The sequence below is a fragment of the Anolis carolinensis genome, chromosome 2, assembly GCF_035594765.1.
Source record: "Anolis carolinensis isolate JA03-04 chromosome 2, rAnoCar3.1.pri, whole genome shotgun sequence".
NCBI classification, from domain to species: Eukaryota; Metazoa; Chordata; class Lepidosauria; order Squamata; family Dactyloidae; genus Anolis; species Anolis carolinensis.
Window position 1 is genome coordinate 322,502,698 of NC_085842.1, and position 57,708 is coordinate 322,560,405.

General features: G+C 44.7%; 1 protein-coding gene across 1 annotated transcript; it reads right to left on the minus strand.

The window, feature by feature from the left end:
• Positions 1-23,509: 23,509 nt before the first annotated feature.
• Positions 23,510-37,610, minus strand: arid3c (AT-rich interaction domain 3C; the record flags this gene model as incomplete). The annotated part of the gene is made up of 5 exons (XM_008117871.3): positions 23,510-25,888; positions 29,946-30,035; positions 33,251-33,520; positions 35,296-35,543; positions 37,396-37,610. Coding segments are annotated over 5 exons (942 nt in total), but the record flags the coding sequence as incomplete, so codon positions are not given.
• Between the last annotated feature and the right edge of the window lie 20,098 nt (positions 37,611-57,708).

A 57,708-nucleotide genomic window follows, 5' to 3' on the forward strand; every position in this document is an offset into this window, starting at 1 on the left:
AAGATGTGTCTAAAGATGCCCCTTGAATCCCATTTGCCTGCAATGAGTCAAGGCTTGGCCAGTATGCCCCCACAACCTGAGCCATGCTCCATGCGCAGCGCAGCCAAAAGGCCAGTTAAAATTGCTGTGGTAATCTCTGAGCAGTTAGACTCAATTCAACCCTCTTTGGGGGAGATTCCACCAAAAATGCAGCAGAGTGGCAAAAGCAAAGCTTTCAAATGCAACAGTTACTTACACGGGGTGAGCAAAGAGAAGCCTTTGTCTATTTAGGATTGCAATGGACTGCAGAGTCTCAGTAAAAGTTCAAAAAGTATTTGTTCAGGTAAAAAGAATTCCATTGTAGATAGAAAGGCTTGGGAGCTGTCTGGTCTACTCTAGATTGGTTTCTAAGGAAAAATAAGAAAGGAAAAATAACAAACATCTAAATAGTTACATCTTGCCAGGAGAGATGGCAGGACGTATTGTTAGCTAGAAGAACAAGGGGAGAAGAGTGAACTAAAATGGTTCCAACCTCATGGTCCAGTTTATTGGGGCCATAAAAGACATTCTGACCAATGGGAAGTTAGTATCCCTGGAGATTCACATTTCTACTAACTTCAAAGTAAGGGATGTGACGTGATTTTATGTTTGAAATGTATATTTTTAATTCATAATGTATTTTAATCGTTTTAACTGTTTTATGTGCTGTTTTATTTATTGTTTATTTATTTACAGTATTTATATTCCGCCCTTCTCACCCTGAAGGGGACTCAGGGCGGATCACATTATACACACATAAGGCAAACATTCAATGCCCATAAACACATCAAACAGAGACCGAGACAGACAGACGCAGAGGCAATTTAACCTTCTCCTGAGGGATGTTCAATTCTGGCCGCAGGGAGAGCAGCTGCTTCATCATCCACTCTGATGGCACTTCCTCATTCCAAGTCGTAAATTTGCCTCCCCACTTTTATAAGTGGTACCTTATTTCCTATTTGATAGATGCAACTATCTTTCAGGTTGCTAGGTCAGCAACGAGCAGGGGCTATTTTTTATTTTTAATTGACAGGTGCTCACCCCACCATGGGCTGGCCTCGAACTCATGACCTCATGGTCAGAGTGATTTATTGCAGCTGCTCAACAGCCTGCGCCACATATTGGGCATCTAATTGTTGCCACTGTTGTAAGCCGCCCTGAGTCTCTTAGGGTGAGAAGGGTGGGATATAAATGTGAGAAATAAAATAAATAATAAATAAACAGGATAGAGTGAAACACAGTAAAGCCTATCTAGACATGCTTTGGAAACAGGGAAAGGATTCCCTCAATCTAACTCTACCATCTACCTAACTACATCTAGACTTGAGTAGTCCAGGATGATTCCCAACAAAAATAAATTCAGAACGACACTTAGAAACCACTCCAAAAACTCCCACTTGCATCAAAGGCGATTAAGAGTGTTGCACCGGGGCCTAAGAGGGAAGATGATATCCTTGACTTTTCCACCCAGAAACTCCAGATATCCCTGTCTTCAAGTGTCTTGAGACAAAAGGAATAAAAGCCGAGGCCTGCCTGCCACCCTGGCCCTGAGGACAATTACCGTCCCTGCTGGAGTCCCATGGATCCCCTTTGATGGAGGCTCCCTTCCAGGGGGGCCCATCGTCCCCGGGTCTCCTAATGAAGGCGGCAGAGGACGAGCCGCGCTGCACCCACGGCCTGCGCTCTGCACATGCTTGCCACCCGCCGGGAGGTGATTGGCAGGCAGAGGCCCAGGTGAGACCCCAATTATCCCCCGGATCAATGGACACTCTCCGGACCCCCCGCGGGCGGCCAGGCTGCCTGTGCCAGACACTGCAGCTTGTTAGGTGAGCTCAGCCCCCAGGATTCAGAGCCGGAGAGAGAGAGAAAGAGAAGGAGCGCACACTCAACACCAAGGAAGGGAGAGCAAGCCCTCCTCCACACAAGGCCTATTAAGGAGTCATTGATCGGCAGGCTTCAAGCGCATGGATGGCAAAGAAAAGGGCCCGTTGCAACCGAAAGGAGACAAGAAGCACACAATCCTGGAGAAGGAAGGCAGCAATGGAACAATGCTTCTCAGTCTTTGGTCTTCCAGGTGTTTTGGGCTTCAGTGTTGCACCTCAGCGAAGGTCCACCTTGCTTTCAACACACACCACTGAGACAGATGTGATATAAACAATTTATTGATAAAAAGGTAGCAAAAAGTATGGCAAAAAGCAATAAGGAAATGTGTTACGCCCCAAGGCAGCGTGAGCACTGGAAACCAGACAGAGACCAATAATCATATAATATCTTTATTGAAACAATTATACATTCAGGAATGAATAGGTGGAAAGGTTGAGCATATAATAGTCCTTTAAGAGAAGGTATGAATTAGTCTAAAGAATTGAATAATATTCAATATTATTATTGAATAATATTATTGTCCAAAGTCCAGAAACCGAAACATGCTCAAAACTGTTGGAAAGTTCTTGAGCGGGGAAAAACAAGGATGCAAGACTGAAATAACAAGGTCCAAAGTCACTAGGAAGTCTTTGATATCCAGGCAGGAACATGATGAAACTGAAGCAAAACTTGGTTCAGGAACAAGGTAAGGAAGTAGACTTAATCCGGATCTGCTTGGGAGTCGCAGCTCGGCTTGGCCGCCAGGATCTGGGAAAACTTGGCTTGGAAGAAGCAGGAGCTAGAATCGGTGAACCTTTCTCAGGAAATTGCAACATTGACACCGCAAAGTGTCCACGGTGTAAAACACTTTTATGGAACCCAAATTGATCTCAAACAAGGGAAGCCAAACTCCCTAAAGGTTTTCAAGGGAAAACCTTCTATCCATTATCCCCTCGAGATGCCAAGCGCTTTCTCCTGCGGAGTCCTTGCTTTTCAGATCTCTGGCGATGCAGAAACTCCCTTCTGTTGAAGGACACATTCTCTGGGGAACTAAGAACATCTGGTTCAGCCATGGAAGTAATATTTTCACTTTCTCTCCCAATTAAGGAATCACCCGAGCTATCAACAGCCGGCAGCTGTAATTGAAAAGAGCTCTGTGGAATAGGTAAAAAGTCAGAATAAGCTTCATCCTGGTCAAAGTTCATTTCTGGATCAGGTTCAGAAGCCAAAGGTGGCTGGAGTATGACAAAATGTAAAAATCCAAATAGAATTCAATGTCCCAAAACAGCAACTAAATCCTAAAATGGCAAGGCTTAGAACAGGAACATGATCTTCAAAGCAGGATCCAAAGTACATGATGCAAACAGGAACATGAATGCAAGAAGACTTTCCCCAAAATACAAAGGCAAAACTGGAACAAAGACTCAAGGCTTGAAAACAGGAAACAAAGCAGGAGATCTTGCTCTGAAAGCAAAGTTGCTTGATCTGAAATGTGTCCCCATATCTCACCTTATTTATCCATTCTTACAAGACATGAAGGCATTCCTTTGACCTTGGGTTCCCAGCCTTTTGGCAGCAATCCTTAGCGAACATCTAGGGAGTCTGGTTCTCAGACTCAGCCTTGTTTCTCTGTCTAATTGGACTTGCTCATTATCACTTTTGGAACCATCTGGCTGTTGTTGACTTTCCCTGCCCTCCTCCCGTTCTGAAAGCTGTGAAGGGTCACGCTGATCTGAAGCCTCTGTTATCTCATCTTGGCCTGCTAGTTCATCTTGGCTTCCTGCCTGAGGCCTTTCCTGCTGCTCAGACTGTCTAACATTTTCAGGTTCAAACTGTGAAAACCCAAATCCCCCTTCATCACCAGACTGAACTACAACATTCAGATCCCAGAACTGGACGAATTGACTGGAAATTGAGAGCCTTAGTAAACCTACAAGCTGAACTTGAGTCAACAACGTGATATGACAGCTAAAAAGGCCAATGCAATTCACTATAGGACTACAGTGTCTATATCACAATGGGTTAAACCCTTGTGCCAGCAGGACTGCTGACTTGAAGGTTGGGTTGCTGACCTGAATGTTGCTGGTTCGAATCTGGGAAGGGCGTGGATAAGCTCCCTTTGTAAGCTCCAGCTCCCATGTGGGGACATGAGGGAAGCCTCCCACAAGGATGGTAAAACATCAGAACATCCAGGTGTCCCCTGAGCAATGTCCTTCTCTCACACCAGAAGCGACTTGCAGTTTCTCAAGTTGCTCCTGATATGAAAAATTTTTTGAGTGGGATCATAGTCCCACTCTATGGCTGGCATTTTCAGAAGATCTTAAATCTGGTGGTTTTTTTAAATACTGGTAACAGGATTTTGAACATTTTCATGGTTTCCTCCTTTTTGTGAAAATAGTCCACATGCTTGTGAATTTCAATGGCTTCTCTGTGCAGTGACATGATGGTTGGCAAAGTAGTCAAGCATTTCTGTGTTTTCAAAATCAAGACAGTAAATAATGAACATTTACTCAGAAACAGGAGAACTCCAGACAGCAAGCAATCAAGTGCCAGTGAACACCTCCCAAACAGAGGATGCCTCCAGGCAACAGACACCAGGTTGCCTCTATTTACATACTCTCACAGATTCACTTTGAAAACTCAATGGCTACTCAATGTTATTCAAGCTCACTAATTGCAACATTCAGACTTGCTTCAAACAGACAAGTGTTCTTCCTTCCATCCTGGACATTATTCCACAGGTATGTATACACTCCACTTGCCTCACTTCTTCCAACAGAACCTCTGAAGATGCCATTAGCTACAGATGCAGGTGAAATGTCAGGAGAGAGTGCTACTGAACAAAGCCTTACAGCCCAAAACACTCACAGCAACTCAGCTCCTTGAGAGTTTGAGCCGTGGAACTATGGAATCTTCTTCTGCCTGGGAGTCTCCTTTTCTGAAGGCCTTTAACCAAAGGCTAACTGTCCATCTGCAAGGAGGGCTTGGACTGTGTCTGGGTTAAATGCCCCTTGGGGTCTCTTCCAAATCTGTAACTCTGTGTTTTCTGCCACATTCAGTTGGAATCTCTCCCACTGTGGCAAAAAAGCAAGGCTCAATTAGTTCTTCCAAACTTGGATCATCCTCCTGATGCTCGAGACAACGTTTCCCAGAAACCTAGTTGATTTTGCTCCTAGTCAAGGATTCTGGGAGTTGACATCCAAAACATCTAAAGGTCCAATGACTATGGAAGCATTGTCCAAAATGATCAAAGCGGCCCTTTCCCCAGATAATCTTGAAAAACACAGCAGATTCGGTTTCCATCTTCAGCACCCTGGACAGCAGCCATGCAAGAAGTAAGTGAAGAGTATAAAATTGGAAGGATAGCCTTAAATTGACAGACAACTTGGAGACCTTCTGCTATGGAATCCTGCAGATTAGTAATCCATTACGCTATGTAACAAAATTTGGGAAAAAAATCTGTTCCTGGTTTGAAAGTGTTATTACCATTTAATTGTGAGGTACTTACTTTGAAAGTAGTTGCTATTTTCCCAAAAGTTTGTTTTTGTGCCTGCCACAAACTAGGTTGAATTGGTTGGGACTCTGCAAGATACACATTGAAACACTAGAGCAAAATGTGTTGCAGGATGTTTTGCAAAAACAAAGTCTAATAAACTTTTCCCATGTTTTAATGACAGAACCAATTAGGAAATGACATGGATAACCCAGAAACAAAACTTATGTTACGTAGTGTAATCCAGACAAAATATACCTGAATAACTACAACTGAGTTACTACAGCTTCCCATCAAGGAAAGGTAAGGTTGTTATGAATAACTTTTCAATAACTTTAAAGCAGGGGACCCCAAACTAAGGCCCGGGGGCCGGATGCGGCCCTCCAAGGTCATTGACCTGGCCCCTGTCCTAAACTTTAGACTTAGGGTTGACCTAAGTCTACCTGGTCTTTGGAGTTCTCTTTGCTTACTTATAGCCTTATGAGATCATCTAGATGGTCTTTGAAGGTCTCATTGCTTAATTACGGCCTTATGAGACCATCTAGATGGCTTTTGGGGCTACTTTTGTTACCTATGATCCTATGAGACCGTCTAGATGGCCTTTGAGGGTCCCTTTCCTTACCTATGGTTTTATGAAATTGTCTAGATGGCCCTTGGGGGCCCCTTTCCTTACCTATGATCTTATTAGATTGTCTAGATGGCCTTTGGGGGTCCCTTTCCTTATCTATGGTTTTCTGATGGTCTTATGAGACCATCTAGATGGCCTTTGAGGGTCCCTTTCCTTACCTATGGTTTTATGAAATTGTCTAGATGGCCCTTGGGGGCCCCTTTCCTTACCTATGATCTTATTAGATTGTCTAGATGGCCTTTGGGGGTCCCTTTCCTTATCTATGGTTTTCTGATGGTCTTATGAGACCATCTAGATGGCCTTTGAGGGTCCCTTTCCTTACCTATGGTTTTATGAAATTGTCTAGATGGCCCTTGGGGGCCCCTTTCCTTACCTATGATCTTATTAGATTGTCTAGATGGCCTTTGGGGGTCCCTTTCCTTATCTATGGTTTTCTGATGGTCTTATGAGACCATCTAGATGGCCTTTGAGGGTCCCTTTCCTTACCTATGGTTTTATGAAATTGTCTAGATGGCCCTTGGGGGCCCCTTTCCTTACCTATGATCTTATTAGATTGTCTAGATGGCCTTTGGGGGTCCCTTTCCTTATCTATGGTTTTCTGATGGTCTTATGAGACCATCTAGATGGCCTTTGAGGGTCCCTTTCCTTACCTATGGTCTTATGAAACCATCTAGATGGTCTTTGGAGGTCTCTTTGCTTACCTATGGTCTTATGAGATTGTCTAGATCGGGGTCCCCAAACTAAGGCCCTCCGAGGTCATTGACTTGGCCTCTGTCCTAAACTTTAGACTTAGGGTTGACGTAAGTGTGAAATGACTTGAAGGCACACAACAACAACAATCCTAATTTTGGACTATTTCATCATAGTCCGGCCGCCCAACAGTCTGAGGGACTGTGAACCGGCGCTCCACTTAAAAAGTTTGAGGACCCCTGCTTTAAAGCATAGCTTCTTTTTATTGCAATTTCAGCTTGCGAGGGTTTCTCAGAACAATTTTTAGACATACATTCGACATGCAGATTCTATGTAACTACATTGGATTCACAACCAGAGTTACATTGGCTAACAAACAAACCAATGAAGGTTACATTTTACTCAGTATTTACACACATAGTCATTCATTCATCCCCATGCATCCAAACATTACCATATTCTTTCTCCTCCTTGGAAAAGCACTTGCTAGGCCAGGCCCTGATTCCTCTGCAGCCTGCCAACACATAGTTCCAAAACTTCTAAAACTTGGAATAGATATTTGTCTTCAGGTAATGAACCATTGTGTTCTAAGTTTGACTTGAAAGAACATTGTGTAAACAGAGATCACTTCATTTAGATTTAATCCAGTTTCTGGTCAGCAAATGTTGACAGATGTAAACAGATGTAAACATCTCTCTTATCACTGTTGGAGTTCTTATAACAATCTACTAGGACGGTCAACTATTTCAGTTCTCATTAGCAACTTTTAATTACAATTCAGCAAGCAGGCAGTTAGTCATTGCAGGCCTTGATATTTTTGAATGATGACTCCAAAATTATAGCTCTCATACATTCATTTCTTCCATATAATTCCATTAATATCAACACATATTAAATCCACATTTATCAAATCTGTACATCATGTTTTTGTGACAAGGTAAGAGCAACACCTTCCAGAAGGATGAAACTCTTTTCCTTTGTGCAAAGCACATCTTTGGCGCCACTGAAAGAGGACTGCTTGGGACGAAAGAGGATGGAGAGAAGCCGCTGAGAGCCATGCCAAGGGCTTCCCATTGATTGTTGCCATGGAGGAGGCCCTGGAAAAGCTTGTCTCCACTTAGGAAGAGGAATCCTAAGTGCCTCTTGACTTTGCTGTTCCTTTGCCTAAAATCTCCTAATCACAATCATAATATGTGGTGGGAACAGTGGTTTTAATTATACTGTAAGAAACAGAAGGGTCAGAGTCTGGTAAACTATAGCGTGCCTCCTGATAGTAAGTCACAGTTTCCATTAGTTCTGTGGGCCAGATGCTTACACAATTGTGAAATACGAGGGTTGAATGAAAAGTAATGCCTCCACCTTCGTAACTCCTCCACAGATGGCAGTACTGGTCTGCGGCAGGTATATCCATGTGCTGGGAAGCCTTAGCATTGAACAGTTGTGTTGTTAAAGTGCGAAGTATGGAACCCTGCGCAGATGGGGAAGCCTTAGCATTGAACGGTTGTGTTGTTAAAGTGCGAAGTATGGAACCCTGCGCAGATGGGGAAGCCTTAGCATTGAACGGTTGTGTTGTTAAAGTGCAAAGTATGGAACCCTGCACAGATGGGGAAGCTTTAGCATTGAGCGGTTGTGTTGTTAAAGTGCGAAGTATGGAACCCTGTGCAGATGGGGAAGCCTTAGCATTGAACGGTTGTGTTGTTAAAGTGCAAAGTATGGAACCCTGCACAGATGGGGAAGCCTTAGCATTGAACGGTTGTGTTGTTAAAGTGCAAAGTATGGAACCCTGCGCAGATGGGGAAGCCTTAGCATTGAACGGTTGTGTTGTTAAAGTGCAAAGTATGGAACCCTGCGCAGACGGGGAAGCCTTAGCATTGAGCGGTTGTGTTGTTACAGTGCGAAGTATGGAACCCTGCGCAGACGGGGAAGCCTTAGCATTGAACGGTTGTGTTGTTAAAGTGTGAAGTATGGAACCCTGCACAGATGGGGAAGCTTTAGCATTGAACGGTTGTGTTGTTAAAGTGCGAAGTATGGAACCCTGCGCAGATGGGGAAGCTTTAGCATTGAGCGGTTGTGTTGTTAAAGTGCGAAGTATGGAACCCTGCGCAGATGGGGAAGCCTTAGCATTGAACGGTTGTGTTGTTAAAGTGCGAAGTATGGAACCCTGCACCGATGGTCGGTCAATGCGACTTAAGCAACATGCAGTCACTGAATTCTTGACAGCAGAAGGTCTCCAAAGAAGACTCACCAGAGAATGCAAGCTGTTTATGGGGATTGTGTGGATGTGAGTCCTGTGTGTCGTTGGGCGAGTAAGTTTAAACATGTTGAGGTGGGAACATCTGACTCGTGTGACAAACAAAGAGTTGGACGTCCTGTGACAGCAACCACTGAGTTTCACAAGCAAAAGGTTGACAGATTGATTCAGGACAATCGTCGTATCACTCAGAAATTTCAAGCATCATCCGCTGATTTCATTAGAACATATGGGTCACATTATTGCTTTGCTTGGCTATCAGAAGATCTGTGCACAATGGGTCCTGTGAGACGCTGGTGACGGAAGCTCTATTTTTATTATTTTTATTATTAATACATTTATTATTTCACTCTGATTTTATTATTATTAGTATTGCATTTATTATTTTACTCTATTTATTATTACTTGTATTATTTTCCTGTATTTATTATTATTATTATTACATGTATTATTTTACTCTATTATTATTAAAAGGATACATAAGCACATTTACACTGAAGAAGATGAGAATAATGATTTAATCAGAGTTGGACAGTTATCTTAAATTTGAGCTTTATGTAAATATTCAAAAACATTTAACCTACTGATACCTCGATTAATGTAATTTTATTGGTACTGTATCTATTTTTATTTCTGAAACTTACCACCCTCGGCTTATACTGGAGTCATTGTTTTCCCAGTTTTTTTGTGATAAAATTAGGTGCCTCGGCTTATATTCCGGTTGGTTTATACTCAAGTATATATGGTATACACTCGACTTGCTTCACTGCCAACAGAACCTCTGAAGATGCCATTAGACACAGATGCCAGTGAAACATCAGGAGGGAATGCTGCTGTAACATAGCCACAGAGCGTGAAAAACTCACAGCAACTCAGAGTAGATTCCCGGTTCAGTGTATGCAAAAGTTTCCAGGCCAAACATGTTGTTGGGAGTGCGCTGCGCACCAGGCTAAACTCTGCCAATGTCGAGGTGCTCAGGTGTAAAATCCCGCTCTCAGCAAAAGCAGTCCCTGCTCCTTCCAAATCCTCCTCCCAGGTGAATCCATCAGCCCCTGACAAGCCCCGGCCCCAGCAAAACGGGGGCCGCTAATTCGTTTGTGTTTATTCCCGCTTTTAATGAGCCTTCTCCCGAAACCCAATAATAAGTCCATTAGCGGCAAATTGTGGCAAGAAAACACCCTCGCGCGTTTATCGCCAAGGCTACAAATCTCTGTTAGTCCTAATTAAAACAACTGCTCGGCCTTTAATTAAGTCATCTTTTTTCCGCCCTCATTCTCTCCGGCAAAATCGTTGAGCTTCCTCTGCAGAAACTCGTCCAAGTTACGGAAACTCCTCCCCGAGGGCCGAGATCTCAAGCCCTTAAAGCTCTTCTGGGTCTCCTTGTGGAGGGAGAAAGTGGGGTATAAAAACATTATTATTATTATTATTATTATTATTATTATTATTATTATTATTATTATTATTATGATTGTGTTGCTGTGAGTTTTGCGGACTGTATGGCCATGTTCCAGTAGCATTCTCTCCTGACATTTCGCTTGAATCTGTGGCTAATGGCATCTTCAGAGATTCTGTTGAAAGTGAAGCAAGTGGACTGTTCGTGTGTGAAATGTATTGCCGAAGGCTTTCATGGCCAGAATCACTGGGTTTCTGTGAGTCTTTCAGGCTGTATGGAACATGGCCATACAACCCAAAAGACTCACAGCAATCTATCTGTGGAATAATGTCCAAGGTGAGAGAAAGAACATTCGTCCAATTAAAGCAAGTGTGAATACTGCAATTAGCAAGCTTGGTTACCATTGAGTAGCCACAAAATGAGGGTATCTGCATAGTGGTAGCCTGGTGGTTGTTGCCTGGAGGAACCCTCTATTTGGTAGGGTTTTTTTAAACAGGCACTTGGTTGTTTGCTGTCTGGAATTTCCTGTTTCTGGGTGGTGTTCTTTATTTATTGTCTTGATTCTGGTGTGTTTTTTTAATACTGCTAACCAAATTTTCCTCCTTTCTGTTGGAATTGTCCAAATGCTTGTGGATTTCAATGCCTTCTCTGTGTAGTCTTCCATGATGGTTGTTGGAGTGGTTGGGCATTTATGTGTTCTCAAATAATCTGCTGTGTCCAAGTTGTTTCATCAAGTGCTCTGCTATGGCTGATTTCTCTGGTTGAATCAGTCTGCAGTGCCTTTCATGTTCCTTGATCCATGTCTGGGCAATGCCCCTGCATTTGGTATACAGCTGCATGGTATATGGTAGACTCCTGCAGAGGTGAGAGGATCCTTATTATTATTATTATTATTATTATTATTATTATTATTATTATTATTATTATTATTATTATTATTATTTTATTATGACACAGCAAACAAGATAGATATGCTGGATTTCATATCACAAAATCACAAGTCGAGCACTTCCCAAGTGTCTAGGACTGTGTGATGTATTTTCGGATGATGCGTGCAGATCCCAGCAGGGTGGCCTTTTGCAGTTGGCAGATCGTAATTTTGTCAATGTCTATTGTTTCCAAATGCCGGCTGAGATCTTTTGGCACGGCACCCAGTGTGCCCATCACCACCGGGACCACCTGCACTGGTTTCTACCAGAGTCTTTGAAGTTCAATCTTGAGGTCCTGAGAGCGACTGAGTTTTTCCTGTTGTTTTTCGTCAAGGCGACTATCACCTGGGATGGCGACATCAATGATCCAAACCTTTTTCTTTTCCACAACTGTGATGTCTGGTGTGTTGTGTTCCAGAACTTTGTCAGTCTGGATTCGGGAGTCCCACAGTATCTTTGTGTGCTCATTTTCCAATACTTTTGCAGGTTTGTGATCCCACCAGTTCTTTGCTGCAGGGAGGTGGTACTTGAGGCATAAGTTCCAATGGATCATTTGGGCCACATAGTTGTGCCTCTGTTTGTAGTCTGTCTGTGCAATTTTCTTACAGCAGCTGAAGATATGATTTCGTCGGTTTCCTTGCAGAGTGTGCATTTTGGATCATCAGCTGATTTTTCGATCTTGGCCTTGATTGCCTTTGTCCTGATGTCTTGCTCCTGGGCTGCAAGGATCAGGCCTTCTGTCTCCTTCTTCAGGGTCCCATTCGTGAGCCAGAGCCAGGTCTTCTCCTTATCAGCTTTTCTTTCAATTTTGTCAAGGAATTTTCCATGCAATGTTTTGTTGTGCCAGCTGTCAGCTCTAGTTTGTAGTGCGGTTTTCTTGTACTGATTTTTTGTCTGCTGTGCTTTGAGGAGTTTCTGATTTTTGACTTCAATCAAAGCAGGTTCTTCACTTTGCTTTACATATTCTGCCAGGGCATGTTCTTCTTCTTTGACTGCTTGTTTTTCTTGTAAGAGTCCTCTGCCACCAGATCTTCTAGGAAGAAGAAGAAGAAGAAGAAGAAGAAGAAGAAGAAGAAGAAGAAGAAGAAGAGGAGGAGGAGGAGGAGGAGGAGGAGGAGGAGGTGGCGGCTGTGAGTTTTCCGGACTATATTGCCATGTTCTAGTAGCATTCTCTCCTGACATTTCACCTGAATCTGTAGTAAATGGCATCTTCAGAGGTTCTGTTGAAAGTGAAGCAAGTGGAGTGTGTGTGTGTGTATGTATATGTATATATGGAATATATATGTATATATGGAATGTATTGCTGACGACTTTCATGGCCAGAATCACTGGGTTGCTGTGAGTCTTTCAGGCTGTATGGAGCATGGCCATACAACCCGAAAGACTCACAGCAATCTATCTGTGGAATAATGTCCAAGGTGGGAGAAAGAACCCTCATCCAATTAAAGCAAGTGTGAATATTGCAATTAGCAAGTTTGGTTACCATTGAGTAGCTACAAAATGAGGGTATCTGCATTGAGGTAGCCTGGTGGCTGTTGCCTGGAGGCACCCTTTATTTGGGAGGTGTTAACAGGCATTTGATTGTTTGCTGTCTGGAATTCCCCTGTTTCTAGGTGGTGTTCTTTATTTATTGTCTTGATTCTGGTGTTTTTTAAATACTGCTAACCAAATTTTCCTCCTTTCTGTTGAAATTGTCCACATGCTTGTAGATTTCGATGGCTTTTCTGTGTAGTCTTCCATGATTGTGATGACTCATGGGCCATGTAGTCCTGTTCCTAGTACTGTTATGACAGATGAAGAGGAAAACTTGGGTTTCCCACCGTTTCTGCCAGATTTGGAGCCCTTGCAGCTGCAGGATGTTTGTCCACAAGAAGTCAGCCAAACAAGCCTTGAGGAGAAATCTCCCCCATTTTCTCGCCGCCTTTATTATAATCAAGATAGACACGCTCGGGAGGCGACTCACCGAAGCGCCCGGATAGCTGCCAGACAATTAGATGATTAAGTCTGGTTCCCTTGGGAAAGTTTAAGGAGTCCTGCATCTGGACAGTATAGGTTTCGGTTCTTGTTCCCCAGAGAAAGTGTGCTTTGGCGGGAAAACAAGATCCTATATAGATGTTTGGCCACAAAGGATTCCTTGCGGAGTCAATTCGTCAGCTCGTGGAGTGAGATCGTGTGTAGACTTCGTACCCCAGTTCCCAGCTCCTGAATCAAGTTTCCAGCCCTGCCTTGTTCCACGGATTTCTATGGACTCAGTTCTTGTTCCACGATTGTCTTGTTTCAAGTTGGACCTTGCCAAGTCTCAAGTCTTGTCTTGCCTTGCGTTTTAAACCACGGACCCTGCCTCTCGGATCCCAGCCTTGTCTTCCCTCCTTCGGATTTACCTTGAGCCTCAAAGACTATGGACAGTTCCCCACACTATTGCTTGCTAAATAGTGTGTGTTTCGGTGAAGTGGATTATAACTTTGGACTTTAATATCATATATTGGACATTGCTTTCCTGGACTATATTTGACCTTTATTGAAGGGTCTACTTCTGGACTATATTCTACACTTGTTTTTATTGACTTTATATAATTCTTTAATAAAGATATTAGATAGATTCTGGCCTCTGCGTATGGTTATTGGTGCTCTGCAGCCTGGGTCCTGACAATGATGGATGTGAGAATAGTCCAGCATTTTTGCCTTCTGAAGTAATATGCTGTGTCCATGTTGGGTCATCAAGTGCTCTGCTATAGCTGACTTCTCTGGCTGAATCAGTCTGCAATGCCTTTCATGTTCCTTGATTTGTAGACATGGGCAATGCTGCTGCGTTTGGTGGTCCCTATGTAGATTTGTCCACTCCTGCAGAGGTGAGAGGATCCCTCTTGTCCATTGCTGAACATAGAATTTGCTAGATTTTCTTGGTGGGTCTGTAGATAGTTTGCACGTTGTGTTTCTTCATCAGCTTCCCTTATGCGGTCAGTAGTTCATTTGACGTATAAGTACTCTTTTCCTCTGGGTGGATCTTTGTCTTTACTCTTGTGACTTGTTGTTGGTCTTGCAGCTCTTCCGATATCTGTTGCAGAATACCCATTGGCCTGTACAGCCTGCTCTAAATATCTGAAAGGGTGTCATAAGGAAGAGGGAACAGGCCTCCTGTCTGCTGCCCTGGATTAGGACTCAATGGAGCCATGAGTTCAAATGACAGGAGTGGAGATTCCACCTAAACATTAGGAAGAACCTCCTGACCGAAAGAAGAGCTGTTCAGCAGTGGAACTCTCTGCCTCTGAGATCCAAGATCCTTCCTTGGAGGCTTTTAAACAGAGGCTGGATGGCCATCTGTCAGGGATACGTTGTGCTTTTCTTGCATAGCAGAAGGGGGTTGGACTGGATCAGGGGTCCACAAACTTTTTAAGTGGAGGGCCGATTCACAGTCCTGGACTAGGATGAAATAGTCCAAAATTAGGATTGTTGTTGTTGTGTGCCTTCAAGTCATTTCAGACTTACGTCAACCCTAAGTCTAAAGTTTAGGACAGAGGCCAGGTCAATTACCTTGGCCTTAGTTGGGGGACCCCTGATCTAGACGATCTCATCAAACCATCTAGATGGTCTCATAAGACCATTGGTAAGGAAAGGGACCCTCAAAGGCCATCTAGATGATCTCATCGGGCCATCAGAAGACCATAGATAAGGAAAGGGACCCTCAAAGACCATTTAGATGGTTTCATAAGGCCATAGGTAAGGAAAGTGACCTCCAAAAGCCATCTAGATGGTCTCATAAGGCTGTAGCTAAGCAAAGAGACCTTCAAAGACCATCTAGACGATCTCATAAGACCATCGGTTAGGAAAGGAACCCTCAAAGGCCATCTAGATGATCCCATCAGGCCATCAGAAGACCATAGATAAGGAAAGGGACCCTCAAAGACCATCTAGGTGGTTTCATAAGACCATAGGTAAGGAAAGTGATCTCCAAAAGACATCTAAATGGTCTCATAAGGCTGTAGCTAAGCAAAGAGACCTTCAAAGACCATCTAGACGATCTCATAAGACCACAGGTAAGCAAAGAGACCTCCAAAGACCAGGTAGACTTAGGTCAACCCTCAGTCTAAAGTTTAGGACAGGGGCCAGGTCAATGACCATGGGCCTTAGTTTGGGAACCCCTGGACTAGATGGCCCATGTGGCCTCTTCCAACTCTTTTATTCTATGATCCTATGTCTTCATTCTCCAGTGCAGATGCAACCCAAGTTGTTTCCAGACCCTTGGATCTTCTCTCTCCCACTTTCCAGGCTGAGCTGGCTTTCCATCAGATTGTGGATAGAGTCACCAAAGGCTCCCCCCCCCCCCCCCCCCGGCCAGCCTCCCGCAAGTCAATATGACAATTTACTAGCCCCAGCAGTTCCTATTGACCCAGGCTGGACTCGGCTCGATCAATCAGGACGCAGACAGCACAGCAATGAAGTGCGGAATCGGTCCTTGTTGCTCGCTCTTTTCCTCCCTTCTGTCTTGGAAGCTTTCTTTGAAGGGCCAACTTTTAGCAGAGGCCCACATTAGCCAGCCCCATGGAATTTGGGAGAGCCAAACTCTTCTGGCTTTGAATGGCCCCATAGAATGACAGCGCTGCCAACGAATTTCAGCAAACATGGCTCTGTCCTATACAGTCCTGGGATTTGCAGTTCAGAGGGACACTTCCGCAGATCTCACTATGAGAACGGTTTTTAAAGTTGAGACCCTTGTGTAACTCATTGCAATAACACTGTAATTTTGAAAAAAATTCTGTACCTGGTTTGAAAGTGTTATTTCTGATTAATTGTGTGCTGTCCTTACTTTGAGACTAGTTTTTCTACTCCAGAAACTTTGTTTTTGTGGCTGCCACAAACTACCGTGTTTCCCCGAAAATAAGACAGTGTCTTATATTAATTTTTGCTCCCAAAGATGAACTAGGTCGTATTTTCAGGGGATGTCTTATTTTTCCATGAAGAAGAAATCACATTTATTGTTGAACAAAAAATGAACATTATATACTGTACAGTAGTTGTCATCACAAACCAGCAGAACCAGACAAACTGTAAATTCTTGTTATTCCCATTATGTCCATGTACAATAATCTATGGTACGTATATTTACCAATCCTGCATGCTCTGGTGTTCTATTTGGTGGGCATGCTTCCAAACAAAAACTTTGCTAGATCTTACTTTCAGGGGAGGCCTTATATTTAGCAATTCAGCAAAACCTCTACTAGGTCTTATTTTCTGGGGATGTCTTATTTTCGGGGGAACAGGGTAGGTTGAATCAGTTGAGATTCAATGACATATTCATTGAAATACTAGAGCAAAAGGTGCTGTAGGAGGTCCTGCAAAAACTTTTTTTTTTTGCAGTTTAATAAACTCTTTCCATGTCTTTATGATAGAACCAATTAGGAAATGACATTTATAACCAAGGAACACTAATCATGTTATTTAGTGTAATCCAGACAAAAGGTGCCTGAATAACTGCAACTGCGTTACTGAGTGCCATAGTATTTATACTGGTCTAAAGGCACATCTACACTCTAGAAATAATACAGTTTTAACTGCAATGGTTCAAGGCTATGGAATTCTGGGAGTTGTAGTTTAGTCTCCCCCGACATATAGTGTGTACATCTCACCAAACACCAACTCTGGGATCCATCCATGTGTCCATTCAGAAAAGCCACTCAACAGTGGGATCTTCTGTTGCCTTGGAGTCCACAATCTTCTCTGGAGATTTCTAAGCCAAAGATGGATAGTCATCTGTTGGGAGGGCTTGAATTGTGTCAATTAGCATGGCAGAATGGGGTTGGACTGGATGGCCCTGGGAGATCTCTTCCAACTTTGGGAATCTATGGTACTATGTTTAGTTACAGCATGCCCACTTCAAGTGCTGTGACCCCACTTCATTGAATTCTCAGATAGGTTAATTAATCAGCCCCAGAGGGTTTTTAATAATCTATCCCGTTTTTATTACGATTTTACCATTTATGTGTTTTAAATACAATTTTTTATCCTGTATTTTTGTTTTAATTGATATATTGTATTACTGTTTTATCTTTTTATAGTGTGATTTGTATTATGTTGCTTATGTTTTGTTCTATGTTGTTTGGGCCTCTGCCCCATGTAAGCCGCCCCGAGTCCCCACGGGGAGATGGTGGCGGGGTATAAATAAAGTATTATTATTGTTGTTGTTGTTGTTGTTGTTGTTGTTGTTGTGTGCTATGTTTAGATTTCACTACTAAAGTCAATTAAGTAGCATGATTTCTAAGCATAGCACCCCCAAGAGGCTATGAGTTCGCTATAGATTCAGCCAAAAGTTTAAAGACACTCTCCAAGATGTCCATCTCAAAATAAGTTCAGCACCTTGGAGAGCTCCATACATGCACATGCGCACACATACATAAGTGAATGATATCTTATTATCTTAAGTTGGGTTATGATGGATACGTGTGGCAAGTTTGGTTCCGATCCATCAAGCCACATAGGAACCTTTGTGGTACAAACCAACCAACCAAGAGATCGGGTATGCATGTTTGATGGTTGGTTTGTACCACAAAGGTTCCTATGTGGCTTGATGGATCTGGACCAAACTTGTCACACATATCCATCATAACCCCACTTAAAATAATTGCAGAGTTTTAACTACAAAATCTGTTAGATAGATAATGCATAGATACTGCATTGTTAGACAGAAGTACATTGACTCTAACGCCATTGTGAATACTGGTAGAAAATACCGTTCTAATGGAAATGTGGTCACACACCTACTGAAGGGTTAAGTGGTTGATGATGTGGAACTGAAGGGACATGCTGAAGAAGCATTATGACCACGTGAGAGTCATAATGAGAGTTGCATCATTCATTTTTGTCCCTGTCCGATAGCAAGAAGCAATAGGTATAAAATAGGACAGCAATTGTCCGTTCTCTCTCTTGCCATGATTCTCTTGCTTCTCCCTGTACCGATATCTATTGTTATCTGTTACCTACGTTGTGAGTAAATCACTGCATAAGCCATGGACTGACAGGAGATCAAGGGATCCTGATGTGTGTATATAGCTGGACATAAAGCACTATGTCAAGATTAAAAGCCTCCACTATGAGTTTAGATGAAAAACTGAGTCATGGAGTTTTCTTAAACAGTGAGCAGCACAAGGTCAGACGATGCAGTAAAACTCTAGTACTGACAACTGATAAGGACTCTGCTATGCATGGGTTTATTTTTCTTGCTTGCCTCTGAGACATTCGGTCCAGTGCGCAGCAGCGTATTTAGGGAGGGCGTGATTGAGGAAGGAGAAAACTATAAATCATGTTCTTACCCCATCTTTGACCAAATCTACTCTGTTTGGGGGCAACAACTTCAAAAGAACAGTATATATAGAGGACTAGTTGTGCCCGGCCACGCGTTGCTGTGGCATTGTCAATTGGCCACCTTGATGATTAGCATTTAATGGCCTTGTAGTCTGAAAGCCTGGCTGCTTCCTGCCTGGGGGAATCTTTTGTTGGGAGGTGTTAGCTGGCCCTGATTGTTTCCTGCCTTGTAGCTTCAAACCCTGGCTGATTCCTGCCTGGTGGAATCCATTGTTGGGAGGTGTTAGCTGGCCCTGATTGTTTCCTGCATTTTTGCTTTGAAGCCTGGCTGATTCTTGCCTGGGGTAATCCTTTGTTGGGCGGTATTAGCTGCCCCTGATTGTTTCCTGCCTTGTAGCTTCAAACCCTGGTAGATTCCTGTCTGGTGGAATCCCTTGTTGGGAGGTGTTAGGTGGCGCTGATTGTTTCCTGCCTTGTAGCTTCAAACCCTGGCTGATTCCTGCCTGGTGGAATCCATTGTTGGGAGGCGTTAGCTGGCCCTCATTGTTTCCTGCCTTTTAGCTTCGAACCCTGGCTGATTCCTGCCTGGGGTAATCCTTTGTTGGGAGGTGTTAGCTGCCCCTGATTGTTTCCTGCCTTGTAGCTTCGAACCCTGGCTGATTCCTGCCTGGGGTAATCCTTTGTTGGGAGGTGTTAGTTGCCCCTGATTGTTTCCTGCCTTGTAGCTTCGAACCCTGGCTGATTCCTGCCTGGGGTAATCCTTTGTTGGGAGGTGTTAGCTGCCCCTGATTGTTTCCTGCCTTGTAGCTTCGAACCCTGGCTGATTCCTGCCTGGGGTAATCCTTTGTTGGGAGGTGTTAGTTGCCCCTGATTGTTTCCTGTCTGCAATTGACCTGTTTTGAGAGTGTTGTTCTTTACGCGTTGCTGTGGAGAAGTGTGGTGGTGTGGAGAATAAAGTAATGAGGAAGTGGTGGTATTTGGTACATGTGTTATACTTGTATATACAGTAGAGTCTCACTTATCCAAGCCTCGCTTATCCAAGCCTCTGGATTATCCAAGCCATTTTTGTAGTCAATGTTTTCAATATATCATGATATTGTGGTGCTAAATTTGTAAATACAGTAATTACAACATAACATTACTGCATATTGAACTACTTTTTCTGTAAAATTTGTTATATAACATGATTTTTTGGCGCTTAATTTGTAAAATCATAACCTAATTTGATGTTTAATAGGCTTTTCCTTAATCCCTCCTTATTATCCAAGATATTCGCTTATCCAAGCTTCTGCCGGCCCGTTTAGCTTGGATAAGTGAGACTCTACTGTATGTACAAAATGAATAAGATTGTGTGTGAACTACAACTCACATCATGCCTGGTTAATCCCCAGAAACTCCATTAGTACTTAAAGTCTGAAGGAGGTAAGCTTTGATGCTTCAAGGCTATTCAGTGGAATTCTAGGTGGCCAACCAAGGTTTGCCTTTGGTAGGAAGCAGCCAGGTTTGGAAGCTGCAAGGCTATTCAATTGTATTCAAGCTGGTTAACAAAGGATTCCCCTTGGTAGGAAGCAGTCATATGTAGTACGTTGAGCATCTCTTATCCATATACGTGTGTGTGTGTGTGTGTGTGTGTGTGTGTGAGCAACTGTATGCAGCACTCAGATGGAAGCACCAGAGAGAAGTCTATAGATAGAAAGGGTTTGCTCCTGTTAAACAACACAGTCCTGAAAGGCATAGTCGGGACACCCTCCCCATAAGGACATGGGTTTATTTAATGATCTATATTTTGGAAGGTGTGTGTGTGTGTGTGTGTGTGTAGCCTCACTGACTACAATTCCCAGGCTTCCACATCAGTATGCCATAGCAATTAAAGTGGTGCCAAACTGCATTGAATATACCGTGTGGATGCCCAGCCAAATAAATGTTGGCAGGGAAGTTTTACTATTCTGCTTTGTGCCTCTTTCTTTTCTTTTTTCATCTCTGATTCCTGCATTGGGTCAGTTGATTTGTCTTTCACAACACTGCTGTTCAGATTGATTTTTGGAAAATGCATGTTTACTTGCCAGTACGTTGTTTGCAATTGTTCCTATTGTTGCCTTTGAGTGCCGGGATTTATTGCTGGTTCATATAACATGTTGTGAATGGCTTTGGGCAGAACGGAATGGAAAAGAGATAAACAGGAGAAAGTGCGGCTGGTTTATGAGTCCACGCTGAATCCCCATTATCCAAAATGCTTGGTTGCAGAATTGTTTCGGGAGTTGCAGAATTACAGCAGTTTGGCACCACATCAAATGCCATGGCTCAATGCAATGCAATTCTTGGATTTGTAGTTTTGTGAGATATTATTTACTCTTCTTTGTCAGAGAGCTTAGGGGCCAAAGTGAACTACAAATCCCAGTATCCCATGAGGTGTCATTGGTCAACCAGGCTTCGGACTCCACTATATGTTTTAGATTCGCTTTGGATATGATTTAAATATGAAATCGTTTACGATGATTGTATATCTTGGACTTTCTGCTTTGAATGCTTTGAACTTCTGGTTTTAATGTTTTAAAAACCTCAAGCCATATGGAGAGGTGGGTAAGAAATAAAATGGTTGTTGTTGTTTTGTTGTTGTTGTTTCCTGATCTTAGACTGAAATAAAAACCATTCATTCAATATCCGATGATTGTATATCTTGGACTTTCTGATTTGAATGCCTTGAACTTCTGGTTTTAATGTTTTAAAAACCTTGAGCCACATGGAGAAGTGGGTAAGAAATAAAATGGTTTGTTGTTTTGTTGTTGTTTCCTGATCATAGACTGAAATAAAAACCATTCATTCAATATCCCATAGGACAACGCTAAGGCAGCTGAAGTGGTGTCAAACCTCTACAATTCTGCAGTGGGGACAGAGCCCAAAGATGTCCAAAGTGTGGTCCTAGGGCTATTGAATATCAGCTGCAAGCTCTCTGGACTCCCAAGGTCATCTCTTGGCATGGAAATCCACCTTTAAACTAAGTCACACCTCTTAAACAGAGACATGTTTAGGGGGGTTGCTTCAGATTAACACCCCAAAAATAACAGCTGGGAAACACTTGGGGTGAACCAAGGATTTATTCCCAAGAGGAGTTCAGGAATGGCTTTTCTCACTGGAAACCATTAATCCCTCTGAGGAGTGTCTTAAAGAGCTGGGTCTGTTTCTTCTACAGGAGACATGAGAGCCATGTATAAATATGTGAAAGGGTGTCATGAGGAAGAGGAAGCTTGTTTCCTTTCCTTTCCTTTCTGAGAATAGGACATAATGGAGCCATGGTGTTGTTTATCCATGGATTGCACCCTCCACAGTTTGGAAATATTCCCAAGAAGGAATTCCAAAGAGCAAACTTAATGTCAACATGGTGGTTTATGCTCTCGTCACATCTCATTTAGACTACTGCAATGCACTCTATGTGGGGTTGCCTTTGAAGACTGTTTGGAAGCTTCTATTAGTCCAATGGATGGCAGCCAGGTTCCTTACTGGAACAGTGCACTGGGAGCACACAACCACCCTGTTTTGTCAGCTCCACTGGCTGCCAATCTGCTACCAAGCTTACCTGTCCGAACGCATTCCTTTTATGAACCAGTTAGAGCATTAAGATCGGTCACGGAGGTCCTGCTCTTAGTCCCACCGCCTTCACAGATGCATTTGGTGGGGATGAGAGACAGGTCCTTCTTGGCGGTGGTCCCTCGGCTGTGGAACTCCCTCCCCAGTGAAATTGGATCAGCCCCTTCCCTCCTGGCATTTAGGAAGCAGCTCAAAACATGGCTGTGTAAATTGGCATTCGGTGAATAACACCAATACGCAAGTAGCTAAAGAAAATTAAGGGAGCCATGCAATCTTTAAATCTCTTACTGCTTAATTTTTTAATGTTTTATCATTATGCTGCCGGCATATATTGTTTTAATGATTTAATTTATGGCAGAATGTGATCATTTTTTAGAGGTGTAATGTTTTTATATGTTTATATGGATGTGATGAATTGAATCTTTGCCATGTATAACGCTGTACACCGCTTTGAGTCCCCCCAAGGGTGAGAAAAGCAGTCTATAAATGAATAAATAAACAAAGAAACAAACATTATAAGGAACACCATGGCTTGAGCCGTGGAACCAAACTCCCATTGGATATCCAATGGCCCACCACACCAGGAATCCCTGTTGTGGTTCAGTCTAGTGATGAAGGGAGATTTGGGTTTATGCTGGCTGACCAAGGAAATGTTGAAAGCTCTGAATTGTCAGAAATGCAGGCTGACGAAGAAAATGTTGAAGGCTCTAAATTGTCAGAAAGGTCGCAGGCTAGCAGGGAAGCTGAAGTTAGTGATAAGGGTGACCTTTCACAAGATTTAGAACATCAACAAAGTCCAGGTGGCTCAGGCAGTGAGTCAGAGGAGTCTTCCTTAGATAGAGATACAAGGTTAAGGTTAAGAGTTCATCCCAGGTGTTCTGTGAGAATAGCTAGTAAACGTGTGGGAATCCAAGGTCAGAGGAATGCTTTCTTAGCTTGTAAGCATGGTTAAATAGGGAGAAACAGGGAAAGATTTCATACGAAGCAACATTGATTTTGGAAGCTTAATTCCTGCCTTGTCTCTGCTCATGGAAAAAAATCTTGCTTTTGTTCCTGCCTAGATTCTGTGTTTGGATTGTATTTTGGAGTTCAAACTACCTTGCTTTTCAGGACTGATTTGCTATATTAGAGACTTTGAACCATTTTCTGCAGATTACCTTTGCAATTGGATTGCTGTTTTCTTTACTGCTTTTTATTAAGTTTTTGCTATCTTTTATCAATAAACTGAAAAAAAACCCAAGTCTGCTGTGGTGGAGTGTGTGTTAAGAGCAAGGTGAACCAGTGCTGTGGTGCAACAATCCCAGAAGCAGAAACTTTTGTAATGTGCTTAAGCTCGTCAAAGAAAAGTCTCCTCTGTCCAAGGTCTCTTTTAAAATGTATTTCCACTTTTATTTGTTTTCCTTTTTCATCTCAAGTGACACTTGCATTCATTCCCCTGAGCACCACAATCCAGGTCTGCTGGACTGACTCCGAAACATACAAGGAAAAGGGGGAGAGAGAGGAAGAGAGAAGGGAATAAAGCGAGAGAGGAGAAGGGACAAAGGCCGGCGGGGAAGCATCACAGACACTGCGAAAGGGAGATCTAGCACTACCTGCCAAGCACAAGGAAGGAGAAAGACACAGATACAAGAGAGAGACAGACACGAGATCGTCAACCGCTTCCTTCCCAGTCCCTCCAGGAAAACCAAGTGCCCAAACTGGGTCCGATCCTTGGTCCAAGAGCTTAAAACTGTCCACCGGATTTAGCACCCAAACCCTGGACCAGGATCTCCAAGTCTGCATGTGGATCTTCCAAAAGGAGACAGCTTGCGTCGCATTCATTTCTGCAAAGAGAGGGATCTCCAAAAGCTGGATTTGCCAACGATGCGCAGATTGCTGCCCAACTATGGCCCCATGGCAACAGCAGTGTGCCCACATCCAACGCAAGAGGCGGCGGGGAAGGAAAAGAGCATTTCTTAGGTCAAGCACATGATTGTGTTCCAGTTGTCGGGAAGGAGGAGCAGAGGCAGGAATGGAGAGCCGGGGCCTTTCAATGCTTGGACATTCGTTTGGAGTTTCCTCTGGAGGAAAAACAGCAAAGCAACCAACCCGCTGTGTTCGTAAAGCGTCCAAACATTAGCTTTACCTCTATCTTCTTGCATCTGCCGAACAGGTGGCAGGGAAGGAAAAGAGCATTTCTTAGGTCAAGCGCATGATTGTGTTCCAGTTCTTGGGAAGGAGGAGCAGAGGCAGGAATGGAGAGCCGGGGCCTTTCAACGCTAGGACATTCGTTTGCCATTGTGTTTGGAGTTTCCTCTGGAGGAAAAACAACAAAGCAACCAACCCGCTGTGTCCGTAAAGCGTCCAAACATTTTTACCTCTATCTTCTTCCATTTGGAGAACGCAGCCCTCTCAAATCCCACCCTACCCGTTGGCACGTCATAAAGAACATGAGGTAGATGAAACCAGTCCCTTCTTTGGTACATTTACACTTTTGCACTCACACAAAAGAGACCCCCCCCAACCCACCCTCCACCCCAAAAACCCAGTCATTTGAAAGGAGGCGAATATTTAGTTGCCGCTCTTCAGAGGCCCACCTGCTTCCCCTCCATCCCGGTCCCAAGTGTGAAAAGTGCACTGAGGTCACGGATTGTGCGTTTGGTTCCCTGATGGGTCGGCCCCTTCCCCTTGTGAGCGTGAGGTATCTGAATTGGGGGGTTGGAGGGGGTAGAAGGGGGCAAGGAGATGGCAAAAGAGCCAAGGCGGCAGGGAGGTCAAGAAGTCCCTGGTGGGCAGCCCACAAAGCCCCCTTTTGCTTTGGCCGAGCCTTTCTTTGGTCCCCGTGGGTCCATCCCAAACAGAAGCCCCTTTTCTGTTCTTATCCCAGACTTTCATTCTCCTCCAGATGCTTCTTCTGCCCATGTTCTTATCAGTGGAGACAGAATGGTTTGGAGATTTCCGACACAGAGAGAGAAGCGCAAAACTAGGATCGTCGATTGGTTCCTGATGTCCAAGAGCAAAATCCCAATGGCTGGGGATTGTAGGTGCCGAAGAAAGGACAGCACAGAGGTAGGAGATGGTAAAAACATCAAAACATCCGGGCGTCCCTGGGCAACGTCCTTGCAGACGGCCGATTCTCTCACTCCAGAAGCGACTCAAGTTGCTCCTGACATGAAAAAAAGAGGTAGGAGAGAGAGGTGTGCATTTAAGAGGCTGGTGTCCATCCTGGTGTCAAAATGTGTGTACGAGACAGAGGTGAGGGAAGGATACACACCCCACCTGTGTGCTCAACCAACCAGAAGTGCCCTTGGGTCTTCTCAACCGTCCCAGTTGAGCCCAAATGAAGGAGAATCTGCAGGAACCAGGTCTAAGAAGGAGACCCCACCTTTTCCTTAAGTGAGATCCAAAGGGCAACCTCAGCCACAAGGTGCAAGGAAGGAGAAGCCATTGAAACCACGGTCCAACCCAGGCTGAGACCCTCTCCTCCAGACCCACTCTGGTTTTTTTCTCCATCCACCCAGTGTCCCCTTGAACGCCCCTCATCTCTCTTGGCTCAGGTGCGTAGGAGGAGTGCTGCCCCAAAGAAGCTGGCCACGGGTCAAGGGGCGCAAGGGTCGGGGGCTCTGGGTGGCCCCATCCCTGCCTCAGGGCGAGGTGCTGGACGGAGTGTGGCCGCGCTGGCTCTGCGGCGTCACGGGGCTGACGTGGCTGTGGGGGCCGGCAGCGCTGCTGGGGAGGCACGACCTTCGGGCAAACAGCACACCTGAAACGGAAGAGGAGACCATGGTTACCGTCACGCCATTCTTGGCTCATCAACAGGAATTCCATGTCTGGACTAAGGGACACAATCATGTAAGAGACCCCCGGTGTGATGTCTCAGAGACCCTCGAGTCATGACCCCGCAGCCATTATAGATCAGACTGAAGAGGATATGGGGTTTGTTCCAACTCAGCAAGATTCTGTTCTCTTCCAGATGTTCCCTGTTGACAGTTTGGGTCCAAAGCTAATTACAAAAGCCCTTGAAACAGAGCCTGGTTCCCCAGAAAGTGTTCCTTTTGATAGGAAATCGTTTCTCAAAACAGAAGGAGAATCGGAGACGAAGCGCGAGATTAGCAGAGAGAGAGGATGCTAATTAAACCGATTCCCTTGGGAGTTTTCAGAGAGGGTTGCATCTGGCAAAGTTGTTGTCTTCAGTCCGTTTCCCTTGGGAAAATGTGATCAGGCACCTGGTTTGGGGGAAGATTTGAAGTCCCATAAAAGTTCTGAGCACAGGCCAGCCATCGCGGTGTCAACGTGTCAGTTGGGAAGTTAACATCGACTCTAGTTCCTGCGGCCCGCTACTCTTGAGTAGACCGGGCGTTGCGTCTCGTCTCCCTGTCAAGTCTGGACTGCAATGCAGTTTCACCGAGACCAACTTTGCCTTGCCTTGCTTCCTTGCCTTGCCTTGCCTTGTTATCCCTGCCTTGGACATTGAACCTGGAACTCTTGTAAAAGACCTTGCTTTATTCCCCACTCAAACTGCTTGGAAGTTTGAGTGTGTTTCAGTTATTGGATTTAAAACTTTGAACTCTAATACTGGACATTTAACTTTATATTACTGGACTATATTTGGCCTTTCCTAAAAGGTCTATTGCTGGACTATATACTCTGCTTATTTTTGTTTGATTCTTTTATTGCTTTAATAAAGATATTAGATTGTTTATTGGCCTCCGTGTTGGTTTCCAGTGCTCACGCAGCCTAGAGGCATCACACCCAGGGACTATCCATCCCAACCCCATTCAGTCGCTCAGGGAAACACCAGCAAAGCACTCCTGACAGATAGCTATTCAAGCTTTTCACTATCGTTCTGCTGTGGTCAGGGCAGAAGTCGTCTCGGTCTGGGTCTCAAAGGATAGCAACAAACTGAGATCAAAAGTCTAGAAACCAAACAATTTATGATCCAGGGGGCTCTAAAGAATGATAGAATTGTAGAGTTGGGGCCATCCAGTCCATGCAGGAAGAGACAGTCCCAACAGATGGCCATCCAAAACTTCCAGAGAAGGAGACAATGTTTTTTGCAGTCAAACAGCTCTTATCATCATGATTTCAGTGCCATCTCTATGCAGATGACACTCAACTCTATCACCCTTTTCCACCAACTTCCAAGGAAGCCCCTCAGAACCTGGCCCAGTGCCTGCTGCTGTGATGGACTGGATGAAGGCTAACAAGCTGAAGCTTAATCCAGACAATACAGAGGTTTTCCTGGTCAGTCACAAGGTTGATTGGGGTCTAGGGTGGCAACCTAGTGCTCAATGGGATTACACTTCCCGAGGACACAGGTCCGCAGTCTGAGTGTTCTCTTGGACTCAGTGCTGACGCTTGGAGCTCAGGTGTTGGCAGTGGCCGGGAGGGCCTTTGCACAGTTAAAACTTGTGCACCAACTGCGACCTTACCTCGTGAAGTCTGACCTGGCCACGGTGGTCCATGCCTTAGTTACCTTTAGACTGGACTATTGCAATGAGCTCTATGTGGGGTTACCTTTGAAGACAGCCCAGAAACTGCAACTGGTGCAAAGCTAGGTTACTAACTGGAGCTAATTATAGGGAGCAGACGATGCCTCTATTAAAACAGCTCATCTTGCTGCCAATAAGTTTCCGGTCCCAATTCAAAGTGCAGGTTATTACCTACAAAGCCCTAAACAGTTCGGGTTCTGCCTACCTTCACGACTGCATTTTCCCCTGTGAACTGACACGGACACTAAGACCTGCCTGGGAGGCCCTTCATTACAGTGAACTTAGCACTTTACTCCGGCCCCAGCACTTTTAGCACAAGCCCTCTTCCAATTTCTGATCTTGCCCATCTTTTCCCTAGTTCTGGTTATTGATCTTAATGGTTGTTTTTTATTCTGCTGTTTTTAATTGTTTGATCAGATAGTTATATGTGTATTATGTTTTTAAATATGTTTTTAGTTTGTAAACTTTGTTGTACTGGGCTTGGTCCTACTTCCAAGCCACCCCGAGTCCCTTCGAGGAGATGGTGGCAGGATATAAAATAAAGTTGTTGTTGTTGTTGTTATTATTATATTGTATGACATAGCAAACAAGATAGATATGATGGATTTCGTATCACAAAATCACAAGTCAAACACTTCCCAAGTGTCTAGGACTGTGTGATTTTGTTGTTGTTGTTGTTGTTGTTGTTGTTGTTATTATTATTATTATTATTATTATTATTATTATTATTATTATTATTATTATTATTATATTGTATGACATAGCAAACAAGATAAATATGCTGGATTTTGTATCACAAAATCGCAAGTCGAACATTTCCCAAGTGTCTAGGACTGTGTGATGTTGTTGTTGTTGTTGTTGTTATTATTATTATTATTTTCCTAATGTATAGGTGGGATCTCTTTTCCTGCTATTTGAACCAATTACACCACTGTGTCCTAGTCGCTAGAGCCAGCATGGGCCAACTTTGACTCTTCTCCAGGTGTTTTGGGCTCCAACTCCCACAATTCCTAACAGTCTACCGGTTGTTAGGAATTGTGAGAGTTGGAGTCCAAAACACCTGGATGAACAAAGTTTGCCCATGCCTGTGCTAGAGCATCAGAAAGCAAGCCTTGTCCTCTCCATCTTGACCTCCTTTCAGATACTCAAACCTGACTCTCATGTCTCCCCAAGCTAAACATCTCCAACTCCCTTGGTCATTCCTCAGAGGGATTCATGGTTTCAGACCTTTGGCCATTTTGGTGGTCCTTCCCTGGACCCCATCCATCTTTTCCATCTCCTTCTTGATTTGTGATACCTAAGGCTATTATTCCAGGGAGCTTTTAAAGCAGCGGTTGGATGGACATCTGTAAGGAGGGCTTGCATTGTATCTTCCGGCCTGGCAGAACTGGTGTGGCCCTTGGTGTCTCGTCCAACACTGGGATTTCATGGCTCCTTTGAAGACCCACCTCCACAGAATCATAGAATCATAGAATAGTAGAGTTGGAAGAGACCTCATGGGCCATCCAGTCCAACCCCATTCTGCCAAGAAGCAGGAAATCTCATTCAAAGCACCCCCGACAGATGACCATCCAGCCTCTGTTTAAAAGCCTCCAAAGAAGGAGCCTCACCACACTCCCTCCAAAGCAGAGAGTTCCACTGCTGAACAGTTCTCACAGTGAGGTTCTTCCTAATTTTCAGGTGGAATCTCCTTTCCTGTAGTTTGAAGGGATTTCTCCATTGCGTCCTAGTCTGCAGGGCAGCAGAAAACAAGCTTGCTCCCTCCTCCCTATGACTTCTCCTCACGTATTTGTACATGGCTCTCATGTCTCCTCTCAGCCTTCTCTTCTGCAGGCTAAACATGCCCAGCTCTTTAAGCCGCTCCTCATAGGGCTTGTTCTCCAGACCCTTGATCATTTTAGTTGCCCTCCTCTCCACTATCATCCCACCGACATGGAAGCCATCATCTGCAGCTTCACCAACCCCTGCATTCTCAGTTTTGTCCCTGGCAGCCCTGAGCACTAGAAACCTGCCTCTTTGTTCTTTAAATGCAAAGGAAGGGATACAAGAATGCACGTTTCTGGGCATGAAACCTGCACAGATGCACAGCCTGGGAGTGCTCATATGCGCAGTAGAGGAAGGCCCAGAGGTGATGATGCCACGGACCCCTCTCCAGGCCCACCTACATGGGGTCCCCAAGGGTCTCATTGGCAAAGGGCAGAACAGGTGCGAAGCCCTTCGTACTTCATTACGATGGATTTTATATTGCGAGGCAGCCGAGCGGAGGGCTATAACTTATTGGATTTCCCCTCCTGCAATTACACCAGGCGAGGGGGGCCTTCTGTTTACCTGTGTAGACAACTCCATTTATTTCTATTGACATGTTGATGCTGCTAATGCCGTTGGTGGACAGGTTCAATGCGGCTTCCTGTCTGTCATCTGGAAAGCGGAGGGGAGAGAAGAGAGAGAGAAAGACAAGAAGGGATCAGGATGACAGGGCAAAGAATGCGTCTCGCACCCGGGTTGGCACTCACTCAACCTGACCGGTGCTGGGCAATATCACACCACAACACTGCATATATGTCTGCAGCAAAGGGGATTGTGTGTGTGCCTGAATTGTTTATCACAAAGCCACCCCAATGAGTTTCACAGTGAGTTTTTTGGGCTGTATGGCCATGCTCCTGCAGCATTCTCTCCTGATGTTTCACCTGCATCCGTTGTCCCCCGGTGGCTCAGTGTGCCAGCAGGACTGATGACTTGAAGGCTGGGTTGCTGATCCAAAAGTTGCCGGTTCGAATCCAACCTGAGAAGAGCGCGGATGAGCTCCCTCTATCAGCTCCAGCTCCATGCAGGGACATGAGAGAAGCCTCCCACAAGGATGGTAAAAACATGAAAACATCTGGGCATCCGCTGGGCAACATCCTTGCAGATGGTCAATTCTCTCACACCAGAAGCGACTTGAAGTGACTTGCAGTTTCTCAAGTCTCTCCTTACATGAAAAAAAAAAACCCATCTGCATCTGTGGCAAGCATCCTCAGAGGATCTGTTGGCAGGGAAGCAAGTGGAGTGTGTATATACCTGTGGAATGACGTCCAGGGTGGGAGAAAGAAATCTTGTCTGAATGTTGCAATTAGCAAGCTTGAATAGCACTGAGTAGCCATGAAGCTGCAAAGTCAATCAGCGAGGGTATCTGCATAGAGGTAGCCTGGCTGATGTTGCCTGGAGGCATCCTCTGTTTGGGAGGTGTTAACTGGCACTTCATTGTTTGCTGTCTGGAGTTCTCCTGTTTATGAGTGATGTTCTTTATTTACTGTCTTGATTCTGGTGTTTTTAAATACGTGCCCAAACATGAATCAAAAAACACAAAATGCAGTGCAGACTGATTCAACCAGAGAAGACAGCCATAGCAGAACCAACCTGGACACAGAATATTATTGGAGAACACAGAAAGGCTGGACCACTCGGAGAACCATCATGTCAGGCTACACAGAAAAGCCATTGACATCCACAAGAAGCATGTGGACAATTTCAACAGAAAGGAGGAAACCGTGAAAATGAACAAAATCTGGTCACCAATAGTTAAAAAAAACAACAACACCAGAATCAAGACAGTAAATAAGGAACACAACTCAGAAACAAGGGAACTCCAGACCAGTTAACACCTCCAAACAAAGGATGCACCCAGGCAAAAACACCCAGGCTACCCTATGCAAATACCCTCACTGATTGACTTTGTAGCTGCAAGGCTACTCAATGCTAATCAAGTTTGCTAACTGCAACATCCATACTTGCTGTAAACAGACAAGGGTTCTTTCTCCCACCCTGGACATCATTCCACAGGTATATACACACTCCACTTGCCTCACCTCCCAACAGACTTCTGAAGATGCCATTAGCCACAGATGCAGGAGAAACATCAGGAGAGAATGCTACTGGAACATGGCCATGCAGTCCAAAAAAACTCACAGCAACCCAGTGATTCTGGCCATGAAAGCCTTCGACAACATGGTTTAATACACTTTTCCATGTTTTTATGATATAAGTAAAGGTAAAGGTTTCCCCTGACGTTCAAGTCTAGTCGTGACCGACTCTGGGGGTTGGTGCTCATCTCCATTTCTAAGCCGAAGAGCCGGCATTGTCCATAGACACCTCCAAGGTCATGTGGCCACAGGCATGACTGCATGGATCGCCGTTACCATCCCGCCGGAGCGGTACCTATTGATCTACTCACATTTGCATGTTTTCGAACTGCTAGGCTGGCAGAAGCTGGAGCTAACAGCGGGCGCTCACTCCGCTCCCGGGATTTGAACCTGGGACCTTTCTGCAAGTTCAGCAGCTCAGTGCTTTAACACACTATGCCACCGGGGGCTCCTTTATGATATACAGTAGAATCTCACTTATCCAACATAAACAGGCTGGCAGAATGTTAGATAAGCTAATAATAATAATAATAATAATAATAATAATAATAATAATAATAATAATAATAATCATAAAACTTTATATCCCGCCACCATCTCCCCACAGGGACTCGGGGCGGCTTACATGGGGCAGTTGGATAATATGTTGGATAATAAGGAGGGATTAAGGAAAAGCCTATTAAACATCAAATTAGGTTATGATTTTACAAATTAAGCACCAAAACATCATGTTATACAACAAATTTGGCAGAAAAAGTAGTTCAATACGCAGTAATGCTATGTAGTAATTACTGTATTTACGAATTTAGCACCAAAATATCACGATGTATTGAAAACACTGACTGCAAAAATGCGTTGGATAATCCAGAACGTTGGATAAGCGAGTGTAGGATAAATGAGACTCTACTGTAACCAATTAGGAAATGACATTTTATAACCCAGGAACAAATATAGTGTTACATAGTGTCATACAAAATGTTTGGAACCAGAAGTGTTTCACATTTTGGCTTTTTTTTGTTAGATTTTGGAATATTCATATTCATATCTACATATTTTCATATCTACATATTCATATCTACATATTGTATTTTATGACTGTTTTAACTGTTTTAACGTTTTAGTTCATTGTACAGTAGAGTCTCACTTATCCAACACTCGCTTATCCAACATTCTGGATTATCCAACACATTTTTATAGTCAATGTTTTCAATACATCGTGATATTTTGGTGCTAAATTCGTAAATACAGTAATTATTACATAGCATTACTGCGTATTGAACTACTTTTTCTGTCAAATTTGTTGTATAACATGATGTTTTGGTGCTTAATTTGTAAAATCATAACCTAATTTGATGTTTAATAGGCTTTTCCTCAATGCCTCCTTATTATCCAACATATTTGCTTATCCAACATTCTGCCGGCCCATTTATGTTGGATAAGCGAGACTCTACTGTATATCAGTGTAACGGCATCAATTGCCACTTGTAAGCTGCCCTGAGTTCCCCCGGGTGAGAAGGGCGGGATATAAATGATTGAAATAAATGAAACAAATACATAATAAGATGGAAGTCAGAATACAAAACCCTGGTCTTTGGAGTCGTAGCCCAATGCTCAAACCAGACACAGAGCTGGATCTTTGCAACCACCCAACTACAAACCCCAGTGTTCCCTGGGAGCCTGAAAGTGATATCCAAACCGGGGCAACCTGTGTAATGTAGATGCCCCTTGACTCACCGCCGCGGTTGTTGATCTTGATGTTGACGGGGAACTGGGAGGCCATGGCCAGGAGGTTCTGCTGGAGGGCGTGCTGCACCAACCGCTGCTGCTCCTCGGCCACCAGTGCCATCTTCTTCTCCGGAGGCTCCCCCGTCTCCAGCTTCTCCCGCAGCTGCTCCAGCGCAACCGCCTGCGAGGCCGCCGCTTGCGCCGCCACCAAGTGATGACCAGAAAGGGAGACGGGGATGGCCAGACGGCCAGGCACCGATGCTGAAAGGATGCTGTCCTCTGCGAGAGAAAGGTTGATGGAAAGAAGGTAGCCAAGGGACAGAGGAAGGAGAAGGCCAATGTTGTGAATAGTCTCATTTCTAGACAAGGCCTGGGCCAACTTTGGCCCTCCCTCCAGGTGTTTTGGACTTCAACTCCCACAATTCCTAACAGCCGATAGGCTGTTAGGAATTGTGGGAGTTAAAGTCCAAAACACCTGGAGGGAGGGCCAAAGTTGGCCCAGGCCTACGCTAGAAAATAAAAGATCCTATTTGGTCCAAATGGGATGCAATTGCAATGTTTCCAAACTCTCCAACTGGCTGATGGCCTGTGGATTCTGGAAGTTATAGTCCAGGAAAATTCTAGAATATATAGTCTAAAGAAGGTGGGACATTTCCTGTTAGGATGTGATAAAATGTAAAGATATATCCACGTGATAAATTGCTAAGTTAGCAGGACAAAGCAAGTGTTTGATGCAACCAGAAATGTGTGCTTGCGTCAATCATTGTATGAAGAAACCATGAATGTATCATTGCATCATGTAGAGGAGTATAAATGTAGGACATACATCATGTACATCATCATGCTGGGAAGAAGAGATATGCATAACGAAACTTTCTGTGGAGAGGGCAGGAAAGAGAGTGTATATATTTGTATATAGCTGTCTGCGTCTGCATTGCCAAACTTTAATATAAAAGCCTTCCTGATTTGGAACGAGCCTTGGCTCTTTGCTGTGTTTGTTGTTCCTTCAGGTACCTCCTGAGCATGTAGAGAATTTAGAAACTTCCTGTTGTGGTTCAGTCTGATGATGAAGGGGGATTTGGGTTTAGGCCCGGGCTGTGGCGCAGGCTGGTGAGCAGCCAGCCAGCTGCAGCCAGCTGCAACAAATCACTCTGACCAAGAGGTCATGAGTTCGAGGCCAGCTCGGAGCCTATGTTTGTCTTGTCTTTGTTCTATGTTAAAGGCATTGAATGTTTGCCTATATGTGTAATGTGATCTGCCCTGAGTCCCCTTTGGGGTGAGAAGAGCGGAATATAAATACTGTAAATAAATAAATAAATAAATAAATAAATAAATAATATGCAGTTTGACCAAGGAAATGTTGAAGGTTCTGAATTGTCAGAAAGGCTGTGGGCTAGCAGGGAAGCAGAAGTTAGTGATAAGGGTGACCTTTCATAGGATTTAGAACATCAACAAAGCCCAGGTGGCTCTGGCAATGAGTCAGAGGAGTCTTCCTTAGATTAAGGTTAAGGTTAAGGGTTCATCGTCCCAGGCGTTCTCTGAGAATAGCTGGGAAATGTGTGGGAACTCAAGGTCAGAGGAATGGTTTCTTAGCCTGTAAGCATGGTTAAATAGGGAGAAACAGGGAAAGATTTCAGATAAAGCAACATTGATTTTGGCAGCTTAATTCCTGCCTTGTCTCTGCTCATGGAAAAGGATTTTTGCTTTTGTTCATGCCTAGATCCTGTCTGCTGGATTGTATTTTGGAGTTCACGCTGCCTTGTTTTCAGGACAGATTTGCTATATTAGAGACTTTGAACTATATTCTGCAGATCGCCTTTGCAATTGGGTTACTGCTTTCTTTACTGCCTTTTATTAAGACTTTGCTATCTTTTATCAATAAACTGTAAAAACCAAGTATGCTGTGGTGGAGTGTGTGTTAAGAGCAAGATGAACCAGTGCTGAGGTGCAATACTTCCTTGCACTCTCTGCATGGGTCAAACAGAGCCTGACATTTGCCCCAAAGCAACGCATACATCTCCCAGAGCTCAAATCCCCAGGTAAGGCCTCCTCACCTTTCTTGATGGCGTGGACCTGTCCGATCTGGTTGCAGTTGTGGGTGGAGATGGTGAGGGAGGACATGGGGAGTTTGGGGGGAGACAAGAGGGCCCCCGGGGTGCCCACCGGGGAGTAGCTGAAGAGCGCCGTTCCAAAGGTCTGCCGCCGGCCCTCCCTCCGGTTGCTGTCAATGGCGGCCTGGAGTTCTCCCGGGGAGCTGAGAGCCCGCTTGTCGCATTCGTAGGGATAGAGGTATTTCATGTATCTGCCAAGGAAAAGGGAAGAAAGGAAAGGAAGAACAGTGAGCAGAGCAACCACTAAACAGGCCTAGGCTGCATCCATAGGAGTCTAGTGTCCAGGCAGAGGGAAGCAGTAGTCCTACTCTATTGTTTGATCAATGGTCAGTCATGTCCTGGGATAAGACTGTGTCCAGTCCTGGGCAAAGCGATTCAAGAAGGATATTGGCAAACACTCACAATGAGCAACATACCAATGGCATCTAGGAGTCTTAACACAGGATCTAGGAGCTTTACTAGGCCACAAACTGAACACGAGCCAAGAGTGTGATGCAGCAGCTAAAGAAGCCAATGTAATAAGAGTTTAGTGTCTGAACTGAGGAGTCACAGGCCCACTCTCATCTGCTTTGGTGAGACCTCCCCCGGAATAATGACGCTGTGTCCAGTCCTGGGCAAAGCAATTCAAGAAGGATATTGATGAGCGAAGGGTGACCAAAATGGTCAAAGGTTTGGAAGGCAAGACCTATGAGGGGTAGCTAGCTGAGGGGACTAGATGTGTTTACTTTGGGGGAAAGAAGGCTGAGAGAAGGGGGCATGGGAGCCATGTTTCAATATTTGAAAAGTGGTCCCACTGAGAGGAGGCAAGATTGTTTTCATCTCTTTTAGAGACTGGGACACAATGGAGCCATAGATTCTTCGTGTAGAAGTTGAACATGAGCCAAGAGTGTGATGCAGCAGCTAAAAAGCCAATGGGATTTTGGGCTGCATGCAAAAGAGTCAAATGTCGAAATCGAGAGAAGTCATGGTGCTTCTTTATTCTGCTTTGGTCTTCACCTGGAATCACACTGTGTCCCATTCTGGGCAACACAGTTCAAGAAGGATATTGATAAGCTTCCAGAGGAAGAGGGACACTAAAATGGTTGGGGCTGGGCTGTGGCGCAGCTGGCTAGTAACCAGCTGCTATAAATCACTACTGACTGAGAGGTCATGAGTTCGAAGCCCGGGTCAGGTTAAGCCTCCGACCATTAATAGCCCCGGCTTGCTGTTGACCTATGCAGCCCTGAAAGACAGTTGCATCTGTCAATTAGGGAAATTTAGGGACGCTTTATGCGGGAGGCTAATTTACAACACTATAAAACGGCCAGCAAAACAAGAGGAAAGGAATGAGGAAGTACAGCCACGAGTAGACAGTGAAGCAACAGCTCCCCCTTTGGCCAGAATCGTGAAGCTGGAAAAAAAAAGTTAAATGCCTCTGTGTCTGTCTATATATGTTGTTTGTCTGTTGGCATTGAATGTTTGCCATATATGTGTTCATTGTAATCCGCCCTGAGTCCCCTTCGGGGTGAGAAGGGCGGAATATAAATACTGTAAATAATAAATAAATAAATAAAGGCCTGGAGACCATGAATCCTTATGATGGACATCTTAAAGAGCTGGGTCTGTTTAGCCTCAAAAGAGAAGGCGGGGAAGAGACATTATAGCCATGTACAAATATGTCAAAAGGTGTCATAAAGAAGTGGAAACCTGGGTGGCTTGGATTGCCTTTTCTTACATGGCAGAAAGGGGTTGGACTGGATGACTTTTGGGGTCCCTCTAGTGCAAGCATGGGCAAGCTTCAGCCTTCCAGGTGTTTTGGACTTCAACTCTCATAATGGAAGTCCAAAAGACCTGGAAGGCCAAAGTCTGCCCATGCCTGCTCTAGTGGAATATATCCTGCCTTCTTTGGGAGGCATTTAAGCAGAGGTTGGATGGCCATCTGTTGGGAGGGACTGGATGAGGTCTTCCTGCCTGGTAGAAGGGGGTTGGACTGGATGGCCTTCGGGTGTCCCTTCCAACCTGGTCACCCGGCCCTCGCCCAAAACCAAGGGAGTGTCCACTCACTGCGTCCGGAGGGTGAAGGCGGCGCTGGTGATGGAGGTGGGCAGGTTGAGTCCTTTGGTGATCTCCCTCCAGATCTTCTTGTTGATGACCTCCACCAGGCCCCCTTTCTCGGTCACCAGCCGGTAGAGCGTGTACAGGTCCAGCACCTGCTTGGCCATGATGGGGATCCGGTTGACAGGCGTCCCTACGGAAAGGGAAGAAGATGGAGAAAGAGAAGGAGTTCAAGGCCAAAGGTCTCAAGAACATCTCGGACATCTCCCCGCCTTTGACAACCTTCAGCAAAACCTTCTCCAAGAATCAAGAGCAATGCCTGGATGCATTCTTTTAGCCTTGGTTTCAGGCAGTATCTTTCCTCCTGCATTGAATTTATCATCATCACCATCACAAATTTTGCATTTCTGTTGCTATTAACGTTTATAGCTATACAAGTCCATCCTTGGGCACTCTACTCCATGAATCTGATTTAAGTCTTTGGGTTCATCTGCACTGTAGAACAGATGCCCTTTGGCACCACTTGAATTGCCATGGTTCAATGCTATGCAACCATGTGAGTTGTAGTTTGCTGATTCACAATCAAACTCCAACTCCGTGGATTCCATAGAGTTGAGCCACAGGAGTTCAAATGGCTCTAAACCATGTTACAATAGAGTCTCGCTTATCCAACGTAAACGGGCCGGCAGAATGTTGGATAAGCGAATATGTTGGATAATAAGGAGAGATTAAGAAAAAGCATATCAAACATTAAATTAGGTTACGATTTTACAAATGAAGCACCAAAACATCATGTTACACAACAAATTTGACAGAAAAAGTAGTTCAATACGCAGTAATGCTATGTAGTAATTCCTGTATTTACGAATTTAGCACCAAAATATCACGATGTATTGAAAACATTGACTACAAAAATGCATTGGATAATTCAGAACGTTGGATAAGCGAGAGTTCGATAAGTGAGACTCTACTGTAATTCTAATTTCCACATTATCTCAGGAAATGTTTAGACACCAGTCCAGGCACTTTATGAATGGTCTTGAAATCATGCACTTTTGACCTGACTACCCTCTTTTATCCATTGATGGTGACATTTGTTTTATTACCTTCCCCATCTGTTTTATGGTTGTTTTTGTATCTTGTGTTTTCAATTTGTTTCTCAATGGTATGTTTATATTGTTTATACTTACTTACACTGGTTTTAACTGTTATATTTGTTTTATTCTGGGCTTGGCCCCATGTTAGTCACCTGAGTCCCTTTGGGGAGATGGTGGCGGGATAGAAAAATAAAGTATTATTATTATTATTATTAGTATTGACACAACGACATTGTATGACACAGCAAACAAGATAGATATGCTGGATTTCGTATCACAAAATCACAAGTCGAATACTTCCCAAGTGTTTAGGACTGTGTGATTTATTATTATTGTTGTTGTTATTGTTGTTGTTATTATTATTAATAATTCTACCATGTAGATGCACCCAATACAAGCTTATATAACCAACTTCTTTCTCTCAATCAAAAAAGTGCTAGAAGTTCTCTTTCCATGCTGATATTCTGGCTTCATATTAAAATCTTTGAATTGGTGCCATAATGTGTATAAAGTCATAAAATACGAGTGCGCTCCCATAACTAAATCAAAGATCAATTTGCCCTGATATTTTCCTAACCACTGGTCTCGTCAGTTAACCTGTCTGTCAGTCTAATGATCTATTTTTATGGCTGTTTTATTGCTTTATTATTTGATTGCATCTTTCAGAGTCTGCCACTGCAAAATGGGTTTCTGTGATGGAAAGAGTACCAAAAATGTCTGAATGTTGGTGCTTTCAGTCTGTTCGCATCTTATGGTAACCCTAAAAGGAAACTATCACAAGTTTTATTTGGCAATGTCTTCCTCTGAGGCTGAGAGAGAGTAACTTGCCACTTCATTTCCTTGGTCAAACAGGGAGTCAAACCCTGATATCTTAAAAGAGTAATACTTAGAACTGTTTTGAAGGATATATTGAGAGTTGCTTGTGTGCACTGACACTGTAGAACGAAGGCAATTTGACTCCCCTTTAACTACTATGCCTCAATGCTATGGAGCCCTGGAAGTTGTAGATTGGTGAGGCACCAGCATGCTTTGGCAGAAAAAGTTAGACCTTGTAAAGCTACAAATCCCACGATTCCATAGCACTGAGCCATGGCAATTAAAGTGAGGTCAAACTGTCCTCATTCCATAGTGTATTTTGCATTCTTTATTTACTATAGTCAACACGGATTTACCAAAAACAAGTCATGCCAGACTAATCTGATCTCTTTTTTCGATAGAGTTACGAGTTGGGTCGATACAGGGAATGCTGTGGATGTAGCCTACCTGGATTTCAGTAAGGCCTTCGACAAAGTCCCCCACGACCTTCTGGCAAACAAACTAGTAAAATGTGGCCTAGACAAAACTACGGTGAGGTGGATCTGTAATTGGCTAAGCGAACGAACCCAAAGGGTGATTCTCACCAATGCGTCGTCTTCATCATGGAAAGAAGTGACAAGTGGAGTGCCGCAGGGCTCCGTCCTGGGCCCGGTTCTGTTCAACATCTTTATTAACGACTTAGACGAAGGGTTAGAAGGCACGATCATCAAGTTTGCAGATGACACAAAACTGGGAGGGAGAGCTAACACTCCAGAAGACAGGAGCAGAATTCAAAACGATCTTGACAGACTAGAGAGATGGGCCAAAACTAACAAAATGAAGTTCAACAGGGACAAATGCAAGATACTTCACTTCGGCAGAAAAAATGGAAATCAAAGATACAGAATGGGGGATGCCTGGCTTGACAGCAGTGTGTGCGAAAAAGACCTTGGAGTCCTCGTGGACAACAAGTTAAACATGAGCCAACAATGTGATGCGGCTGCTAAAAAAGCCAATGGGATTCTGTCCTGCATCAATAGGGGAATAGCGTCTAGATCCAGGGAAGTTATGCTCCCCCTTATTCTATTCTGCCTTGGTCAGACCACACCTGGAATACTGTGTCCAATTTTGGGCACCGCAGATGAAGGGAGATGTTGACAAGCTGGAAAGCGTCCAGAGGAGGGCGACTAAAATGATTAAGGGTCTGGAGAACAAGCCCTATGAGGAGCGGCTTAAAGAGCTGGGCATGTTTAGCCTGCAGAAGAGAAGGCTGAGAGGAGACATGATAGCCATGTACAAATACGTGAGGGGAAGTCATAGGGAGGAGGGAGCAAGCTTGTTTTCTGCTGCCCTGCAGACTAGGACACGGAACAATGGCTTCAAACTACAGGAAAGGAAGGAGATTCCACCTGAACATCAGGAAGAACTTCCTCACTGTGAGAGCTGTTCGACAGTGGAACTCTCTCCCCGGGGCCGTGGTGGAGGCTCCTTCCTTGGAGGCTTTTAAGCAGAGGCTGGATGGCCATCTGTCGGGGGTGCTTTGAATGCGATTTCCTGCTTCTTAGCAGGGGGTTGGACTAGATGGCCCATGTGGTCTCTTCCAACTCTACTATTCTATGATTCTATGATTCTATGATTCTATCCTATCCAGAAAATATTTAGTAATAAACAGCTTCATCCCTCCAGCAGGGGGCAACAAAATCAGAGAGAAGGACAATACATTGAGGATGCTCCACGATTCCTACCGGCGGTCAGGAATGGTGGGAGTTGAAGTCCAAAACACCTGGAGGGAGGGCCAAAGTTGGCCCATGCCTGATCTACACTGAAATCAATTCCAATAACCTGGGGGTATCAACAGGCCTTCAATGCACATCCAGAGTTAATTAACAGCTTCCGGGATCACCAAGCGGAAGCCGCTGCCACCTGTTTTGGTTCCCTCGTCCTCCATGGAGAATCATAGAATCATAGAATAGTAGAGTTGGAAGAGACCACATGGGCCATCTAGTCCAACCCCCTGCTAAGAAGCAGGAAATCGCATTCAAAGCACCCCCGACAGATGGCCATCCAGCCTCTGCTTAAAAGCCTCCAAAGAAGGAGCCTCCACCACGGCCCCGGGGAGAGAGTTCCACTGGTGAACAGCCCTTCTCACAGTGAGGAAGTTCTTCCTGATGTTCAGGTGGAATCTCCTTTCCTGTAGTTTGAAGCCATTGTTCCGTGTCCTAGTCTGCAGGGCAGCAGAAAACAAGCTCCCTCCCTCTTCCCTATGACTTCCCTTCACGTATTTGTACATGGCTATCATGTCTCCTCTCAGCCTTCTCTTCTGCAGGCTAAACATGCCCAGCTCTTTAAGCCGCTCCTCATAGGGCTTGTTCTCCAGACCCTTAATCATTTTAGTCGCCCTCCTCTGGATGCTTTCCAGCTTGTCAACATCTCCCTTCAACTGTGGTGCCCAAAATTGGACGCAGTGTGATTCCAGGTGTGGTCTGACCAAGGCAGAATAGAATAAGGGGGAGCAGGACTTCCCTGGATCTAGACGCTATTCCCCTATTGATGCAGGACAGAATCCCGTTGGCTTTCTTAGCTGCCGCATCACATTGTTGGCTCATGTTTCTCTTCCTCCCCACGAGGACTCCAAGGTCTTTTTCGCACACACTGCTGTCAAGCCAGGCATTGTCCCCCATTCTGTATCATTGATTTCCATTTTTTCTGCCGAAGTGAAGTATCTTGCATTTGTCCCTGTTGAACTTCATTTTGTTAGTTTCGGCCCATCTCTCTAGTCTGTCAAGATCGTTTTGAATTCTGCTCCTTTCTTCTGGAGTGTTGGCTCTCCCTCCCAGTTTTGTGTCGTCTGCAAACTTGATGATCGTGCCTTCTAACCCTTCGTCTAAGTCGTTAATAAAGATGTTGAACAGAACCGGGCCCAGGACGGAGCCCTGCTTGTGGCACTCCACTTGTCACTTCTTTCCATGATGAAGACGACGCATTGGTGAGAATCACCCTTTGGGTTCGTTCGCTTAGCCAATTACAGATCCACCTAACCGTAGTTTTGTCTAGCCCACATTTTACTAGTTTGTTTGCCAGAAGGTCGTGGGGGACTTTGTCGAAGGCCTTACTGAAATCCAGGTACGCTACATCCACAGCATTCCCTGTATCGACCCAACTCGTAACTCTATCGAAAAAAGAGATCAGATTAGATTCCTTCTGACCCCCTTTGGCCTCCCCAGAATTTGGGAAGTGGTCCCAGGACAAGGCTGGAGGAACAGCTCCATCCCATTCAATAGATCCTAGAATCCTAGAGTTGGAATAAAGGGACCATAAGCCAGAAAATAGTAAACTCCTGCCTATGTGGCTTTGCCTGTGCATATGCCCCTCCCTTCCTGTGAGCTGGAGCCTTTCTCCAGGAAGTTCTAAGGAGAGAAGAAAGCTCAGAGTAAACAAGTTAGGTCATTGGTATCACTTGTGCCAAAGTAGGTGTGGAAGGTGAGGAAGACCCTCAGCCACTGGTGAAGGTTAGATAAGCCGAGATATATATTCTTTGTTTTGCTACGACATGCTTTGCAACTGCCATTTGCATGAGACAGACCTTTAGGGTGTGTACGGCTGTTTGCTTTATCATAGCTGTGATAACAATAAACTTTGCTTTTTGCATCTTTCACGAGACTGGGTTTTCTGCCTGATTTCCCTCCTGAGCCAGGACCCTTTGAAGGTAATTGTCTCACATAATGAGACCCCAAAGGTTACCCAGTCCAACCTCATTCCACCATGCAGGCACCATCCAAGCCCTCCTGACAGATGACCATCTGGACTCAACTTAAAAATCTCCGGAGAAGAAAACTCCACCAGATTCCCAAGCAGTCCATATTCTACTGTCAAATAGTTCTTACCATCAGGAAGCTCTTCCTAAGTAAGGTTTAGGTGGAATCTCTTGCATCAACTGCTCATTGTGTCCTAGGCCCCTTCTACACTGCCACATAATCCAGATTATCAAATCGGATAATCCAGATTGTCTGCTTTGGACTGGATTATCTGAGCCTACACTGCCGTATCATCCCAGTTCAAAGCAGACAATCTGGATTTTATATGGCTGTATAGAAGAGACCTTGGACTCTGGAGCAGTAGAAAACAGACTAGAACCCTCCTCAATGTCACATCCTTCCACATATGTAAACATGTAAACAACCTTCTCGTCTCCAGCCTAAATATCCCCAAATCCTCAAGATATTCTTCAAAGCAATTAATAGTTTCCAGACCTTTGATCATTTTGCTGGCCCTTCTCTGGACATCTTCTATCTGGTCAATATCCTTCTTGAACTGCTTTGACCAGAACTGGACACGGTTATTATTCCTGGTGAGGCCTAGAGCTGGACTATGATTTCCCTCAATCTTAGCACAATTTTCTTCTTCATTGAATCATAGAATGATAGAGTTGAAAGAGACCACATGGCCCATCTAGTCCAACCCTGATGTGCCATGAAAGTAAAGCACAATCGTAGTATCCCTGACTGATGACCATCCAACCTCTGTTTACAAGTTTCCAAGGAAGGAGCTTAATCAGACTCCAAAGCAGAGAGTTCCACTGTTGAACAGCTTGGTCGATTAGGAAGTTCTTGCTAATGTTGAGGTAGAATCTCCTTTCCTGTAACTTGAACCCATTGCTCTGAGTCCTAGTCTCCAGGGCAGCAGAAAACAAGCCTGCTCCGTCTTCTTTCTGACACCCTTTCACATAGTTATACGTGGCTGTCATGTCTCCTTCTCAACCTTCTCTTCTGCAAGCTAAACTGACCCAGTTCCTTAAGACGCTCCTCATAGGGATTCATGGTCTCCAGACCTTTGGTCCTTCTTGTCTCCTCTTGCTATGGATCCCTTCCATCTTGTCCATATCCCTTTTAAACCGTGGTGCCCGGAACTGGACACAGTATGATTCCAGGTAAAAAGGTCTGACCAAAGCAGAATAGAGAGGAACCAGGACTTCCCACGATCTACACGCTAGTCTTCTTTGGATGCAGCCCAAAATCACATTGGCTTTTTTAGTTGCTGCATCCAACTCTTGGCTCATGTTCCACTTGTTCCTCACAAAGACTCCAAGATTTTTTTAATAGATGTAACTCTGTTGTGGAGCCCATCCTGTATCTCTGCATTTTTCTACCTAAGTGTTGTATTTTACATTTGTCCTTATTAAAACGCATTTTGTTAAGTTTTGGCCAATCACATCTCTAATCTGCTAAGGTCATGTTGATTCCTGATCCTGTCCTCTGGAGTATTAGCTATCCTTCCTAATTTGGTCCCATCTGCAAACTTGATCAGCCTGCCCTCTAAACCTTCATCCAAGTCATGAATGGAGATGCTGAACAGAATTGGGCCCTGGAAAGGACCCTCTTGATGGCACCCAAATAGTGCCCTTTTTCCAGGATGAAGAAGAGGAATTATAACCTGGTCTTTATATGTATTTGTTTGATTAAAAATTGCCAAATTTCTGTGCCTCAAATGTTAAAACCAAATTGAATTTGTGAAATATAAAGAACCTATAGTACTGAGTGATTTCGGTTAGATTATTAGAGGTTTGGAAATGGCAAAATTCAGCACTATATTCCTCTTGATGCAGCCTAAAATTGCATTGGCCTTTTTAGCTGCCGCATCACACTGTTGGCTCTTGTTCAGCTTGTGATCCACGAAGTCTCCTCGATCCCTTTCTCAAACAGACTGTTGCCAAGGCAGGTGTCACGCAAGGAGAGGTCATCACCTCTCCACAGGGCAACATGCCCTTGTTCACCTCTCCATGGCTGCTCGGGGGATAATGAAATGTAAAGCCCAGGAGCCAGGGATTCACACTTGTCAAGAGGCGAGAAAGACCAAAGGCCACTCCACCCTCCGTGCTTGGCTTATTGAACACTTGATCTATGGGGTCACAGAGAGCGCTCTCCATCATTACGAGGGAAATAGGAATGTGGTGATGGGGAGCTTGCAACTCCAACTGAAACAGCTCCAATGGTGACCTGCCAGGTTCCAGGTACAATCCAAACAGCTGTTGATTTGTAGTATATTTTGATACTTAGAATCATAGAATAATAGAGTTGGAAGAGACCTCAGGGGCCATCTAGTCCAACCCCCTGCCATGCAGCAAAAGCACAACCTAAGCACCCTCAATAGATGGCCATCCAGTCTCTGTATAAAAGCTTCCAAGGAAGGAGCTTCCACCAGACTCTGAGGCAGAGAGTTCCACTGTTGAACAGCTCTTCTTATGATCAGGAAGTTCTTCCGCATCTTCAGGTGGAATCTCCTTTCCTGCCATCTGAATCCATTGCTCCATTGAGTCCTAGTCTCCAAACAAGGTCTGTTCTCTTCCTTATGACACCCTTTCACATATTTATCCATGGCTCCACTCATACCTTCTCTCAACCTTCTCTTCTGCAGGCTAAACAGACCCAGCTCTTTAAGGCATTCCTCAGAGGGATTATTCGTGGTCTCCAGACCTTTGATCTGTCTAGTCTCCCTCTTCCTTTGGACACCTTCCATCTTAGAGCCAATATCTCTTTTGAATGGTGATGTCCAGAACTGGACAGTGGACACAGTATTCCCAGTAAAGAGGTCTAGCCAAAGCAGAATAGAAAAGGCACCATGACTTCCCATGAACTGGACACTAGACTCCTTTGGATGCAGCCCAAAATCCCATTGGCTTTTTCAGCTGCTGCATCACACTTGTTGTAGCCCAGCCTGAGCAGTCAGGTGAGCCTGAGGTTGGGCCTGTTCAGCCTGTGATTGTCCCTGCACCTGGCTTGTCAGTGGACTCTGGGTTTGGGTCTGAGATTCCTGTTCCTATGCAGCCAGAGTCTGTGTTGGATGAAACTGCTGTTTCAGGACAGCCAGAGCTTCTGGGACCAGAGACACAATGGTTTCAAGCAGGCAGTTTGAACCACATTCCTCGAAGGAGTCAAGGTCGGACCTTCTTTTGCCAGATGGACAATCTAGTTTGGATTCTGTTAGTGATAAGGCTAATGAGCTTGACAGGAAGAAAGCAATATATCCGCAGAGGAGAGAAAGGGAGGCTTTCAGGTGCAGCAAAAGACTGTTATTAAAAAAGAATAATGAACAGACTTCCCACGGAAAGAGGCCTTGAGTTTACCCTTAAGAAGAGCTGCTTTCTCTGAGAGATTCAGAGGTGGTAACTTTGCTCATCGAGGAAGAGAGATCCCTATTTCATGCTTCAAGATTCCTGTTCCATGTTCCTATGAACTTCCATGCCAATAAACAGCTTGTTTTGCTTATATCCTGGGGCTCCAACGTGGTTTTGAGGTGCCTCTGCAGCCTAGGGGTGCAACCACACTCTTGGCTCATGTTCATTCCCCACAGAGAATCCAAGATCTTTCTGGCACAGACTGGTGTGGAGCCAGGCAGCACCCATCCTGTATCTTTCCATTTCCATTTTTTTCTGCCTATGTGTTGTATCTTATCTTTGTACTTATTATTATTTGACTCATTTATATTTCACCTTTCTCTAAAAAACACTAAGGTAATGCGATTTTTGTTCCTGGGTTATAAATGTCACTTCCTTATTGGAAGGTGGAGGCATTACTTTTCATTCAACCATCGTACTTTGCATTGCTTTTCTTCAGGCCTGGCCAGTGCCAAAGGGATTCATTCACTGGGCAGTCCTAGCACGACACCCAAAGAAAAGCCCTTTATTTATGCCTTCCCTTTCTTTTGGAGAGCCCTGAATGGAGCCATCGGAAAGCCATCCATTTGCAGCATCGTCCCGTCAGAAGGAGCGCAAGTGCCACTGTCATTCATCAAGCCTTTCTCTCGCCCATAATTTATGGCCCCGATATCGTCTCGCTGTTCCTCATAAGCCTGAGAAATGGCTCGGCTTTATTCTCTGCCGTGGCTTTATTCCCCTTGTTTTGTTCCTTTTCGGATAGAGTACGTGTGCGGGGACATGCTCTTTCATCTCTCCTTTCCTCTCTTATCCTCCTCTCAGACACATGACCAAGCTCCAGATACCTTGGATGAGTCTACACTGCAGAATTAGCACAGTTTGACATTACTTCAGCTGCTCTAACTTAATACTACAGAGTCCTGGGAGCTGTAGCTTTACAAGTTCTTTTTCCTTCCCTGCCCAAGAGTGCTGGTGCCTTACCCAACTACAACTCCCATATGTGCAGTGTTTTATGTATTTCCAATTGGTCTGCCTGGCTTTAATTATTCCGTTCTAGGTTTCACTCTGTTTTAATGTTTATAGTCTTCAGGTGTCAAATTGTATACTGTATTGTTTTTGCCGTTGTTCACAGCTTTGAGTCTCAAGAGAAAAAAGTGTGATATAAATAAGATCATAGTAATCATGGTAATAATAGAAATAGTGATAATAATGTGATAATAATTTCATGGCCGGAATCACTGGGTATAAATATGATAATAGTAATCATGGTAATAATAGAAATAGTAATAATAATGTGTCATCGAAGGCTTTAATGGCTGGAGTCACTGGGTTGCCATGAATTTTCCAGGCTGTATGGCTATGTTCCAGCAGCATTCTCTCCTGACATTTTGCCTGCATCTGTGGCTAACGGCATACTCAGAGGGTCTGTTGGAAGTGAAACAAGTGGAGTGTACATATATCTGTGGAATAATGTCCAAGGTGGGAGGAAGAACCCTTGTCTGTTTGAAGCAAGTGTGAATGTTGCAATTAGAAAGCTTGAATGGCACTGAGTAGCCATGAAGTTTGCAAAGTCAATCAGTGAGGGTATCTGCATAGAGGTAGCCTGGCCTCTGTTGCCTGAAGACGTCATGTTAATGCGCCTGAAGACGTCATGTTAATGTTGCCTGAAGACGTCATGTTAAGGTGTTAATGCGCAAGTATTTGTCGAGAAACTTCACTTTTGTGGCACAACCTATGTTCGAATTGGTTGAGTCTCGATGAGATAGTCATTGAAAAACTATAGCAAAAAGTTCTGCAGGATGTTCCTTCCACAAAAACAAAGGTTTTGGCAGTTTAATATAACTCAGGAACAAAAATCCTGTTACATAGCGTAATTCTTTCCGGTGTCTGCACATTGTCCCTAAAGTATGTGCAGGCCCACAATGTGCTGCATGCTCCCCGCCCACCGACTGTGGCTGGCATTGTGCAGGGAAAGAAGAACAAGGCAGACAGGTTTCACCGGAAACACCCAGCTTGGCAAACATTGCTTAAAAGCCCAGGAAAGAGAACCGGAGAAAGGAAGAAATCAGGACTTGAGTACGCCAAGCAACATATGCGCAGCCCACAGACTTAGGTGCAATTACTTGTATTATTTCATCCATAAAGAATGGTGGAATGACATTCACAGAGCAGAAAAAATATGAAATAGATAAGTGGGCAGCTTCTAGTCGTCATTGGGTGCATCTACACTGCAGAGTTAATGCAGTTTGGCCCCACTTGAACTGCCAGTGCTCAGTGCTATGCAATCATTATGTAACACGAGCTATGTCCCTGGGTTATAAATGTCATTTCCTAATTTTGTATGATAAAAACATGGGGAAAATATATTAAACATCATGCAGCACATTTTGCTGTGATTTTTCAATGAATCTGTCATCATCGAGTCTCAACCAATTTAACCTAGATTGTGGCAGCCACCAAAGCACAGTTCTTGGAGTTTAACAACTACTTTCAAAGTCAGGACTGATCAATTAAATAGGAAATAACACTTTCAAACCAGGAACAGAAAAAAATTCTAATTTTGTTACGTAGTGGGAGTTGTAGTTTCAAAAACTTTTAGGTTTCTCTGCCCAAACTAGCACTGAGACATGACAGTTTAAAAGTGGTGCCAAATTGCATTAAGTTCTATAGATGCACCCATTCAAAAGTCCACAACAAACCAGTGCAACAGCAACCCATTAACCAGTATACCAACCAGTATAACCAATATATCTCCAGGAATCTCTAGATCGTTCAGTGTGACCCTTCCTATGGTCAATCACCAACAGAAGTTGACCTTAGCAAGCCAATTGGGCTAACGCAGGCATGGGCAAACTTGGGCCCTCCAGGTGTTTTGGACTTCAACTCCCACAATTCCTAACCGCCTACCGGCGGTTAGGAATTGTGGGAGTTGAAGTCCAAAACACCTGGAGGGCCCAAGTTTGCCCATGCCAGGACTAAAGGCTTGAATTATTCTTCTTTGCCGCGGCCCTAATAGAGTTGCAGATCGAGGTGGGAGATTACGTCGCATCCAGATTAATGCCAACCAAGAAAGCAGCTTTTTATTCATCCCCACCCTGTCTGTTGGATCGATGGTGTGGGCAAAGACAAGGATGCGAATCCCGGCTCTTATCTCCCTCCCGGAGGTGGATTTATGGGCATCGAACCAATCCCACCGGCAGGATTCGATCCCATAACGGCCCCCATCCTTACTGCGGACAATAATCTCACAAAGGCCGCTCTCCGATACAGATGTCCAGGAAGGAGACGGCCCGTTAATTAACCCCCTTATCTCAGCCAAGAGAGAGCCACTTAATTAGCTCCGGGAGAATAATGAGGGCCTGGGTGGGACAGAGGCCCATGGATCTTGTGTCAGGACGAAGGAAGACTCCGTGTCCAGCATCGTGCCCATTTCACTCTATGAGTGCATCTACACTGCAGAGTTAATGCGATTCGACGCCACTTCAACAGCCATGGATCAATGCAATGGGGTCCTGGGAGTTGTAGCACTCTGTGGCATGTTAAACGCTGAGCTGCTGAACTTGCAGAACGAAAGGTCACAGGTTCGAATCCGGGGAGCGGGGTGAGCTCCCGCTGTTAGCCCCAGCTTCTGCCAACCTAGCAGTCCGAAAACATGCAAATGTGAGTAGATCGATAGGTACCACACCAGCGCTCCATGCAGTCATGCCGATGGCCACATGACTGGAGGTGTCTAAGGACAACGCCGGCTCTTCAGCTTAGAAATGGAGATGAGCACCAACCCCCAGAGTCGGTCATAACTGGACCTCATGTCAGGGGAAAACCTATAATCTGCCCTAGATGGTATTATACCCTTAGCCTGTAATTTATTAGGTTCTTATTATCTATGCATATTAACTTATTATTTTATTCTTGCATAGCTGCTTCAGTCTCTCCACTTATGTGGTCAACAGAATTGTGCCTAGTGGTTGACTGATATTATTAACTGTTATAATATTCTTGTTTTGCACTGTATTACTCTTTTTATCTTTTTATCCCGTGAATTGTGTTCATGTTGTTGTTTATTTTCTTCAATTATGTTGTTCGGGCTTCTGCCCCATGTAAGCCGCCCCGATTCCCTACGGGGAGATGGTGGTGGGGTATAAATAAAGTATTATGATGATGATGATGATGATTATTATTATTATTATCATCATCATCATCATTATTATTTTTTGTATGACACAGCAAACAAGATAGATATGCTGGGTTTCATATCACAAAATCACAAGTCGAACACTTCCCAAGTGTCTAGGACTGTGTGATGTATTTTCGGATGATGTGCACAGATCCCAGCAGGGTGGCCTTTTGCAGTTGGCAGATCATAAGGGTTATTATTATTTTTTTATTGTATGACACAGCAAACAAGATAGACATGCTGGATTTCATATCACAAAATCACAAGTCGAACACTTCCCAAGTGTCTAGGACTGTGTGATATTATTATTATTATTATTATTATTATTATTATTATTATTATTATTTTATTGTACGACACAGCAAACAAGATAGTCATGCTGGATTTCGTATCAAAAAATCACAAGTCGAACACTTCCCAGGTGTCTAGGACTGTGTGATGTATTTTCGGATGATGATTTTCGGATTATTATTATTATTATTATTATTATTACACCTTTACCTTGGCAGAAAAGGTTAAGGCCTTAGTAAAACTGCAGCTCCCATGAGCCTGGAGCCATGGCTATTAGAATGGTGTCAAACTACATTCACTCTACAGTGTAGATACACCCCAAGAGAAGCAAAACAAGAATTAAAGTGGGTTGCAATGACATTTAGATCTTGAGGGCATTCTTGGGTACAATACGAACTACATATCATATTTTTGTGAAACCCTGAAGGCCAACCAGTCCAATCCCCTTCTGCTGAGCAGGAAAAGCACAATAAAAGCACCCCCTACAGATGGCCACCCAGCCTGTTTCAAAGCCTCCAAGGAAGGAGCTTCCACTCGGCTCCGAGGCAGAGAGTTCCATAGCTGAACGGTCTGGAAGTTCTTCCTAATGTTTAAGAGGAATCTCCTTTCCTGTCATTTGAACCCATGGCTCCATTGAATCCTAGTCTCCAGGGCAGCAGAAAGCAAAGCTGCTCCCTCTTCCTTATGACACCTCTTCACATATTGATACATGGCTCTCATGTCTCCTCTTGACCTTCTTTTCTGCAGGCTAAACAGACCCAGCTCTTTAAGAGGACCCTCAGAGGGATCCATGGTCTCCAGACCTTTGATCATATAATAATCTTTGATCTGGATACAGTAAAACTACAGGTAATAGTGAACCCTACTGAGATGAGTGCAGCATATCATATATTTGCCTGGAGAACCCAGAAAATGCTTAGAGAGAACAACTTTCCATCATTTCTCGGTCCTTCAGCTAAAATATGTGGTCACCTCTGGCAGAAGGCTACCATACAGTTGCATTGGTCAGCCTAGAAAATGTCAACAGAGAACACTTCTCTAGCATTTCCAGGTGCTTTGGGAGAAGCATACCATTAGAAATGTGCTTGAGTCCCTAAAATGCCAAGAATTGACATTTCTAGTATTTCCAGGTTCTCCAGAGGAACTCTGTGAACCATGTCTGGCAGAAGTATCCCACAAAAGCTCCTAGTAAATGCCAAGATCGAACACCTTTGAAGCATTTCTTGGTCCTCTGGTGTATGTTTACGGTCAATCATGCAATTGCATTTGAGGACCATAAAATCATACCATGCAATTGCATTGAAGGACCTTGGAAATGCCTAGAGAGAACAGCTTTCCAGCTTTCTTGGTCCTCCAGCACAAATAAAGTCACCTGAAACTATAACCACAGTTAAAGTAGAAGTGCAAAACATGCTGATGTGGTAATAAAGAGAGCAAATAAAATGATTAAGGGTCTGGAGAACAAGCCCTATGAGGAGTGGCTTAAAGAGCTGGGCCTTTTTAGTCTGCAGAAGAGAAGGCTGAGAGGTGATGTGTATTACGGGTTTGGTCCATAAACAACTCCAGAGCACAGGGGCACCAAGTTCCAAGCCAATCTTGCAGTCAAATGATGGCAGCACTTGACAGACAGTCCCGGTTTTGTCATCAGGCACGGAGGGGCAAATCGCAGGCGCCCTCGATGGAGGGGATTCGATAAACACTTTAACCTCTGACCTCTGCCCCCCTTCCCTCGGTCCCCCGTCCAGCTGAAGAAACATTTTCCAAAGCCTCCCAAACAACATCCACCGGGTTGAAAGGGTTGCCATCAATTAGAGAACCCTTGGCTTGCAACAGATTAATGAACATGCCGCTCGATAGGAAATAAAACCCCAGGCAGAGGTTAATGTTGCACTAATTAACGGGGAGGGGGAGGCCCACAAGCAGGACGGGCGGGGGGGGGGGAGGAAGATAAGCAGAAGGAAGGAAGGAAGAGAAGAAGGAAGGAAAGAAGGGAGGGAGGGAGGGAGGGAAGAAGGAAGAAAGGGAGGGAAGAAGGAAGAAGGAAAGAAGGAAGGAAGGAAGGAAGGAAGGAAGGAAGGAAGGAAGGAAGGAAAGAAGGAAGAAAGGGAGGGAGGGAAAAAAGAAGGGAAAAGGAAGGAAGGAAGGAAGGAAGGAAGGAAGGAAGGAAGGAAGGAAGGAAGGAAGAGAAGAAGGGAGGAAGCGAGGGAGGGAGGGAAAAAAGAAGGGAAAAAGGAAGGAAGGAAGGAAGGAAGGAAGGAAGGAAGGAAGGAAGGAAGGAAGAGAAGAAGGAAGGAAGGAAGGAAGAGAAGAAGGAAGGAAGGAAGGAAGGAAGGAAGAGAAGAAGGAAGGAAGGAAGGAAGGAAGGAAGGAAGGAAGGAAGGAAGGAAGGGAAGAAGGTAGGGAGGGAAAAAAGAAGAGAAAAAAGGAAGGAAGGAAGGAAGGAAGGAAGGAAGGAAGGAAGGAAGGAAGGAAGGAAGGGAAGAAGGGAGGGAGGGAAAAAGGAAGAAGGAAAGAAGGAAGGAAGGAAAGAAGGAAGGAAGGAAGGAAGGAAGAAGGAAGAAAGGGAGGGAGGGAAAATGAAGGGAAAAGGAAGGAAGGAAGGAAGGAAGGAAGGAAGGAAGGAAGGAAGGAAGGAAGAGAAGAAGGGAGGAAGCGAGGGAGGGAGGGAAAAAAAGGGAAAAAAGGTAGAAAGGAAGGAAAGAAGGAAGAAGGAAGAAGGAAGAAGGAAGAAGGAAAGAAAGAAAGAAGGAAGGAAGGAAGGAAGGAAGGAAGGAAGGAAGGAAGGAAGGAAGGAAAGAAGGAAGGAAGGAAGGAAGGGAAGAAGGAAGAAAGGGAGGGAAGAAGGAAGAAGGAAGGAAGGAAGGGAGGGAGGGAAAAAAGAAGGGAAAAAAGGAAGGAAGGAAGGAAGGAAGGAAGGGAAGAAGGAAGAAAGGGAGGGAAGAAGGAAGAAGGAAGGAAGAAGGAAGGAAGGAAGGAAGGAAGGAAGGAAGGAAGGAAAGAAGGAAGGAAGGAAGGAAGGGAAGAAGGAAGAAAGGGAGGGAGGGAAAAAAGAAGGGAAAAGGAAGGAAGGAAGGAAGGAAGGAAGGAAGAGAAGAAGGAAGGAAGGAAGAGAAGATGGAAGGAAAGAAGGGAGGGAGGGAGGGAGGGAAAAAGGAAGAAGGAAAGAAGGAAGGAAGGAAGAGAAGAAGGAAGGAAGGGAGGGAGGGAGGGAAAAAGAAGGGAAAAAAGGAAGGAAGGAAGGAAGAGAAGAAGGAGGAAGGGAGGGAGGGAGGGAAAAAAGAAGGGAAAAAAGGAAGGAAGGAAGGAAGGAAGGAAGAAGGAAGGAAAGAAGGAAAGAAGGAAGAAGGAAAGAAGGAAGGAAGGAAGGAAGGAAGGAAAGAAAGAAGGAAGGAAGGAAGGAAGAGAAGAAGGAAGGAAGGAAGGGAGGGAGGGAATAAAGAAGGGAAAAAAGGAAGGAAGGAAGGGAGGAAGGAAGGAAGGAAGGGAGGGAGGGAGGGAGGGAGGGAAGAAGGAAGAAAGGGAGGGAAGAAGGAAGAAGGAAGGAAGGAAGGAAGGAAGGAAGGAAGGAAGAGAAGAAGGAAGGAAGGAAGGGAGGGAGGGAAAAAAGAAGGGAAAAAAGGAAGGAAGGAAGGAAGGAAGGAAGGAAGGAAGGAAGGAAGGAAGGAAGAGAAGAAGGAAGGAAGGGAGGGAGGGAAAAAAGAAGGGAAAAAAAGGAAGGAAGGAAGGAAGGAAGGAAGGAAGGAAGGAAGGGAAGAAGGAAGAAAGGGAGGGAAGAAGGAAGAAGGAAGGAAGAAGGAAGGAAGGAAGGGAAGAAGGAAGAAAGGGAGGGAAGAAGGAAGAAGGAAAGAAGGAAGGAAGGAAGGAAGGAAGGAAGGAAGGAAGAGAAGAAGGAAGGAAGGAAGGGAGGGAGGGAGGGAAAAAAGAAGGGAAAAAAGGAAGGAAGGAAGGAAGGAAGGAAGGAAGGAAGGAAGGAAGGAAGGAAGGGAAGAAGGTAGGGAGGGAAAAAAGAAGAGAAAAAAGGAAGGAAGGAAGGAAGGAAGGAAGGAAGGAAGGAAGGGAAGAAGGGAGGGAGGGAAAAAGGAAGAAGGAAAGAAGGAGGAAGGAAAGAAGGAAGGAAGGAAGGAAGGGAAGAAGGAAGAAAGGGAGGGAGGGAAAAATGAAGGGAAAAGGAAGGAAGGAAGGAAGAAGGAAGGAAGGAAGGAAGGAAGGAAGGAAGGAAGGAAGAGAAGAAGGGAGGAAGCGAGGGAGGGAGGGAAAAAAGAAGGGAAAAAAGGAAGGAAGGAAGGAAGGAAGGAAGGAAGGAAGAGAAGAAGGAAGGAAGGAAGGAAGAGAAGAAGGAAGGAAGGAAGGAAGGAAGGAAGGAAGAGAGAAGGAAGGAAGGAAGGAAGGAAGGAAGGAAGGAAGGAAGGAAGGAAGGAAGGAAGGGAAGAAGGTAGGGAGGGAAAAAAGAAGAGAAAAAGGAAGGAAGGAAGGAAGGAAGGAAGGAAGGAAGGAAGGAAGGAAGGAAGGAAGGAAGGAAGAAGGGAGGGAGGGAAAAGGAAGAAGGAAAGAAGGAAGGAAGGAAAGAAGGAAGGAAGGAAGGAAGGAAGGGAAGAAGGAAGAAAGGGAGGGAGGGAAAATGAAGGGAAAAGGAAGGAAGGAAGGAAGGAAGGAAGGAAGGAAGGAAGGAAGGAAGGAAGGAAGGAAGAGAAGAAGGGAGAAGCGAGGGAGGGAGGGAAAAAAGGGAAAAAAGGTAGAAAGGAAGGAAAGAAGGAAGAAGGAAGAAGAAGAAGGAAGAAGGAAAGAAAGAAAGAAGGAAGGAAGGAAGGAAGGAAGGAAGGAAGGAAGGAAGGAAGGAAAGAAGGAAGGAAGGAAGGAAGGGAAGAAGGAAGAAAGGGAGGGAAGAAGGAAGAAGGAAGGAAGGAAGGGAGGGAGGGAAAAGAAGGGAAAAAAGGAAGGAAGGAAGGAAGGAAGGAAGGAAGGAAGGGAAGAAGGAAGAAAGGGAGGAAGAAGGACAGAAGGGAAGGAAGAAGGAAGGAAGGAAGGAAGGAAGGAAGGAAGGAAAGAAGGAAGGAAGGAAGGAAGGGAAGAAGGAAGAAAGGGAGGGAGGGAAAAAAGAAGGGAAAAGGAAGGAAGGAAGGAAGGAAGGAAGAGAAGAAGGAAGGAAGGAAGAGAAGATGGAAGGAAAGAAGGGAGGGAGGGAGGGAGGGAAAAAGGAAGAAGGAAAGAAGGAAGGAAGGAAGAGAAGAAGGAAGGAAGGGAGGGAGGGAGGGAAAAAAGAAGGAAAAAAGGAAGGAAGAGAAGAGAAGAAGGAGAAGGGAGGGAGGGAGGGAAAAAGAAGGGAAAAAAGGAAGGAAGGAAGGAAGGAAGGAAGGAAGGAAGGAAGGAAAGAAGGAAGAAGGAAGAAGGAAAGAAGGAAGGAAGGAAGGAAGGAAGGAAGGAAAGAAGAAGGAAGGAAGGAAGGAAGAGAAGAAGGAAGGAAGGAAGGGAGGGAGGGAATAAAGAAGGGAAAAAAGGAAGAAGGAAGGGAGAAGGATGGAAGGAGGAAAGGGAGGAGGGAGGGAGGGAAGAGGAAGAAAGGGAGGGAGAGAAGAAGGAAGGAGGAAGGAAGGAAGGAAGAGAAGAGAAGGAAGGAAGGGAGGAGGGAAAAAAGAAGGAAAAAGGAAGGAAGAAGGAAGAAGGAAGGAAGGAAGGAAGGAAGGAAGGAAGGAAGGAAGAAGGAAGAGGAGGAGGGAAAAAGAAGGGAAAAAGGAAGGAAGGAAGGAAGGAAGGAAGGAAGGAAGGAAGGAAGGAAGGGAAGAAGGAAGAAGGGAGGAAGAAGAAGGAAGGAGAAGGAAGGAAGGAAGGGAAGAAGGAAGAAAGGGAGGGAAGAAGGAAGAAGGAAAGAAGAAGGAAGAAGAGAAGGAAGGAAGGAAGGAAGGAAGAGAAGGAAGAAGGAAGGGAAGGAGGAGGAGGGAAAAAAGAGGGAAAAAGAAGGAAGGAAGGAAGGAAGGAAGGAAGAGAAGAAGGAAGGAAGGAAGGGAGGGAGGGAAAAGAAGAGGAAGGAAGGAAGGAAGAAGGAAGAAGGGAAGAAGGTAAGAAGGGAAGGGAAGAAGGAAGCAAGGACGGAGGAAAAGGAACCGGAAAGAAAAAGAAGGAAGAGGAAGGAAGGAAAGAAGGAAGGAAGGAAGGAAGGAAGGAAGGAAGGAAGGAAGAGAAGAAGGAAGGAAGGAAGGGAGGGAGGGGAAAAAAGAGGTAAGGAAGGAAGGAAGGAAGGAAGGGAGGGAGGAAGGGAAGGAGGGATGGAGGGAAGGAAGGAAGGAAGGAAGGAAGGAAGGAAGGAAGGAAGGAGGGAGGGAGGGAAGAAGGAAGAAAGGGAGGGAAGAAGGAAGAAGGAAAGAAGGAAGGAAGGAAGGAAGAGAAGAAGGAAGGAAGGAAGGGAGGGAAGGAAGAGAAAAAAGGAAAGGAAGGAAGGAAGGAAGAGGAAGAAGGAAGAAAGGAAGGAAGGAAAGGAGGAAGGAAGAAGAAGGAAGGAAGGAGGAAGGAAGAAGAAGGGAAAGAAGGAAGGAAGGAAGGAGGGAGGAAGGAAAAGGAAGGGAAGGAAGGAAGGAAGGAAGGAAGAAGGAAGGAAGGATGGAAGAGAAGGAAGGAAGGAGGATGGGAAGAAGGAGGGAAGTGGAGAAGAAGGAAGAAGGAAGGAAGGAAGTAGGAAGGAAGGAAGGAAGGAAGGCAAGAAGGAGGGAAGGAAGGAAGAAGGAAAGAAGGAAGGAAGGAAGGAAGGAAGGAAGGATGGAAGGAAGAAGGAAGAAGGGAAGGGAGGGAAAAGGAAGGAAGAAGAAGGAAGGAAGGAAGGAAGG